The sequence below is a fragment of the Spermophilus citellus genome (genome assembly GCF_964194105.1).
Source record: "Spermophilus citellus genome assembly, chromosome: 11".
Taxonomy (NCBI): Eukaryota; Metazoa; Chordata; class Mammalia; order Rodentia; family Sciuridae; genus Spermophilus; species Spermophilus citellus.
The window spans coordinates 130,276,134-130,347,018 of NC_138192.1; the positions used below are offsets into that span (position 1 = coordinate 130,276,134).

General features: G+C 44.8%; 2 protein-coding genes across 4 annotated transcripts in view; both read left to right on the forward strand.

The window, feature by feature from the left end:
- The first annotated feature begins 2,291 nt into the window (after positions 1-2,291).
- On the forward strand, positions 2,292-39,230 carry ATG16L1 (autophagy related 16 like 1). 3 transcript variants are annotated; one of them, XR_014018095.1, is made up of 20 exons: positions 2,292-2,559; positions 6,424-6,517; positions 11,577-11,682; positions 12,398-12,471; positions 13,151-13,402; positions 17,308-17,373; positions 19,427-19,513; positions 20,112-20,168; positions 20,385-20,435; positions 21,056-21,158; positions 23,826-23,931; positions 26,510-26,580; positions 28,345-28,416; positions 32,457-32,577; positions 32,837-32,942; positions 34,874-35,023; positions 35,120-35,167; positions 35,910-36,011; positions 36,971-37,255; positions 37,760-39,230. XR_014018095.1 is itself a non-coding variant. In XM_081261876.1 (19 exons), the coding sequence occupies exons 1-19, from the start codon at positions 2,445-2,447 to the stop codon at positions 37,062-37,064; spliced, it is 1,875 nt and encodes a 624-aa protein (XP_081118002.1). In that variant the 5' UTR covers positions 2,292-2,444; the 3' UTR covers positions 37,065-39,224. The 3 variants fall into 3 exon arrangements, 2 of the variants coding, with proteins under 2 accessions (XP_081118002.1, XP_081118003.1); XM_081261876.1 differs by having other exon boundaries at positions 36,971-39,224; XM_081261877.1 differs by lacking the exon at positions 20,385-20,435 and having other exon boundaries at positions 36,971-39,225.
- Positions 39,231-47,010: 7,780 nt separating this feature from the next.
- SAG (S-antigen visual arrestin) overlaps positions 47,011-70,885 on the forward strand; it is a 32,274-nt gene continuing 8,399 nt past the window's right edge. Inside the window, exons 1-10 of the mRNA XM_081262353.1 lie at positions 47,011-47,091; positions 51,311-51,371; positions 54,785-54,829; positions 56,461-56,654; positions 58,847-58,906; positions 61,951-62,027; positions 63,632-63,767; positions 64,554-64,638; positions 65,626-65,698; positions 68,379-68,516. Of these exons, the coding sequence (XP_081118479.1) occupies positions 47,026-47,091; positions 51,311-51,371; positions 54,785-54,829; positions 56,461-56,654; positions 58,847-58,906; positions 61,951-62,027; positions 63,632-63,767; positions 64,554-64,638; positions 65,626-65,698; positions 68,379-68,516 (935 nt within the window). The 5' untranslated portion in view covers positions 47,011-47,025. The remainder of the gene's footprint in view (positions 47,092-51,310; positions 51,372-54,784; positions 54,830-56,460; positions 56,655-58,846; positions 58,907-61,950; positions 62,028-63,631; positions 63,768-64,553; positions 64,639-65,625; positions 65,699-68,378; positions 68,517-70,885) is intronic.

Sequence of the window (70,885 nt, forward strand, 5' to 3'; positions counted from 1 at the left end):
GTTAACAAATATTTATTGTTTATGAAGAGCTATGAACATTTTCACAAATTTATATTATATATTGCTGTATATATTGCTTTTACTATGAACAATTTCTGACAACACACAGCAATTTAAACAATCTCTCAATATCCACTATTAATAAGAATGCTGTGATGACCTTTTTTTAAATTTTTTTTTTTGGTGGTGTTGATGGAACTCAGGGCTAAGCAAGTGCTCTACCACTGAGTCCCATCCCCAGCCCCATAATGAACATTTTTGTATATGGACATGTATCCAAATATTTCTTGGCATAACTTCCAAGGGAATTGCTATTTGAGCAAATTTGTTAATTTTTCGTTGTTGTTGTTGTTGTTACTGAGGACTTAAGCTAGAGGCACTTTACCACTAAGCCACATCCTAAACCCTTTTTAAAATTTTGAGACAGGTTCTAAGTTGCCTAGGGCCTCACTAAATGCTGAAGCTAGCCTTGAACTTGAGATCCTTCCAAGCTGCTTGGATTATAGCGCCTGGCAAATTTATAAATATTTTAATCATAATCATGTCAGGAAAAGTGACATGCTTCACTGTCAGTTTTTTTTTTTTTTTTGGTACCAGGGATTGAATCCAGAGGCTCTTAACCACTGATCCACATCCCCAGCCCTTATTTATTTGTTTATTTTTTGAAACAGGGTCTCACTAAGTTGATTAGAACTTCACTAAGTTTCCGAGTCTGGCTTTGAACTTGCAATCCTCCTGCCTCAGCCTCCTGAGCCACTGGGAGTACAGGTGAGTGCCACTGTGCCCGACTTCACTGTTAAAATCTTATGCTATGTGACACTATGCTCTTTTGAGACTGGTGCCACTGTTTCGTTTGGGGGCATTCATAGTGACTTCCAAAACTTGCTTCTTCATTTTCTGCAGGGTAAGAGAAAGTAATTTCTTTTTCTGATTTCCAGGGGTCCTTCCAATGACTTCAGATCATGCCACAGTGAATGCTGATGAAATGTCTTTAATGATATAGCTCAAGACAGTCTTCCTCATCTGCTACATGGGAGAGGGGAGGTTTTCTTATCTGTAAAGGATCTTCCTAAAGATTGGAGCCACACTGGAAGATAGTTTCTGACATTCCTTTTCTCTCCTCTGGCCTCCTACTTTGTCCAATTCCAATTTCATGCACTAAATTTACTAACCTATTGAAAGGCAGATGGAAGTTCAGGCAATCACATCATAGACTCAATTTTCATTTACTGAGTTTGCTGACCAATGTCATCTTCTCAAAAGCCTGTGCATTTTCCATCTCCCTCTTTCAACAAATACATGCATTATTAGATTACCTTCAAAGGACTCATTTACTATGAGGTTCTCATTCTAGGATTTTAATGATTAACACAAACTCTGATACACTGTTCAAACCCTTTTTCGGTTCCTGTTTGCATTCCACTTCTCTACTGCAAAATAAAGCCTGTTTTTAAGATCAGTGGGATGCCCTGTAATGCAGCCAAAGCTTCTAAAGATAGTCCTCAGAATGAACCTGATGTCTAAGCAAAGGTAGGTGCGGTGGGCCCGCCTGTAATCCCAGCGGCATGGGAGGCAGAGGCAGGAGAATCGTGAGTTCAAAGCCAGCCTCAGCAACTGCGAGGCGCTAAGCAACTCAGTGAGACCCTGTCTCTAAATAAAATACAAAATAGGTCTGGGGATGTGGCTCAGTGGTCGAAAGCCCCTGAGTTCAATCCCCAGTACTCCCTCCCCACTCCACTCCCCGCCCCCCCCCCAAAAAAAAAAAGTAAAGGTAGGCTTGCCTTGTACCAGGCACAGCGCTAATTGAATGAGATAGGTTTTCCCTTTTGTTTTTTTAGATTTTCCCTTGTAATGTGCACTAAAACCCTATGAGATCGTATCATTACTGTCTCTGTTCAACAGATGGGAAACCGAGGTTTAGGGAGGTTGTTATTCATGTATAACTACTCAGATCCTTCATGGGCAACGGCCCCTACTTCTGTTTGTAAGCTGAGAAAATAAAGAAAAAGGGGGCAGACCAAGTAGGAATATACTAAACACGTAAAAGTCATAAAGGAAACAACCAGCTGGCAGAAACGACCCCTTCGTCCTCCTTCCCGCCAGAGCTGAGTCTACAGCGTGGCCAGGACGCCTCCCAGCGGCCATCTCTATGCCTCCACGCTTCCGGTTTCGGGCTGGCGTCACTAGCGAGCGCCCAGACGGCCCGGGCCGCGGGCCTGCGTGTGGCGTGTGACGCAGGGGAGGAGGCGGGTCTTCCGGCCCCACTAAACCATTTCCGGCAGAAACCGGAAGACCGTCCCAGATGGCCTCGGGGCGGCCTGTGCGTAGAGCTGATCTCTGGGGCTGCTAGCCTTCCGGCGCTCTTTGGTCGCCTTATGCTGCGGGCTGCGGCCGCCTGCCTCCACTGGGATCGGCGGCGCTGAAGCGCCGGGGCAGCGTGCGACATGTCTTCGGGCCTCCGCGCTGCCGACTTCCCCCGCTGGAAGCGCCACATTGCGGAGGAGCTGAGGCGCCGGGACCGGCTGCAGAGGCAGTCGTTCGAGGAGATCATCCTGCAATGTGAGCAGTGCCGGCGCAGGCCGGGAGAGGGGCGGGCGGGCGAATCCGCCTGGGGCCCGCGAGAACCCAAGGCCGAGCCCCAGGCCGCCCGCGCGCATGGCTGCCACCCCGGGTGCCTCGCGCCTCGGACGCTGCCAGTCTCCCTGAAGCCTTTTTCTTCCTTCGTTTCACCCTTGGGGGTCGTTGTGTAGGGTCCCCTACCGAGTCTTGTGTGCACTGTGGGCAGGTGCCTTGAGTCTGCACGCCGTCCTCGCTGATGAGGCAGGCATTGGTTGACATCAGGCGCCAACGGGAGGGGTCAGCATCGTTGCCTAGTGTCCTAGAGCGTGTGGCCATTGGCTTCTGAGGGTCCTTTGCCCTTATTCCAACTCGGTGTTCTTAGTAGGGAGGAAGGTACCCTCTGCTGTTGATGCAAAACCACCAGCGGGAAAGTGGATTTCTTCACCACCACCTCTTGCCTTTTAAGGGTACAGAAGTGTTTCTCGCTCTCAGATACGTCCTAACGAATAGATCCTTGCCCACCTCCCCAAGTTACAACTTACTTGCACATTTGGGGGAAACAGCCGCCACTCCTCTTGCCTGAGGATTGATGAGAGGATTCAAAGTACAAATAATTGCCTGTTATTGAATTCTGATTGTGTTAAGTCAATGGTGTTCAAATACAGCTGCATTAGAATCACCTGGGGATTTTTAAAAAGCATCCCCACTTAATAGATACAGCAAATTAGAGGGGCTGGGGCTATAGCTCCATGGCAGAGCGAGTCCTGAGGCACTGGGTTCGATCCCTAGCACCTCATAAAAATAAACAAAGGCATGCTGCCCATCTACAACTACAAAAATAAAAAAGTATTGCAGAGCCCAAGCCACACCCCAGATCAACTAAACCAAAGTAAATGGAAGTAGAAAGAACACAGGTGTATCTGGAGGTTTTTTGGTGGTATTGAGGACTGAACTGGGTGCTTCACCTATGCTAGGCAAGTGCCCTATTGCTATGCTAGAATATGTATTTTGAAATTGGGTCTTACTAAGTTGCCCAGGGTGTGTCCTTGAATTTGCAATTCTCCTGCCTTAGCCTCACCAGTCTCTGGGATTACAGGCCGCTACACCCAGCTGGTATTGGCATTTTAGGATGCTTCCCAAATTATTCTGGTATGCAGACAAGTTTGAGTACTGTGGTGAATAATTGGCATCTTTGAAATTTGGTGGAGCAAGTTTTACTGTTGCCATTTTTTTACATCTGAGAAAATTAAGGCCAATAGTAAAACAATTATTTGGGGTTGCATAGCAGATTAATGGTGGGGATGGGTTCACATTTAGGCTCATGATCCTTATCTTTTGCATTTGTTTTTCTTGCTGGAACTCCCAAGAAATGACCCTTTATTGCCTTCGCTGCCTCTGTCCTCTTTAAAAAGGGGAGCCCTTTAGGAAAAGGGAATGCTGTGCAACTGTCATGGTCAATTCTTAGAGAACTTGGGAGACCAGAACTATTTCAGAAGCATAGGAAGAAGCTCCTCTTATTCAGTGTGATTCTCTCATAGGTTATGTAACTTCAGTTCTTAGGTCTTGGCTGAGTGCTCATTGTTTAAAAGGTAATACATTTAGTTGGGTCAGAGTCCCCACTTGTCCCTTTACTTTTTCAGTTAACTTTTCTGAATCTGATTTGCTGTAGCTATAAAGTGGGGATGAAGCTTGCTCTGCTGCTTCATAAAAGCAGTGCTGTGTTTAAGTGCTTTGAAAGCCATCTTTATAATAATTTATAAATGTAAGGTGCTCATAACCCCATAGACATCAATTGAATGTTTTTCTGCACTTCAAAAATGGATATGGTGGGCTGGAGTTTTGGCTCAGTTGTGGAGCGTTCGCCTAGCATGCATGAGGCATCGAGTTCAATTCTTAGCACCTCATATTAAATAAATAAAAGGTCCATCAACAACTTAAAAAAGAAGAATTAAAAAAATTTTTTAAATTCATGACAAGTCGGGGGGATGTAGAGCAGTCAGAACAAGAGATTGGAGATGGAAAGAGTGCTTTTTTTGGGGGGGCACTGGGGATTGAATTCAGAGGCACTCAACCCTGAGCCACATCCCAGCCCTATTTTGTATTTTGTTTTTTTAATATTTAGTTTTTAGTTTTAGGTGGACACGATATCTTTATGTGGTGTTGAGGATCGAACCCAGAGCCCCGCACATGCCAGGCGAGCGCGCTACTTCTTGAGCCACATCCCCAGCCCTATTTTGTATTTTCTTAAGAGACAGGGTCTCACTGAGTTGCTTAGCACCTCACTTGTGCTGAGGCTGGCTTTGAACTCGCTACCCTCCTGAGAGCATCCTGAGCAGCTGGGATTACAGGTGTGCGCCACTAAACTAATGGGTAGTGCCTGCTTGCAGGGCTTAGAGAAGAGATGGGGATGAGAAATTAGGAGGAGGCACAAGAGTGAGACACCTTGACTATTCAGACATTCTGTTTAAGCTGGAGGGTTGACATTTGGGGAGAACAGTTCCAGATGGATTGTACAAAACCAGTATTCCTCAAATCCCAGCCTTCCCAAGCCAGTTAAGTTTTCACGTTCCATCAGCCTGGAGTTCCCTGTTTAATCCTTGCCAGAACTTGAAGAGAAAGATGAAGAAGCTTTGTGGGGAGGCTTCCCTGATTTCTGGCCTTGTTTGTAGTAAAGGGAACCTCTGGAAAGAAGCCCTTTTGAATACCTTGTGTCTTGGTGATCTCCAAGGGTGGAATTGCTTTCCTTCCTGTTCAGCTGCACTGATCTGTTCAACCAGCATAAGGGAAGAAAGTGTCTTGTTTCTGCCCAGGAGTTCTATTTTCAGATATCAAGGAGAAACTAGAGTCAAGATAGAGAAGCTCTTTTAACGGGAAGGGTTGCTAATATAAGTCTTGTCAAAATTTTGTTTTGGAGCAGTTTTTATCTCAAGACTTACAGGGTTTGTAATCACCTCCTTCAAATGTAGCTGTTCTGTAAGGTTTCCATGGTCAGTTTCTTGTTCTGCTTCATGCTCACCAGATGGTACCCCAGAGGGTAGCACTTCGACATGCTGAGCTGAAGAAACAGTTTCAGAATCCAGGTCTCCCTAATCTTCCCTGGTTTCTCCCCCAAGCACAGGGAGGGGCTCTCTTATCAAACTGAGAAAACTTTCCAAAAGAAATTGGATTGTTTTAAACTCCCTCCCTAGCAATTTCATCAATATAACTAGGAAAGATTAACCACACCCAGACAGGCTTTTATCTCGAGATTACCTGGGAGACATCTGTAAAATAAGACACTCTTGCCTTTCTCCATTTCCCTCTCCCCTGTGAAGAAGGGTATTAAGCTTCTACCATATGTTCCTTCTATTATGTGTTTCATATAACCCCATATTAATAAATTTAATGGACTTCTGTTGATCTCATTTTTTATAACAGGGGTTATTTGCCATGACCTTCCAATGAGGATAGTGTCCCCCTCATTCTGTTAGTGTAACAACCTGCTTTTACAAACTCTCATTGTCAGTAAGAAAAATCTATAAATTTCTCGTCTTACTCTTTCATATGTTGGCTCCAACCTTTATTTTCAGCTACTTAACAGAAAATTATGCTGTTCCTTCTTCCTGAACCATCTTCTTCTTTTGAGACCTAACTCATGTCATCACCCGTGAAACCATCCATGAAAACAAGTCATTATTCTCTGGACCTTTTTATAATTTACCACGTTAGATCTGGACTCCTTCCTATTAAGGACTCTCATTTGTGTTTGTATTCATAGTGCACAGTGTCCTGATCTAAACGGTAGTCATATTTGCCAAATTCAAGTGCTTCTGTATTACTTAAAGGTGCATAGCGTTATTTCTGAACTATTTCTTGTGTATATAGATAACAAGTTGCTGGAAAAGTCGGATCTTCATTCAGTGTTGGCCCAGAAACTACAAGCTGAAAAGCATGATATACCAAACAGGCATGAAATAAGGTATTTTGAAACTAATCTTTATTATTTATGTCATTGTCTTTAGCATTTGTCTCAGTTCAGTTGTCACTTTTCTAAAAGCAAACCAAGTACTGTTTTCTTCTATGCTCCATTCCAGTTTTTGTCATCTCCTTTCAAATAAGAACTGCTAAAACCAAATAACTAAAAGCATTGTTTAAAAGATCCGTACATACCTAGAAGACTTACCAGAACAATGCTCTCAGCTTGAGAAATTTCTCAAGCAGTTCACGTGGTAACCCTAGGTCAGGTTATCTCCTAACCCGGGAATACTTAGAGATAAGTAAATATTCCTGAATAGATTTACAGAACTTTTGTTAAAATAGAATTGACTGGCAAATAAGCACAAATTGCCTTTTATACAGTAAGGTCTGTTTGATTCTTATTTAATGTTGATTTCAACCTTAGCTTGTGAAATCAAATTAGCAGGTTGCAACAAGCTTTTGTTTCTTCATTGTATTTTAAGAGAAAGTGTTTGCCCTGCTATGTTACATACACATGTTTATATAGGGTGTTTGAAATATTTACTCATGTATGTATTACTGTGTGTATACATTACTTAGGGTCATGTTCATAAAATCAAAGTCATGCTTCATCAAAGCAGCTTAAATGGGCTTATTCAAGAGTCTTACTGGCCTCTTTCCATGATGTTTGCACATTTGTTGGTCTGGAAACAGTGCCCATTATATTTATCTATTGCTTTATTCTTTTTGCACATCGATTAACACTTGGCAATTGTGAAAACAAAGCTAGAAATTTAAGGGTTTGTTGTTGTTTTAAGTGGTGGGTATGGCCTCATTGGGAATCTTCTGAGTAGTTGCCTGCCATCTGTGTCTCCTAATCTGACAAGATGGTCTCCTGGGAGGCGAGAGTGGGAAAGATCCCAAAGCACAGATAGTTTCCCCCGTCTGGGTTCCGTTTTTTGCTTAACAGTTCAGGAGATCTGTTACTTTCGCTCCTGGTGTTTCTTTCATAGTACTTAAGATATTAGTTACGATGTAAATAAATATCTGACAATTCTTTTGGCTAAATTTCACTGGGATAGTCAATTTATTGAAAGTCTTTTCCCACAAACATTATCTGTAATTTGTTTTATTCTCCTGATTATCTTGTTTCTATTAATGTGTCCTTGTTTTCCATGAGTCATCTATGGTTCCTTTCTCCCTCAATATCTTTCCCCTCCATGTATCCACTTAGTGCCCCAGGTTCTTTGCCCCACAGTCTCTCAATCTGTCCCTTAGTTTACATTTATTTTGCCATTAGCCCCTTTCTCTCATACCTGGACTTTGAAGAGTCTGCTCACTTCAGGCTTTTGTGACTGCAGTATGAACCGGGCACAAAGGGGTGTTTTGCTAGGGGTGTGTTAAAGATGTTCAGAGAAGATAAGTGCCTGGTTGATTTCCTTCCCTATGCCTCCTCTATCTCTCCTTGGGTCCTGCTCATTTCATTGTAATTAACCAGGAATTTCTATACCTGTACATCAGTTATTAGATTTTCCTTGTGTTTTCATCACTTTGCCTAGAGGCAAAATTCTGACTCTTCAGCCTGAGAGTAGTTTTCTAAGTATGGTCCCGAATGAGTATCATCATCTGGGAAGTTGTTAAGAAGTGGGGGGGGGGTCCTTTGTTTTTTTGGGCACTGGGGATTGAACCCAGGGGTGCTTTACCTCTGAGTTACATCCCTAGCCCCTTTTATTTTTTGAGACAGGATCTTGCTAACTTGCTGAGACTGTCCTCAAACTTTCGATCTTCCTCCTGCCTCAGCCTCCAGAGTTGCTGAGATTACAGGCGGATGCTGCAGTGCCTGGCTAGAAATAGATTCTTTGCCCCACCCCCAAGACATACAGAAATTTTAGTGATGGGTCCAGTAATCTCTTTATGTCCCAAGTTTTTAACTCTGAATATTTCAAGAAAACTGACACGGGAGCATTAAAATAGGTTGAAGATCATAATCTAGACTTCACACATAGTATTATATTCATGTCAATGGTGTTATAATTACTTTTGGGGGGCGGTGTGTGCTGAGGATTGAACCCAGGGCCTTGTGCATGTGAGGCAAGCACTCTACCAACTGAGCTATATCCCCAGCCCTTACATTGTTATTTTTAAATTATATGATTACATGTTGCATGTGGTATTTAAGTTTTACAGGTATTCCACATCTGGGATGATGGGACCAAAATTGGTTAAAAAAAAAAAAAACCCTGTAGGTGATTCTGATAACCTCTAAAGTCTGAGTGCCACTGCTTTCCTAGCCACTCTGAGGCCCTGTGAATGAGCAGATTCCCAGCACCTTTGAGCTTTTTTTTTTTTTTTTTTTTTAATGAGTAAAATAGGAAGTCTTTGACCAAAAACTTGTTTTTTTAATTTTTTAGTTTTCATTTTACAAATCTTTTTTTCTAGAATGCCAGTTCCTGGGGAGGAGGGGCCACATGTTTTGCTTCACATAGTCCATATTGCTTTGCATTTAAATGAAAGGATTTAGTACAATACCTTCTAATTGGTCTTCCTAATTTTAGATGGTTTCATGTAAGGCACGTTCCAGTGTCTAATCTCATGGTACTTCATGGGCTAATGTAGTAAAGTGCCAGGTCGCCTCAAAGGTGAGTCGTCTTGCTTAGATATGTAGCAGGTATTCATGTGGAGTTGGAGGGTGAAGTTAGGAGGATTATAATACTGCCTCCATCCCTCTTTTTTTAATTATTTTTACTTTTATTTTTTAGTTGTTGATAGACCTTTATTTTATTTAGTTATATGTGGTGCTGAGAGTTGAACCCACTGCCTCACACGTGCCAGGCAAGTGCACTACCTCTGAGCCCCAACCCCTCCTTCCCTCCTTTTTATTATGTTACAGGTCATATGTAATGGGCTGCTCTCCCCTCTCCCTTCAGAATGGGTATCTTGGCTTGCCTTCTATGAGCTTTCGTTGAGCATTAGATTTACCTGCTTACTCAGTATGGTCTGGTAATGCTCCTCTGTAGTTTCAGCCCAGACCCTCCTCCTGAGCTTAATTTCAAAATTCTAGTGTTTTGTTAAACCAAAACTCTTGAGGCTAGGGAATTCCTGAAATAAAAAGACTTCAGTTTTGAGGAGGGTAAAAGCCCTGCACCCTGCATGTATGCATCCCTTAGAGAGCTTTGGGATAGGAAGGTAGCCCATAAGGAGAACTCGTTGCTTTTGGACAGGTTGGGGTTCACAGTCCAGAAATTGTATTTGTAAACAGGGGATGGTGGCCCTGAGGGTTTGCTGTGATGAGATTTTTTTTTTTTTTTTTTTTTTTTAAAGAGTGAGAGACAGAGAGAGAGAGAATTTTTTAAATATTTATTTTTTAGTTTTCGGCGGGCACAACATCTTTGTTTTTGTATGTGGTGCTGAAGATCGAACCTGGGCCGCACGCATGCCAGGCGAGCGCGCTACCGCTTGAGCCACATCCCCCAGCCCGCTGTGATGGGATTTTAAGTCAGTTTTTCAAGGCCTCTCCCCAGGAGTTGGCATTCTAGAGAAAAGATTTATAAAATGAAAGCTGTTATAAGAAAGCCAAACTCTTGACCAAGGATTTTCTAGTTTACTTAACAATAAAATAAGGCTTCTGGTGTTTTGTTTGCAGCTAACTGTAGTTGACTGATTAGTTCCCTTATCTCTTTACCCTTTGACCTTTGGAAGGTAGGACATCTTAGAATTTTTCTTTGATCAGAGTGTACTGCTATTTTTGATATAATACAAATAATTTGCAATTTGTGTATTGGGGGGTTGCTGGGGATTGAACCCAGGGCCTTGTGCATGCAAGGCAAGCACTCTACCAACTGAGCTATACATCCCCAGCCTGCAAAGTTTTCAAAACTGAATTCACTCTTTTTTCGGGGAGTGATACCAGGGATTGAACTCAGGGGCACTTGACCACTGAGCTACATCCCCACCCATATTTTGTATTTTATTTAGAGACAGGGTCTCACTGAGTTACTTAGTGCCTCACTTTTGCTGAGGCTTGGCTTTGATCCTCCAGCCTCTGCCTCCCGAGCCGTTGGGATTACAGGCGTGTACCATCACACCTGGTGAATTCACTTCTGATCTAAACTCATTTTCTGAGGCTTCAGGAATATGCACGTGTAAGCCTTAACCTCTGGAGAGCTCCAAGCTACAGATTCTGGAACCCTTCCACTTGACATGCACATGGATGTCCACAGTTGATCTTTTTAGGCCTTCCCCAGACCTGCTGCACCCACCGTCTTGCCATTTCAGTAGACAGGCACCTGCCCTTTACCAATTGCTCAGATCAAAGGTCTTGATCATACTTGACCCCTGTCTTTCAGACCCTACCTCCAGTTCCAAGGCAGGTCTCTTCAAAATGAATTTGACACATCTCCCCATCTCCCTGCTGCCACCATAGTGTGAGCCTCAGAGCCTGCTAATGGGTCTCCCTGTTTCTGCCCCTGCCCTTTTGCAATCTGCTCAAATCCATCCAGTGGTCTTTGAACACGACCGTCCTCGGGGGGCTAAGGAGATTTGGCATGATCTCTGCACCTCTCCCTTAGCTCCTCTGTCCCTCCGCATCTGAGCTGTCACCCCACACACACACACCCTGTGCTTCCTCTCAGGCTTGCTCCATCCTCAGAGGGTCCTTCTCTTGAGTCCACCTGGCTTGTTCCTCATGGCTTTACTTTATTGTCCATCTGCTCGATTGGTTGTCAGCTGCATGAGCAGAGCTCCATAGTCCCTGTCTTCCTGGCACCAGCAGTACCTGATACATGATTGCCACTCAGGCACTTGGCAGTGAGTGGGCTGGTTGGCTGCTTTGTTCAGGAACCCAGCCGTTTATTCCTGCCCTGACTGGTTGTGGCATGGGGTGTTTGGTTTGCTATACCATGTGTCTCACAACTTCTACTTTTCCACGTATTACTGGGAACACTAAATGGTTTCTTAGCTAGGCTGATATGTACATGTTTGAAATTCTGGGGTTATTGTTCCATTGTCTAATTGGAGAGGTTTGAAGTTTGATTCCCCCCACCCTTTTTGCATATTTTCTTGATTTGGCTGGTGGTGATTAGTCCTGGACATGATGGCACATGGAATGACAGTCAACTACAAGAAATGGCTCAGCTGAGGATTAAACACCAGGAAGAACTGACTGAATTGCACAAGAAACGTGGGGAGGTAAAGACAACTCCTCTCCCATTCTGTCTTCTCTTTCAAGGGTTCTGTGGGGGAGATGGGAGATCAGCCACTTCCCTGGGAATTAGCAGCAGTCTAACTAAATTAGGCATTAAAAGCTCTCTTTGTGGGATTGAAAGAGTGGGGAAACACGAGGAAATGCACGGTCCTTCGTGGAGAGGTGAGCCATGGTCAAACCACCCAGTTACCATGCTTCAACAATGGTGTGAGAGACACAAGTGAGAAAGCTTTTGAGAACAAAAAGGGGCTTAGAGTTGGATTCACTAAAGATCTTTCTAATACTTATGAAACTTTTTGAGTGTGAACTCCAAAATTTCAGTTATTAGAAGGAGTCCTAGTTGTGTTTACCCTGGATGGTCATCAATGCAAAGCTCCAAATGAGAGAAGACAGTTAACTAGCAGTTCAGCCAAGTTGATGTGAGATCTGGAGGTAGACAGGTATTCTCAGCAAGAACCTGGTAGTCACCTAGAACACTTCCCAGTTCATCCACATCTCCCTCTGCAAGGGAACAGCAGACAGTTCCTAGGCACATTACGCATGCCCCCTCTGCCATTCACTACCTTTCTTGATACCTTTTCCCAATCCCTCAAACATACACCTTTCTTTATTAAAAATTAAGTGGACAGTCACCCACTATTGGTTTTCAAGTGAGGTTCTTTTTTCGAGTGACTTAGGAGAGTGTTCTCTGTCTCCCAGTTAGCTCAGTTGGTGATTGACCTGAACAACCAAATGCAGCAGAAGGACAGGGAGATGCAGATGAATGAAGCAAAGTGAGTAGAAACTTTTCCTCCTTAGGGTTTGGTGATTGGTTCACATGTTGTGTTTTGCTGTACCCTTTGAATGGGCATGTAACCAGTGGTAGCCACGCTGCAGCTAGCAAGTGTCTTATTCCAGTCAATGCAATCTGGGCCCTTTTTCTGTGCCAAGGAAAGGCAAGCTCAATGCCCTTAGGCCCCTAGGGTCCCAACATTCTCTAGGGAAATAACTGGCCCTTGCAAGGGTTCCAGAGCATTTGTAGTCCTCTCATGGTGGCCTTGTGTGGATGTTGGTGTCTTCCTGTGGTGGAGCTGAGGCTATACCGAGAGCTTGGGACTCACGGGTGGTGTGTAAGCAGGATCATTTTTGATCAGGAACAAGAAAACAGGGATTTGGAGTCTTAGCACCATAGAGCTGCAGAGCCTCACAAAAATACCTTGCGAGCACCTAAAGTTTCCCTTCCTTCAAATCCTACTTTTCTCAAAACTCTTGTTACTAGTCATTTGTGGGCAGGAGGAACCTTGCACTGGGTGTTTCGTAATAGGATTGTCCTGCACACCGTTGGTCCAGGTCTGGTGTGTGGCTCATGTTATGCTACTGGGCTAAGTTCACATAGTTGGCTTGCCCCCGTCCTCTGGCTGTAGTGCAGGACTCTGGCCAAGGACACTTCCTCTTCTGATGGCATGCTTTCAGAATTGCAGAATGTTTGCAGACTATCTCTGACTTGGAGACAGAGTGCTTGGACCTACGCAGCAAGCTTCAAGACCTTGAGGTAGCCAACCAGACCCTGAAGGACGAATACGATGCCCTGCAGATCACTTTTACTGCATTGGAGGAGAAACTGAGGAAAACTACTGAAGAAAACCAGGAGCTGGTCACTAGATGGATGGCCGAGAAAGCCCAGGAAGCCAACCGCCTCAATGCAGAGAACGAAAAGGACTCCAGGTGGGCATAGTCAGTGGTCTCCATTTTCAGCAAAGCAGAAGCTAGTTCTTTAAAAAGAAAACAACATACAAGTTGGGGGGTGAGAGTGTACCTGGCCTGTGCAGAACAGAAAACACTAACAGAATCACCAATAGTGATAGTGAGAATAAAAGAAATTTGCGTTTATAAGGATACTTAATATTGAGCCATGGAATACCTCCCAGAAGGGCAGGGCAGAGGCCTTCTGACCAACAGCCAGGAAGCACTCCCATCCTGTACACTAGGAGTTTGCATCTGTGTGGTAGAAATGAAGCTTTTTAGAAACCTGACCCCTATCCCCAATCTATGACATCCATGCTCAATGTCCACTGCCTTACATATGCTCCCATTCAAACGAGCAATACGGCTCTTAGAGCAATTTTATCCAGATGTGTTCTGACCAACCAATTCAAAAGCTTTTGGCACCAAACCCATGATACAACATGGGAAAGCTGGGAGAAGGGTATGATTCACCTAGAAAAGCAAAGAAAACTAGCTGATGCACTATTCACAGAAGCCCAGCAGAATTGAACCCTTTTCTAAAATCCCCATACCAGTAGTTCAGTACTTCATTTAGAAGACAGATTATAGGAAGAATCCTAAGGAGTAACTGAGCTTATGCCCTACCACATAATAAATCCACTTAGATGGGAAAGGCAGTGTAAAATCAAAGCCTTGGTCAAGTTAGAAAATTTGAGGGACTGTCTGTTTATTTTATGAAGAGTTCCTAAAAAGGAGTCTTGGAGGACTTTCCAAACATAAAAGTAATGATATTAAAGGGTGGCAGTTCAAAATTTTTTAGGTTTCTCAACATCACTGACACTAAAACAGTGAACCAGGAAATGCTCTCTTAAATATCCATCCATAATGGAGTCAATAATGAAAGATGAGCACAAAGCATAGGTGGTTCAGTGGTTGTGGTCAGTAAATACCACAGAAAGGGATGCTAGGGGGCAGGAGTACTGATAGTGTGGGGCTGCTGACTGCTTGAGGGCTGTTTGGAATAAGGAGGATCCTACCATTCTGGACTTGAGAGCCCCCTCTTGTTGGACTTTGTCCTAAGGAAGTAAGGGGACTTTTTGACAAACATTCATGATGGCATATTTTTCGTCAGTAGTAAAAAAAAAGATAGTGCATACCTTGGGGAACAATTAAACTGTGATATGTTCATGCAATGGAATTTTATAAAGCCATTTAAGATTATGTATTTTTTTTTAAATATTTTTTAATCGTAGTGGGACACAATACCTTTATTTATTTATTTTTAATATGGTGCTGAGGATCAAACCCAGGGCCTTGCACAAGCTAGGTGGTGCTCTGCCGCTGAGCCACAACCCCAGCACTAAGATGATGTATTTTAAGAATACTTGATACTGGGGCTGGGGATGTGGCTCAAGCGGTGGCGCGGTTGCCTGGCATGCGTGCGGCCCGGGTTCGATCCTCAGCACCACATAAAAATAAAGATGTTGTGTCCACCGAAAACTAAAAAATAAATATTAAAAAATTCTCTCTCTCAAAAAAAAAAAAAAGAATACTTGATACTGAGGCTGGGGTTGTGGCTCAGTGGTAGAGCACTTACCTAGCATGTATGAGGCACTGGGTTCAATTCTCAACACTGCTTATAAATAAATGAATAAAATAAAGGTCCACCAACAAAGAATACTTGATACCTAAAATACAGTGATATAACTGGAAATATGAAATATGTTGAGTGAAACGAACTATATTCATTTCATAACACCCCAGTTTTGTATGAAAGACTGGAGGGAATTATACTATTAATGATGTTTGGTTTTGGGGGTAAGATGTTTTGTTTTCTCATTTTATACTTCTATTTTTTCTAACTTGCTGAAGTTTCTACTGTGAAAAAATGAGTTTCTTCTATCATTTCTACCTCGCATTAACTGTAAGATAGTTGGGCTTATGGCATGGTGTTCTCAGGCGGTGTGAGGGTTGTGAGGGTCACAGGGTTGACAGGATGCTGCCAGGTGCCATGATCATCTCACTGAAGAGCCATTGGAAGGAGAAGCCTCTGAGCATCACAGGGAAAATGATGCTAACCTGACAAGACCGTTGTATATCTGCCCCTGTCCTTTCTTCCTCCCTTTGAAATGACTTCCAAGGATTGTGCCCTTAGACTATTGAAGGTGTGGGGCACCTGCAATAGTCAGAATCCCTGGAAGCCTACCCTCTGTGTTGCCTGCTTTCTGCCAAATCCCTCTGTCCTTGTCCCTACTTCTAGCAGCTTTTGTTGAGCTGGGCTGTGATGGAGCACACCGGAGAGCTTTTCATGTTCTGCCTCCTGCAAAAGACCATGTCCCCACAATTGGGCTCAATAGCTGCTAATGCTTTAAGATGCACCCGAGGGCTATCTGAACTATCAGGGAAATACCTGTCCTATCAGCTCCACTGATGAAGGCCTGGCTCAGGTGCTGTTCTCTTTTTTTCCTTATGAGTTTTTCACCCCTTGCCAGAATGGGGACATGAAGGCAGAGATGGGAGTAGGTTTCAGATGGTCTATCAACAAGTGCCATAACTTGGAGCAGCATAACTCCCTCCACATTCAGGTTCTGGTTTTCTATCAAAGGTAGTTTGTGGCTCTCCCAAATAAGAAAGTTTTTGTAAATTGTATATTTTATAATTTTTCCTTTGAGACTTAATTTTCATCCTAATGGAAGAAGCTTTTTCAAGCTATACCTTCATCTTGTCCCAGGATTTTGGTAGGCCACTTAACAGGACTTTTCCCAGTTGGAGAAATTGGCACTGTGGGAGAGGCCAAATAGAAGTTCTAGCGAGTTATTGATTGGAGCTCAAAAGCAGGGCTGGAGTTCCAGGTTGGGGGCATTCACAGATGAGTAAAATTGCCAAGGAAGGGAGAACAAGGTTGCCAAGGTGAGCTCCTGAAGTTAGGACACTAACTGAAGTTAAGGAGGGGTGGATGAGGCTATTTTACATTCCCAGTTAGCTGTGGATCCCAGTTAGCCATGGTTAGCTTTTGTCAGTTAAAAGTTATGTACACTTTGACAGTTGAATTTCATTAGACCTCACTTGCCTTATCTGTACAGGGGAAGTAACAGTGCAGTTAGCCCTCAGAATCAATAGGCTCAACATCTGTGGACTGCTTAGGGAAAAATTGTGGGTTTGTACTGAGGATGTAAAGACCCTCTGTTCCTGTCTCTATCCTAACCCATAGAGTGTACCAATTATTTTCATTGCATTTATATTGTAGTAGGTATTATAAATCATCTAGAGATGATTTATAGTATATAGGACGATGTGCCTAAGTTCTCTGCACATACTGTACCATTTGGCATAAGAGACTTGAGCATCTCTGGATTGTTTTATCTGTGTGTGTGGGGGGGGGGGTTGTCCTAGAACCAATCCCACACAGATACTAGGGGACAACTCTACTTACCTCAAAGGGTATTAGAAGAATTTAATTAATTGATCCATAAGATGATTAAACCATGCCAAGTACAAGTAAGTCCTAAGTCAATCTTTACTATTCTTGATCATGCTGTGGGTGTCTTAATATAGTACTTTCTAAGACTGCTGCAAAAAGCTGTTGTGGCCCTGATCAGCCTTCAATAAACCTGAAGTGCCTTCTGTCCTAAGAGGCCCTGGCCCCAGCAGGTGACCTCCTTCCTTGCTAGTTCACCTACTTCCTCTTATAACATGATCTCTCCTCTAGGCATTCCTTTGAAACCCTTTATAATGGGGAGTATGTTGAGTTTGAGACTTTGGGTGTCTTGGCCAGGGTAGCTGCTGTTTTGTATGCACTGAATGTTCAAATGTGCTATCAAAACTAGCAGTTTATTGCAAGTGAAGCCTCCATGTTTTCCTTACACAAACATAAATGATGAGCTTTTTTTTATTTTTATAAATAGGAGACGGCAAGCCCGGCTGCAGAAAGAGCTTGCTGAAGCAGCAAAGGAACCACTGCCAGTTGAACAGTAAGTAAAGACCAATCTAAACTGTGTTCTTAAATGATTTTAAGAGACAAATGGTTTATTCCTATATAGTCACTTTAAAGATATTAGAAAAGAAAACTGAAGCCTGGCATGGTGGCACACACCTGTAATCCCAGCAGCTAGAGAGGCTGAGGGAGAAGGATCACAAATCCTTTTTTGAGGCTGGCTTTGAATTCATGATCCCCCTGCCTCAGCCTCCCAAGCCATTGGTATTACAGGCGTGTGCTACCACCCCTTGCAAGGATTGTAATTCAAAGTCAGCCTCAGCAATTTAGCAAGACCCTGCCTCAAAATAAAATATAAAAAGGCCCGGGGATGTGGCTCAATGGTTTAGCACTGCTGGGTTCAATCCCCAGTTGGGGGGTGGCGGGGGACAAAAGGCAAAAAGTCAAAACATAATTCTGCCACCCAGAAAGTAACACCCACTCGACCATTTTAATTTTATTTTGGTGGTTTCTGATTCCTCAATTAAAAATGAGGTAGAGTCAAAACTGTTTTAGAAAATATGACTTTCCAAAAAGTTGTTTCTGTTTACACTCCTCAGCTGAGTGTGGATCCAGCTTTCTATGCCTGGGAGGCCTCATCATGTATCTGTCTGCTGTTTTCAAGTGTAGCCTAGTGACTAGGTGAGGCATGATTTAGAGGGCTACAGTATCCTACCCCAGGTCACCCAGGAAGGGCCTGCACAGGGTGCATACCTGAGAACTTTGGCTAGAGGTTCTTTTCATCTTTGCTTCCTTAAGAGTCAAACCCTCTTTTTAAAGGCTAGTTGGCGAGTCCTAGTATTTTCTCATGGTCCTGGGCCTGTGCAAAGATCCAGGAAATTTAGGAACCCAAGATTCTCTTTGAAACTGCATCATTGTAGGCTCAGTTCATGTTTGGGCCTCTTGCCCTCTGTATAATTCTGTTGTCCTCTTAGCCTAGGTGACTCTCACAAATCTACATCTGTGAAAACCAGCCAAGAAGGAAATCAGGCACAGCCTTGTTCTCATTATTCTTCTCTATATCCTGGCCAAGAATGTGGAGCAATTATACATAATGCTAGAATAAATAAAAGAAGACAAATTTACTTTGACATGGTTTAACTTGCTTGGTAACAAGTTCTTAAGTATATATTCATATAATCCAGATAATTAATCAAAGAAAAGGAAAAATCTTGCTTTCAAGTTCTTGAGTCCCAATAGTAAGTGATGAAATCTTGGCCTGTTACACTTTATTATTTTACTTCTCCATGAAGATTGTGGCTCAGTAGGAGGTCATTAAAACCAAAATAATTATTGCCTTCCCCCAGTCAGGAAAGACATAGCCTGTAAAAATATGGAAGAAGGGGAATTCCAGAGGTGCTTTGCATCCAGTGGAATAAACAGCAAAAACAGCGTGTTCCTTTAACAGGTGCTCTCCCTTGGAATGTGATGGATTCCCCAAATGTCAGAAACACTGAGAACTTAAACAAAGCCTGTGTTATCCAGAGTCAAATATGAATGGTGATTAGTGTTTGCTCTTTTTTTTTTTTTTTAAAGAGAGAGAGGAGAGAGAGAGAGAGAGGGGAGAGAGAATTTTTTAATATTTATTATTTTTTAGTTCTCGGCGGACACAACATCTTTGTTGGTATGTGGTGCTGAGGATCGAACCCGGGCCGCACGCATGCCAGGCGAACGCGCTACCGCTTGAGTCACATCCCCGGCCCCTAGTGTTTGCTCTTGAAAACTATTCTCAGTTGGCATTTTGGATCTGTTTTAATGGGTTTTTGTTTGTTTTGGTGCTGGGGATTGAACCCAGGGCCTCACATGGGCTAGGCAGGCACTCTACCAGTAAGCTACATCTCCAGCCCCAGTGTTCTGGATCTGAACAGGTTAAATGTTTCTTTTCACATTTATCTGTAGTGGGAGAGCTTCCCTTTTCTCTAGAGACCCTTTTACCATATCTCTTATAGCCAAGTGTCATAGGTTGTGATTAGAAATGTAATGGCCTTTGCAGAACTGATTCTCTACAAAGCCCCTGATTATCAGAATAAACCTCTTGCTCTTCGTTCCAGGGATGATGACATTGAAGTCATTGTGGATGAGACCTCAGAGCACACAGAGGAGACCTCGCCTGTGCGAGCTATCAGCAGAGCAGCCACGTGAGTAGATGGGTGAACAGGGGACAAGTGGAAGTTTGATAGCATATTTATGGGCATAGCGAGAACATAAATATGCCCACACCTCCAACCCTCTTGGTGGAATAGCTAGCATCTTATATACCACCATGGAGAACACCCAGTTTGTCTGGTTCACCTCCACCTAATGGGAATGGGAGGGAAGCAGAACATAGGTGGGTGTCTTCCTAAAAGATTTCCAGTTAAACCTTATTAAACAGAATGACCAGATCTCGGGGCTCAAGGATTTTTTTTTTTTTTTTTTTTTCTGTTTGCTAAAGCAAGACTAAAAGAGTGGGGATTGGTTATTAACACTCTGAAATTGTTAGGTCAGTTAGATTAAATTCCTTGTCTAAGGTTTTGTTTCCAGGCAAATTAGTTCAATATTAGGGAACCTTGTTTCTTTTCAAACTTCTACCTTCCCATTATTTCCTGGTGGTTCAAATACTGTGAGTTTTTCTTGGCTGAATTTTGGGTACTAAGTGGGAAAAATACTCCTAGGTACTTGTTTTATGGGCTGTTTTAATTGATAATTTGGGCGAAATGTTTCTAAGGTTTAAACCTATCCTCCCCTCCTCTTTAGTAAGCGACTCTCGCAGCCTGCTGGAGGCCTTCTGGATTCTATCACTAATATCTTTGGGTAGGTTAGAAGACCTTCACCTTTCCTTTTTTAAATGTGTGTAAATATACCTAAGCATATGTATATGATTTATTATTTTTTAATTGTACACCAGAATTTCAGTGGTGCAGCAAATACAGATACCTTAATTTTGGCCATTCATGTAGCTTCTTTCTTTTTTCCCCAACTTCTTTCTCTTAATCTCGCTTTGTGCTGATCTCTGGCCTTTCCCTTTAGTCTGTCCGAGTCTCCCCTTTTGGGGCACCATTCTTCTTCTGATGCTGCCAGGTGAAAGTATTACCCTCTTAGCCAAGCATGTGAGTGTGGGTCATTGAAAGTCACGCTGATCACGCTGCACTGCCCGCAGTCATCAGATGTCCACGTGCTAACCAGAGCGCTTTGCATGCTCCCAGGAATGAATGCTGGAAGCCCCCCAATCTGGGCAGTAAAGTGGAGCTCCTTGTATAGTCATCATGCTCTTGGCCTCTTTCTTTGGCATGCATTCGACTCCACCTTGACCACAGTGTATGCTGGGGGTGATTGTAACTAGGCATAGAAATCATCTTAAAATAGTGTTATGAAACACCAAAGAGATACTTCTGAGCTAGCTGTTAATTTAGTTGGAAAAAGTTCCTAGCAGTTAGCAAGGTAAGTGATCTTACAGGGCAGCTTTTTAGTGCTGTTTGGGAGCCCATGAGTTAGAATGCAGTAGAGTGAGGAATGCGTTGACACACTCCTGTTGCCCTCTGCATGAGGGTGCTTCTTATGGTTTGAAGGGTCTGGAAGGAAAAAGCTATTGACAAAGATAGCCTGCTTAAGCAAGATCATCTTTAAGGCCTTTCTGACGGCTTGAAGAGTAGTGATCCTGTGCAGTCTTGTCTAATATTTACCTTTGTGTTATTCTTTAGGAGACGCTCTGTCTCTTCCTTTCCAGTCCCCCAGGATAATGTGGATACTCATCCTGCTTCTGGTAAAGATGTGAGGGTACCAACTACTGCCTTATGTGTCTTTGTAAGTATGCGCCCCACCGAGCTTGGTATGGTAACAGGGCCTGATCACTAAAGGGTTATTTTCATAGTTCAACTGAGCTTTCTGTCGTTCACTTTTATCAAGCTCTTATACCTGCTTGCTTTGTCCTCTGTGAGGGATTAGTATATTTTGCTTAGCTTTAGAGCACAGAATTTACTACAGCCCTTCTGGGTAATGTTATACTAGCTGTAAGAGAGGATTTGGTAGCAGGAGGGATGGGGTAAGGGAAAACTAATTAGGGATGGTGAGAAATCAAAGTAATTCATGTAATTGTAGTCACCAGATAGCTGCAATTTAGGGTGAGATTCTAGCTAGTGGTCTGTTTTGGAAGTCTAATAGGGAAGCTCTTGGTTTCATAAATTAAACCCTTGTTTGTATGACTTCCTACCACTAAGAGCTTATGATTGGAAGCAGGATACAGCCCTGGGCAGAAGCCACTGTGACACCAGGACTGTCATCTGGAGTTCAGAGCTGGGTCCTGGTACTAATAGATAATCCTTATCCCAGCCAATGTAAATGAACCAACCTGGCAAATGTCAGGTATCTGCTAGGCCCGTGAGAGCACTGGAGAGGGAAAGAAGGGGCAGCATGAAAGCAGAGCCAGAGTTGGGTTGACACTGGTGTGGGCCAGGTATGGCCAAAAGAGGTTGCTTTCAGAAGAGGGAAGGCTTTGCTAGAAATATAGAATGGCATTTAGGTTGTGGGAGCTTTTAGTTCAGGCACCCAGAGGAACTTCCTTAGGTAATTCCTCACAGTGGGCTGCCTAGTGACTTCATTGTCAACTAGCCTGTATTGGAGGAGGAGTTAGATTGGGGAAGGGCTTCTTCCCATTCCAATCTCGCTCCTATGATTCCCCAACAGGCCTGAGCACTTCACAGTGGTCAATGATGATTGGTAAAAGGTCTGATTGCACTGAATGTCACAGTCCCTTCCTTGCCCTCAACTCCCAGCAGCCCATTTTTCCCCCCAGCACATTAAGTCATGTGTATGGGATGGTGGAGCAGCTGACAATCAGGGATTTTGTCAGTGTGTGTTTTGGATAGTGAAATATTCACAGCTGACTAGTATCCAACAAAACACATTTCTCAGGAGCTTGATGAGTGGCAGGCAGGGTGTGACAGTGCATGATCTCAAGTTTTCAATCTGAGACCTCAGGAAAAGAAAATTTATTTTGAAAAAGGAAATATCAAGTTCCCTGTCATGAAGATTTTCAGCAGTGGGATATGAGGGAAAGTGGGAAACCAAATCATCAAAGTGCTGCTCAATTCCAAGTCAATTAATGGAGATGCCAGTAGCAGTAGCTCTCTGCCCACACTTTGCTGGGCTTGAAGCAAATCACAAATGACATACTTCAACCAGAAAAATTTCTGTATTCACTGTCGTATTAAGAGAGTGAATTATAGTGATGCCTATTATTCCCTCTGCCCCTTTTGGGGTGGGATGCTTTGTTGCCTGGATTGCGTTCTTATCCTGAACCATGTGTGCCATCTTTTGAGCTTATATTTCTCTGTTTATGCCAGTCTCACATTTCCCAAAGGAACTTTTTTGCAGATGAACAAAAGTAGGTTTCAAAAAAGTTAAGAAAGCTTGGCAGAGATCATACTGGTGATAAGGCTAGATTTGTTTTGTTTCAGAAGAAATTACATAGAAATCTGCCAGGCTTGGTAGTGCATGCCTATAATCCTAGCAGCTCAGGAGAATGAGGCAGGAGGATCGCGAGTTCAAGACCAACCTCAGCAACCTAGGGAGGCCCTAAGCAACTTAGTGAGACCCTGTCTCTAAATAAAATACCAAAAAGGACTGGGGATATGGCTCAGTGATTGAGTGCCTCAAAGTTCAATCCTTAGTGTCTTGTGCCCACTCAAAAAAAAATAATAATAATAACTACTAAATAGAATCCCCATTGTAACATTAATGCACATCTAGGAATAGGACCAGTGTCTGCTTAGAGTAGGACTTATCAGGAAAGCTTTCTTAGCCAAGTGCAGTAATGCAGACCTATAATCCAAGCTGCTGAGGAGGCTGAGGCAGAATGATCACAAGTTCAAGGCCAGCCTTGGTGACATAGTGAGACCCTGTCTCAAAATAAAATTTGGCTGAGGGTTTGGTGGTAGAGTCATAGCCCAGTTGTAGAACACTTGGCTAGCATGCATGGGGTCCTGGATTCAAGCCTTACTACCAAAAAATAATAATAAAAAGAAAGCTTTATTTATTATGAGAGGCAGTATACTACACATTATTCAGATACATAGTGTTTAGCATTAGTAAATTAGTAATAGGAGTAGATGTGATATCTGGCCCAAAAGAACCATTTGGTTCTAGGCTTGCTTTTAAGCTAGTAGGGTTTATACAATTCAAAGTGCCATTATTCTTAGAAGAAATAAGATTAATGCAAAGACCAACTTAAGGCAAATTATCTACTAATTTTGCTTTTTAAGGTTGTAGTGCAACTAAATAAATGAAGCTGTAACTCTTAAGAATAAAATGCTACTAGAACCTTAGAAGACCTTGGGCCAACAGTCCACTTTAGATTATAGTTGGCTCCCCGTCTGTTTAAGGATGTGTTTTGCCTCGAGTTAGGTGTTGAGTGTGTATGTGTGTTTTGGATTCGGGAATAATACTGATGGAACTTGAAATATGGTGTTGTAGGATGCACATGATGGAGAAGTTAATGCTGTACAATTCAGTCCAGGTTCCCGGTTACTGGCCACAGGAGGCATGGACCGCAGGGTTAAGTTATGGGAAGCATTTGGAGGTAAGAGCTATTGGTGGAATGTGGTTGCCCTTGCTCTCAGGCACTCTGAGTTGTTTATTATCTTAAACCATACAACTTTTTTTAATGTAAGAATCATCTGACCAAAGCATTTTTACCATTTCAATTTCTCTTTATATCTGAATGCATGTTTGTTCTTATTTCTCAAGCAATGACTAGAAAATACTGTTATTATGAATGTTTATCTCATACAGTAATCAGAACATCAGAACAAAATAGTACCAGTTTTAGAAGGAAAATAAATCTTTATAATTAAACTGTACATCAAGCTGTGGTTTATACATTTGTTTTCTCCTCCTCCTCCTCCTCTTCCTCTTTCTCCTTCTCTTTTCTCCCCGCCCCCAATCATAATGCCAATGACCATGACCTAGATAAAAAGAAGCCATATCTAAGCTTGAGTAAAGGAAAAAGAGGATTATTACCTGGAAAAGACGTGTTGAGCCAAGTGGTATTCATGAAAACATCTTTTAGAATTCTGAAGGTGGATGTAGTCCAGTTTTGACATTTTTGAGATTCAGTTTCATGTACATATATTGTCACTGAACTAAATGTAAGTAATAAGATTTTTATTGGAACTGGAACCACTTTGTCAGGTTTCTATAGTTGTAGCACATACATTTTCACTGTCCCCAATAAATAGCTCCGAAGTGCCTTTGTCTGTATTAATTCCTGTGATCTTTAACAATAGCCTCATGTGGTTAGAAAGGTAGTTCTTACCCTTTTTTGACAGATGAAGACAGTAAAACTCAAGAGATGCAACATAATTTGTGTATTTGATATACACAGTTAGCAAATTACATGGCAAGTGAGTAGTGGAGCCAGAACTAATCAGAATCATATAACTTGAAATCACTTCTCCCCAGCCTCCCCACCCACTCCCCAACTGGAGATCGAAGCCAGGGGTGTTTTACTGCTGGCTTACATACCCAACACTTTTTGAAGCAGGGTCTCACCAAGTTGCTAAAGCTGGCCTCAAACTTAACACTAGTCTTTTCTGTGCTCTAGAGGATTACCACTTTTGATGTTTGTTTAAATAGATTTTAGTTTAAATAGATTTATTTAAATAGTTTAGTTAAAATAGATTTATTGGTGAGCACTGTACCTGTCTCGCCTTTGATTTGCCAGAAAGTGACTCAGTTTAAAAAACAAAAACAAAACAAAAAACCTTGGCTGTGACAGCCTGTTGAAGCCCATGGAAATTTTTGTTTTGCCCAGAATCACCCTGGTAGAGTGGATGCTAATGGCCAAAATTGTTATAAATAATAATGAAGCCCTATTAAGAAAATAAATATTAGGGGATTTGATTTATAAAATTTTAAGCAGAGCTGGGGGTGTGGCTCAGTGGTAGAGTCTCGCCCATGGCCCGCACAGGTGGTGGAAATGGGGTTCCCCTCCATGAAATGAGCTGGATGAGAAATAAAGCTAGAACAACAAAGAAACCCATCTTCGGAGCTACTATGAGGGATCTTCTTGGCAGAGCAGAGATAAAGGTCATATGCATTGGGCGGGCGATGTGTTGTCCTGGGAGAGCCACAGATAGTTTGCAGTGCTAAACCTAAATTTCCTGGCTTCCATACTGAGAGAAGATCCTCATGTAATTCATGGAGGGCTTCCTGCAGTAGAGCATTTGCCTAGTGTGCATCAAGTCCAGGTTTGATCCCCAGCACCACAAAAATAAAGTTGAACAACTAGTCTATTTTGATTATGCTTTTGCAGTTAATTAAGAGTAGTACGAGACATTTTGTTTCACTGCCCAGTCAGTAAAAAACACCTCTGAGAAGTTTAGAGGGGTGCGGGCAGGGCTGCAGGAAAAGTGCCATCAGCCCTGTTGGGTAAGGCAGGAATCATTGGCTCTTGGTTGGCTTGCCAGTATCCCAGTATATGCAAAGCAACTTTAAGGACAAATCCCTAAAGCTCCAAACTGAGCCTTTTTGGCTTTCTACCAAAATTTGAAAAATTTCTTTTCAGACCTTAATGAAAATTATCACACCATAGATTCAGAATTTTGGTGATCAGAATTTCTACAAAATTAGTTGGCATGAGTACTGATCAAACCCAAAGATTAATGTATGTGAATTATAAAATTTTACTGAGAAGTAATGGACCTAGGGGCTGGGGATGTGGCTCAAGCGGTAGCGCGCTCCCCTGGCATGGGTGCGGCCCGGGTTCGATCCTCAGCACCACATACAGACAAAGATGTTGTGTCTGCCGAAAACTAAAATGTAAATAAAATATTTTTAAAAAAGAAGTAATGGACCTATATAAATTCTGTCTTTAATTTAATTTGACATTTTATAAAATACAGTTCTTTGTAAAGGGGATTAATAATTCAAAATGTCTTAGAATATTTAATAATATGCTAGAATCTGCACCCATTTAAATGTTCATTGTTGTTGGGGACTAACGATATATTTTGTCTCTTACATTCTATTTGTCCTGTTGTTTTATTCTGTAAGGGTGCAGGAAAGTTTCTATTTGACAATGTAAATTGACTATCATTGTGCCCCATCAAACTCATTATCAACTTCCTGTCTTTTCTAAATCTTATCTTTTTATACAGACAAATGTGAGTTCAAGGGCTCCCTGTCTGGTAGTAATGCTGGAATTACAAGCATTGAATTTGATAGTGCTGTAAGTATCTAGTTTCTGTGATTTTGGAGATTTCTGAAAAGTTAGACATCTAATTATTAAGAAGTAACTTGTTTCTATCAACTCTGATATTATAATTCTGTTACTTAGTACCTCCTGCCTTTGGTACTGGGGATTGAGTCTGGAGTGCTGCTCCACCAAGTTACATATCCCCAGCCACTTTTTCATTTTTTGTTTTGAGACAGCGTCTTACTAAGATGCCCAAGCTGGTCTTGAACTTAGGGATACAGGCGTGTGCCATTGTACTTAGCCTACTCAGTATTTTTAATTCTATTTTATTGTTATATTTTGTGTGTTTAGATCCTGTGCTATAGGGGCACCATATGGTCCTACCCTTCAGTAAATTGCCATTTAAATGAGAGTGGTTTAAAAGCATTAAACTGCAAGTCATTGTACTAAAGTAATGTGTAAAATAGGAATGAACTGCTCACTCATCAGCATTTCAGAGTGGGGATTAGGAAACAAAATAAGCCAACTGGGCACAACTCCAGGTAATCAAAGGTTAGATGCAAAAAGCCCAGTGCTGAAATTGCAGGGAGAGGAAGCAAAGAGAAGATTAGAGGTAGGACTAGTGTGCAGTAGCCAGGTGAGGTGACAGTGTCTGCTCAAGAGTCCTTCTATCTCTGTCATCTCGGGTGTCCTTTTCATATCTCTTCTTGGGTAAGGGTCCTCTGGGACCTGGAATGTCTTGTGCAAAAACTCATTCTGGAGAGAGAGAGAGAGAGAAAGATGTCTACATCTGCTGCTTTTATCAAGCTAAGAACTCACTCCCAGGGGATGAGCACTGGTGGTTAGTTGTCTTTGTGCCCCTAACACAAACTGTTAGCTTCTTAACCCAGTAAGTCCCTAGTTATTATGAATATGTCAAGAGAATTGACATGGATGCATTTTTAGGTGAGCTCATATATATTATTATACTAATGTATATTAGTGGACATTGTCATTATACTATTATTCCTCTTATGTAATTGTATTATCCCATTATGTAAGTTTTTATAGGTGCTTCACATCTTGGACAGTGGGACAAAAATGGGTTAATAACCACTCCTTGAGTTAATTGGGTAATGATAAGGAAGTTTGACTGGAAAGTTAGATGTAGGTCAGAGTATATCTTGACTTAGTGAAACCATGTGGAGGGTTTTGCACATGTTTGGCAAATGCTCTACCACTGAGATCTATCCCCAGCCTTGAGAGGTTTTCAGAAACAGATATAGCATTAAATTCTTCAATAATTGACATTGAAGACTGAATTGGGAGGGGCAGATCTGCAGTGGCCAGCATCCAGTGCTTCTGCAGACTTGATTCAGGTTGGGGCTGAGGTGCAGGCAAGAGAGGAAAGGGTCTAGCTGGATGCATGGAAAGTAGGTGGTCTTGGAGGATGGGTAGTTGGGAGTTGAGCCCAGGGAAGAGTAGGTGCTTCTGGGCTTTCTGCTTGGATTGTATGTAGAGAATTTGTATTTGCTGCGTAGGGTAGGTGATGAGGGGAAAGGTGAGCGGGGGAGACTGAGTTCCATTGAGCTTTAGAAATCTCAACATTCCAGTGAAATTGAGTGATTTCAGGAGGAAAGCTTAACTTGAAGGGGATCTGTAGGTTGATAACACACTGGTGGTGATGGTGTTCAGATCTGGTGTGTAGTTTTAGGCATCTAACCCTTCTTGGACTTGATTATTAGGAAACTTGTTTCTTGTGAACTGAATTCCTCTACTTTAGCTAAAAGTTGTTTTTTCTTTCATTTATTCCTCTAGGGGGCTTACCTCTTAGCAGCTTCAAATGATTTTGCAAGCCGAATCTGGACTGTGGATGATTATCGATTACGGGTAAGGCTGGGTTAAGACAAGTATAATGTACAAGCCATGTGGTTGTCAAGGCACACAGTACAGGAAAATGGCAAATGAATAACTAGGGGACTTATGTGTGCTTCCCTGAAAATCATACTTGATTGACACTTTTCTCCTTGGGAAAATTTGTTTCTACTTACTCCCATATTTTTTCTAAGATTCAATTTCAGCATGTTTGCAATAGACCCTCCCATGTCCATGGAAGACTTGGGGATACTCCTCCTGTCCATAAGGACTAGGTACTTTTTATATAGATATCAATTTTAGCTTAGCTTTACAGATTTTAGCATCAGCATGTGAATTGTGATTCACCTCATAGAGTAAGCTGGAAAGTAGAAAAAGTACAAATGGGTATACTTATGATAGGTGTGAATGACTCCTGATGCTGGAAAATAGGAAACAGGTGTAGAAGTAGGCTCAGATGTTGAGGCAGTTTGCATTTGAGCCTAACTTTGCATCCAAGGCAAAGATCTGAACTTGATGGTTATAAGTTTGACACAGCTATTTTTGTGTCAACTACATAAAAAATGGCACAGTGTTAAAAGGGAACTTCTTGAATCCACTGGGAGGTGGGGAGCTCTATTAGAATGGTCTATTAGGTAGATTCCTGGTGTTCTGATTGGAGGGTGCCTGGATGAAGCTAGGTGAATCTTTAGAAACAGAGTTAACACTTTAGGCTTTCTGTCTTCCTTAGAGCTGTGTGGAAGGTGAGCAGTATTAGGTGTAGCTAGTATCTGAAAAGTTGAAATTCTTGATTGTCACTTGACAAAAGATTCTCAGAAATGCAGAGCAGAGCAGGCTGGGGTTGTGGCTCAGTGGTAGAGCACTTGCCTAGCACGTGTGAGGCACTGGGTTCAATTCTCAGCACTGCATATAAATATAAATAAAAGTCCATTGACAACTAAGAAAATATTTTTTAAGAAAAGAAATGCAGAGCAGAGCCCTAAAGGTGATAAAAGATGAATACGTTGTGTTCTTGTTCTGGATGGAGGTAGAGGAGGAATTTTAGTCTTAAATAACCTACAAAGGGGAAGGGGTCTAAAGTCATGCAGTTAGTAAATAATAAGGTTAGCATTTTAATTGAGGTCTGTGCTCTTTCCTACATTCAGCTGGTCTATATTATTCAACACTGAGAATAGAGCAAGGCCGACTAATCATTGAAGAGGTACCAATAACCTTCCTTGATCTTAGGCCCTGGAAGAGGAGGGAACCTTTTGAGAGTAAACCATTTGTGCAGGATGGTATTTTTCATTCCTAAGAGAAGTTGCATACAGATGGCCTTCAAGCTTTGGCCCTGAAATATCAATTGAGGCCTAGGAAGGTAGACCTAAAAGACAAAGGCCAGAGTATTGGGCGACTTTGTCCAAGTGAGCAAGGTGGAAAGATGGACCCACTTCTCCTTGGAGAGAGTGCCCACAGGATGCTGGTGGGCAACCCCTACCTTCACAGGCTGCTGTTGATGGTGCCGTGTCAGAACTGTTCCCTCCTTTCAAGACCAGTTGATGCTGAGGGCCTTGACCTGTTTTCAATGGAGTCCCATCCCTAAGTAAGCATTTGAAGATCTGGAGGCCTTTTACAGTGGATTCTCTACCCAGAGAATACTCATGAAACTCTCAATGGGTTCAGGAAACAAAATAGGGTCCCTGTTTTCTAAAGTTACATGGGACTTGGTGGTGTAGGACTTCAATCCATCAACTTAGTGAGACCCTGTCTCAAAATTCAAAGTGCTTGGGCTGTGGCTTAGTGGAAAAGCACCCCTGTGTTCAATCCCTAGTACCAAAAAAATTTAAAAGTTACTGCACAACTACCTGGATGTTTATTTGTCTTGAGGAACTAACTGAATTGAATACCCAGCTGCTCACTTCTGTAACCAATGTGGAAAAGTGCCCGTTGTAAGGATCGGCTCCTAGGTAAGATGTAGTTTTTACTTCAGAAACCTCAGCCAGTTTGTGCTGAGCAGAGTCCTTTTTGTGCTGGAGTTTTTTTTATCTTACCAGAAGTTTACAGATATTATCAACTAGTTTGAAGAAAAATACAGTAGAATATAGAGAATAGAAGGTGCTGACAAGAGGTAGTGCATACTCATAGGTATTTTTCAATATTTATTCTTCCCATCCCCATTTTAAAAGTTGAAACCCTTAGCTTGGTGTGGCTGTGTCACTGAGACCTGGCAGTAGGAATTGTCAGTGCATTGATGAGCTGGATGGGTGGGGTGGACTGCTCCTTCCTTTGTCCTTTCATTTCTGCTTGCGGGATGTGGGTGTAATGGCTTGAGTTCCTGGACTTTTTTTTACTTTGAAAGAAAGCATCAGTGATCAGTGAATACCTTTTGAGTTTTTGTTACTTGCTGCCATTTTGGGGTTTGTTTTCCCCTTGGCAGTTCTGGGGATCAAACCCAGGGCCTTACACATGCCAGGCAAACCCTTTACCACTGAGGCATGTCCCTGGCTGGTTGAATACTTTTTGAACCTTTGGAAATTTTTATGTATAAAAATGCCAGTCCCATTGTGAAAAGAGGTCGATGATGAGTAGTAAAAGGTCTGACTGCCCAGGTCCCCTCCCAGCATCCTGAATGTCCCCAGCCGCCTCAATCCCATCAGGCTCCAGTGGTGCCACGATGGGCCAGAGAGCAGCTGACAGGCAGGGATGGCTTGAGTCTGTGTTCCCTGGTGAGCCAAGGGAAGACACGGTGGTTGCATCCAACAGCTTAGCCACGAAGGGCAAGGGACTTTTGGTTGGGAGAGCTGGTATCTGTGGCTGTGATCTGACGTTTTCAAGCTGAGACCTCTGACGGAAAACGCCCCAGAGCTTTTATGTATGTAAAGTTCTGATGCTTCCTTTAATAAATAATGTCTGCAGATAACCTGTCTAACCTCACTGCAGTGGTACTGGACAAAATCCAGGCTTTAAAATCTTTTATTTTGATATAATGGAGATTGATTTTTTAAAAAAAAATCAAGAACAGAATAAGCAGGTGTCTGTAGTAGAGCTGGGGGTGTGGCTCAGTGGGAGAGCACTTACCTAGCAAGGGCAGGCCCCAGATATGGTCCCCCATGCCCACTCACCTGCCCCTTTCTTTTCTCACCACCCCCACCCCTTCCAAGGACAGGGAAGGACAGGGAAGTTTGGTGCTGGTGATGCTAGGGTTTTATTTAATGCTATTAGGAGATTTATCCTCTTGGTCTTGAAACCTACGTTAGCTTTCTATTGCTGCAGGAAAATACCTTGAAGTAAGCAGCTTAAAAGGAGGAAAGATTTACTTTGGCTTGTGGTTTCAGAGGTTTCAATCTCTGGTTGCTTGGCCCTGTCACCTTTGGCCTGTGGTGGCACAGCACATAATGACAAGAGTGCATGGTAGAGGGCCCCACCCATTCACCTTTTGGCCAAGAAGCAAAAAGTGAGATGGGAAAAGACCAGGACCCCAGTATCCCCTTCAGGGGAATGACCTCGACTTTCCCCCTCTATGACCACCTCCTGAAGCATCTGCACTTGCAGTGGTGCCATAGGCTGCAGACCAAGCCTTTTAAACATGAGCTTTTGAGAGGCATTCAAGATCCAAGCTGGGGCTGGGGCTCAGTGGTAGAGTTCTTGCCTAGCATGGGCAGGGCCCTGGGTTCCATCCTCAGCACCACATAAAAATAAATTAATTAATTAAAGATATTGTGACCAACTACAACTAAAAAAAAAAAAAAGATTCAAGCCATAGAAAGATCTCGCCTCTTGACAACACCCAAAGACAGAGACTTCCTGGAATTTTCTGTAAGCTACTCAGACCAGAAATGTTGCTGCCTCGCTGAAATTGCTTCATAGGAAATATGTAGCCTCCTTTGTTGAGACTAAGTGAATGAACATGCCTCCTGTCCTATGTTTCTTGCTCTTTACCTTCCCATTGTCTTGGAGTTCCTGGTCGGATCTCAGGGTGTTTTGAGATTGGCTCTGGAGGATTGAGTGCCTCCTGCTCCTCCAGCATGGCCAGCTGGTTGCACCCCAAGGCTCACTGTGGCTATTTTCTTTCCTAGCACACACTCACAGGACATAGTGGGAAAGTGCTCTCTGCTAAGTTCCTGCTGGACAATGCACGGATCGTCTCAGGAAGTCATGACCGGACGCTCAAACTCTGGGACCTTCGCAGCAAAGTCTGTGAGGAAATTCAGTCTCTTTGTGTATTCATGTAGACAGTAGTCTTGGAGGTGGTGTTTCTGAGCTTGCATTTCATGTGGTACACTGTGAACTTCGGGTTTGGTTTCATATTAAGAGGGGCACTGAGATAGTGGCAGTTGCTATTTGAGGTTTCATTTAAATTGGTAATTGTGATAGTTGAGTGGGTAGAGTGTAGCAGTGTTGTATACATAACCTTTTGGTGGCTGTGCTTGATGAATGGTGTTTGATTTTCTTTCAGGCATAAAGACAGTGTTTGCAGGATCCAGTTGCAATGATATTGTTTGCACAGAACAGTGCGTAATGAGTGGACATTTTGACAAGAAAATTCGTTTCTGGGATATCCGGTATGTCACCCAAAAACTTGGTAGGGGAGCAGACAAAAGTCTGTATGCGGTAGAGTTGTGGGAATGTGTCGTAGGTGGGTTATATTTTTTAAATCTCAGGAAATGGCAGAAATGAGCTCTAGGACACCAATATCTTAACAGTATGCTCTCTCTCCCTCACCGCAGTGTCAGCTGCTGGGGTTAGCCTTCAGTCGTTGCACATACACCATGGGCAGGCCCCTTGTTGCAGAGATGACAAGATACCAGCCTGTCTTGGGCCAATTGAAATAAAATCCAAGGGACAGGTACACAAGTCAGTGAGCAGTGTACCAAAGTAGACATGGCTGCCTCTGTCCAAGGATTATCATTATGATTAGTCTGGAGAATTGAGAGAATAGCTGAGGCAGGAGGATCACGAGTTCAAAGCCGGCCTCAACAACTTAGTGAGACCCTGTCTCTAAATAAAATGTAAAAAGTGGGTGGGGTAGGGATGTGGCTCAGTGGTAGAGTGCCCTGGTTTCAATCCCCTATACCAAAAAAAAAAAGTAGGCAGGAAGTAGAGGGCGTGGGCCACTGGGATTGATAGGGTAATACAAGTTGGGATAAATTTCATAGGCTGTATGAGTTGTTTCCAGACCTCTCAATCCTTTTTTTCTCCCCCTATCCTTTTTCATTTTATTTTGAGACAGGGTCTCTCTTTGTTGCCCAGGCTGGCATCTAACTTGCAATCCTCCTGCTTCAGCCTCCCCAGTAGTTAGGATTGTGGGTATGAGACACCACACATGGCTGTGTCTTTGTCCTGGAACCATTAAGTGTTAAGAAAGGACATGATTACTTCACAAGACTTTAGTAGATTACTTTGGTGTCATTTGTAGAGGTCATGTTGGAATGCAGGGATATCAGAGTTTGAGGACCTGAATCCAAGGCAGTAGAGGGCAAGATATAAAAGGGCATCTGAAGAGAAATTTGACATTGAAACATGGAATTTTTAGAGTTAAATTGGATAGATGTTGCAAGTCTCCTAGTTCACTCCCTAATTCAACTGTTAAAGATTCCAAAGCAGTAGTGCGGTATGCCTCAAGTTACAGATTTAGCAACAATAAGAAAAACTTCCTAGTTACAGTAGAAAATAATTCATTAGAAGCTTACAAAAATATCACTGTGGAGCTGGGCTTTGTGTGGCACTTGCCTGTAATCCCAGTGACTTGGGAGGCTAAGGTAGAATTGCAAGTTCAAGGCCAGCCTCTTAGACCCTGTCTCAAAAAGTACTGGGATGTGGCTCAGTGGTAAAGCACCCCTGGGTTCAGTCCCCACTACAAACAAATCAATCACTATGGAGGGGTCAGGACTTCCCTTGGCTGTGGCCCTGTCTACCCAGGGGGCTGTTCACTGACCTGTGTAGACTAGGGCACAAAGGACAGGGGAAACAGCAACAGAGTGCCTAGGGCAGCTGCCCTGGAGTTGAAGGCCAAGCCAAACTGAATATGGTAAGATGCCAGTAGGAGACTTCCCAGCCCACTAAAGCAAGGTCTGTTCCACACTTATCTAAAAGCAGAAGTTGTCATTAAAATGGTACTGATTGGAGCCTGAGGTGCGCTTACTGGTAGAGCATGGATTCAGCATGCACGTGAGGCCTTAGGTTTGATCCCAAACACCAAAAAGAAAAGAAAAAGTAATACAAATTGGATACTGGCTGATCAGAAATTCTGATTGCCATGAAAATTCTTCCCAGATTCAGAGTTTTAATACTCAAAACTACTAGATAAAATCAACAGAGGAGGCCCAATTGATGGGAAAATAACAAAGTCGTCACTCTGAGCCTGAGAACATGTTGATTGCTGTTGGAGACTGTTGACTTGCAGCACCTCTTCTGTGTGACACAGCATCCTAGTTAAAGTGGAGACATTCTGACCTTTCTATGTTAGGTTTCTCAGATTTTTCATCTCCCTTAGGTCAGAGAGTGTGGTTCGAGAAATGGAGCTGTTGGGGAAGATCACTGCCTTGGATCTAAACCCAGAAAGGACTGAACTTCTGAGCTGTTCCCGTGATGACCTGCTGAAAGTCATTGATCTGCGGACAAATGCCATCAAGCAGACGTTCAGGTAACAGAGTTGAGGGGTGTCTCAGGACCCTGGCCCTGTCTGCTTCTGTCCCACTAGCTGAGCTTTTGGGGTGACAGTGCCTATTGTTTGTTTCAGTGCACCTGGATTCAAGTGCGGCTCTGACTGGACTAGAGTTGTCTTCAGGTTAGTAGCACTGTCCCAACCCAGCTTGGTTAATCTCAGGTTAGCACATGGGGTTTTCCTGCTGGGGAAGTAAATAGAGCTGGATTTGTCTAGTGTGTGAACTAGAGCATGCAGGAGTGAGCCTGAAGATCATTATGGGGTCACCATCAGTGTTTCTTCCCTTCCTAATGTTCCTTTTGCAGTTGCGCAAACTTAAGTGGATTGTGCCCAAAAATAATTGTTGCTTGGTTCTGGGTGGGCCATCAGATTCCCCTTCCATTACCCACCCATTTATTCCAGCCTGTTGGAGAGCTTTGGGGGAATGGCAGGAAAGCCCTGGAAACTTGGTGGAACTGAGCTGGCACTTGAGAGATGGCAACTCAAGGTGGTCTCTAGTTGCCCTTTCCTCCTATCTTCTCCCATATACCATGCTACTCCCAATTGTGTGTCCAGGATCATCACCTGTACTCTGGAGAAGCATCTCTACATTTGATGCTTCCTGTTCCTTTTCTACTCTCAACTGAACCATTCAGCAAGCAAATTGGGAACTGTCAGCTGTTTGGAGGTTGGCTTTTGGCCTCCCTATATGTTTCCTGCGTCTGATAGATGGCTAGGGACTTGAACCCCCAAGAAGTGATGAGGGTGTCCAGAGAAGTAGTTGCATGCTTGCCTCCTGTGAGGAAGCATTACCTCTTGGGAAGAGGGTCATGGGGATGCTGAGTTGGGATGGGGAGCTAATAACTTTTGTTCTCTGTCTCCTCAGCCCTGATGGCAGTTATGTGGCAGCAGGCTCAGCTGAGGGCTCTCTCTATGTCTGGAGTGTGCTTACAGGGAAAGTGGAGAAGGTTCTTTCAAAACAGCACAGGTATGGCAAACCTGGTCAGCACATACACGCACTTTCCCAAGGTTTGAAAGCAGGGTCTGTGACTTCGTTCTAGGGTTCATGTCCTCTTTGAGCTTCAAACTCAGTGGGCCCTCAAAGGCTGTGGTTGTTGGCCATAGCCGTCAGTACAGCAGACAGAGGAAGTTACTCAAGATGCTCCAAGTAGAGCCATTAAATGGTGGCCATTAGGAAAAGTCGGGGAAACACACCTTCCCTGTCCCCTTTCCACTTCTCTCTTCTCCTTACTCTGTTCCTCTCTCTCCCTTTCTTCCTTGAATCGCCCTGTTCCTAAACACTGATTCCCTTCTACCTTATAGGCAGTGCCCAGCTCCCTTTTTTCTTAGCTTTGTCCCATCCACCCAAGCCCACTTGCTAGTTATAACAGAGACCCCCTGCCAGGTATGATGGCCCCTCTTCCTCTTGCTTCTCCTCATTTTTCTATTAAACTTTCACAAACAGGCCTATAATCCCAGCAATTCCAGAGGCTGAGGCAAGAGGTCACAAATTTGAAGCCAGTCAGCTGGCTTAGCTAGACAATGTCTCAAAAAATAAAAAGGCCTGGGGATGTAGCTCAGCAGTGAGGTGTCTGAGTTCATGAGTTCAGTCCCTGATATCAAAAACAAAACAAAACAAAACAAAAAAAACAGCTTTCTCCAGAAAGCCTGTCCTCTGGCTGTCCAGGTCTGCTTGCCCCTCAGAGTCTTACTTTGTCTTCCTGGTTCACTCACAGCTGCTCCCTTAAGCTGAGGCCCAACTGCTAAGGGAGCCAGACTCCGTTTATTCCAGTGCTGCTGTGTACAGTGCAGGGAGACTGTCTCCAGCATTCTTTTGCTGTTAATGAGTCACTGCTTGGGTGGGCACACCTAGACTCTGAATGCACGGGGTCTGGTTTGTGGCTGACCGTGGCCCTAATCCCAGTGCTCTCTGGTCTCTCCATGAAGCTCCTCCATCAACGCGGTGGCATGGTCTCCCTCCGGTGTTCATGTTGTCAGTGTGGACAAAAGCAGTAAAGCTGTGCTGTGGGCACAACCTTGATGGCCTTTAGGAGAGGCGCAGAGACTCGCACAGCCCTGTCCTGTGGGCACAAGTCCTTCCCGAGAAGAGCTCAAGCCATGTGGCACGGTGGCCTTCCTTAGATGGGAATACTGAAAATATTGACTCGGCTCTCTAATGGCCTGGAAGAACCAACACTGAAACAGCCTGACCCTGCAAGTCACCTGGCCGAGGTTTGGGCTCTTGTCCTGTTGGGGTGGGAAACACTACTAGCTCTGATCTTCCATACCTCATTGGGGAGCACAGGGTCCCCACTGGGTCTCCTCACTGGATGACAGTGCCAATGACACCCCACATGTCTGGGTTGGTTCCCAGCTGTGCTTCTCCCATCCTTCCACATCGGTTCTACCTGATGCATACCCCTCGCCTGGAGGTCCTTTGCCCAGTGGACTTGCTCTAAGCATTGGCTTAGAGGAAACCCCAAACACGGGGTCTGGGGTTGTCACGGGGCTCTCGTGATCTCGTCTTATTACTGCTGAAACTTGAGGTCTCTTGACTGGTCTTCAGAACCTTGACTCCCTTCCCCTCAGTTCTTCTACGTATCTACTTTTTGGTCAAGGAATGAATATAAATTTGGTTAAAAATCTTTTTGAGATAGGCAAGGACATGTGCCAACCTTTTCCGGTGAGGCGGGTTTGTGGCAGAGTTGAAGAATGTGCTCCTGTATCACTCTGCAGATGCCCAGAAGGTGGGTGCTTGCCACGTTCACACTGATGACAAAGAATTTAAGACCTCTGATGTATTTGCTCCGAAGCTGGTGGTGGTGACTCCAGCCACTGCCCTCTGCCAGTCCTGCCTGCGCTGACTTCAGAGTTCAGTGCACGAAGCCCAGTCTGGGGAGCATGGCAGTGTCGTGTTCCCTGTTGGGCCATGATGAAGGCTGGGACATTCATCCTTACCATTTTACCTGTGTAAGATTTTAGTTCTGGTCTGGGTGTCCAGAACACCATGTTTTTATCACATTTTAATTTGCACTTTATTTTATTATTATTATTATTATTTCCTTCTACACTTGTTCTCTGTACAGTTAGGGACACGAGCACCAGAGCAGGAGAAAGGAGTGAGGCATCTTTGCTCTGACAGGGACATCGTCTCCATTCTTCGTCCTTTCCCTGCTTGTGTCTTCCTTTTCGGTTTGCCATTCAGAGAACTTGCCTTGAGGGGAGTGGAAATTCACAGCCGGGCACATCCTTTATTTATTTATGTATGTTGCCCAACAGAACTTGATTGTAAATTAAAAAAAAAAACTGTTATCTTTTCAAATTGACTGGTTTTTCTGGTATTTATTCTTTGTAAATAATGGATAGTACTTTGCTGCTGTGTTTTCTTGTTCATCACATCACCTCATCCCACAGATCATCACTCCATATAAAGCATCAATATTCCCGTTTCACATCCTGTGCAAATCTTAACTGACCTGGGTGAGTTTCTTCAGAACTTCATCATTTCTGGTATAGGAGCCGAACACCTGATCCTCCTGCAGGACACCTTTGTCCACAGGATGTGTGACCTGATGCGTCTCCTTTGGGCCTTGAGCTGAAGAGGCATGAATTGGGGCTCTAGAGTGACTTATCTGTGGCACCTCGGATACCTAACATGCAGGAAGAGCCAACATGTGATGTCACCACTCTGGAGGGACACTCAGACAACGTGCATAGGCTTAGCCCCAAAACCTAATCTGGTTCCCACAATCGGGGCTGAATCAGCCAGCCTTGCAAAGTTGAATGAGCCCTTGCATTTATTTTCAGAGAGGAAAATGATTCTGAAAATAGGCCTCTAATAAGCATCGCAGTTTCCTCAGATGACCTTGTTTTTGAGAACTTTGAGGAAAACAGGCAGGGCTGCATTCTGTTTTTCTGTTTGAGCTCCATCCCACTCTGAAAGTTCTTCAGTCCTTTAACTGCCACAGCTGACATAAAAGTGTGGGGTCACACAGCACTGGGGAAAGCAGCTTCTGTTCACCTCGCAGCCTCTGCCTCAGTGCCTGAGGTCTCCTGGTGCCCTCCCACTGCTGCTGCTTCCTCTAGTCCAGGGACCATGCAGAGACATTCCCAGATAATTCCCACGTGCCACCAGCATTCACAGCTGGTTGACTGCTTCCTGGATGTTTGAGCCAGAGTGCCCCTTGTTTGTAAGTGGCTCCTGCTACAAGACTTGTTTTGGTCCAGACATTAACATGTTTTAAAAGCTGAGGATTAAAGTTTTCTATGGCTTTATGTTCCCAGATTTCTCATATATGTTTGTGTGATGCTGGTGATTGAACTTATGGCCTTGCACATACAAGGCTCTGCCACTGAGCTGCATCCCCATTCCCTGACAATCTTAAACACATACTTTGTATGTGATGCTCCTTGTCATGTATGCTGCAAAGCCCCTTTTGCATCTCCCCCATCGGGGCACATGGAATTTTGTATGGACACTGGAATAAATAAATGGTTGGAGACCCATCAGCTGGGAGAGGCAAGGGCAGGTCACCTGGAAACCTCAGATTGCAGTGCACCAGGACATGCAGAACTACTCTCCTGTCTTGTCATATGTCCTCTGTCACAAAATGTAAAGTTGCATGGCCAAGCAAGAGATCCTCATCCTAGAGGTGTGTGTGTGTGTATATGTTGTGTTGTTTGGGGTGGGAGGAGTGCTGGGTTTTTGTTTTGTTTTGGTACCAGGAATTTAACCCAGAGGTAGTTAGTCACTGAGCCACATCCCCAGTCCCCCCTCCCCGCCCTTTTTTTTTTTCTGTGACAGGACCTCGCTATTTTTCTGAGGCTGGCTTTGGATTTAGCAATCCTGCCTCAGCCTCCCACTGAGATTGCTGGGATTACAGGTGTGTACCACCATGCCCAGCATACTCTGACCAGACTTCTGACTCTCAGGTGGGCATGCTGGTGCTGGTCTGCCACCAAGGCCCCAGGGGATGCAGAAGTGAGTCTTTTGGAGGGATAGACTGAGCTGGCTGTGCCCCTCTACATTGACTTCAGTGTGCCCCATGTATACTAAGAAGCATTTTCATCTAATAAACCTCAGAAATCCCGGGTAAAGTGAAGCATACCTGTATTTACATTGTTACCTGGGGCTGGTGCTACGTGCCCGTAAGGTGGGCAGCTGCCTCACTCCAGCGAAGTGTGATTCTCTGGCCTCGGGGAGCCATGACTTGTTACCCTTCTCTGCTGATTTCTGTTTGTGTCTCTGAATCCTCCGTGGCCTGTTCATTGTAGATACAGTCCTCTACTTGGCTGTAACTGTACCTGTGTCCCTCAAGCCCTCCCCCACTTCAGTGACTCTTCCCCTGGGCCATACTGCTCTCATTCTAATAACCCTAGATTGGCAAGTGTGTTCAGTGAGAATCAGGACAGATCCAGAACCTCGGGAGGCATGTGGTTTTGTGAGGAACTGAGCCTCCTGTACCCATCAGTCTTATTTTATTGGGTTGGTGGTACTGGGGATTGAACTCAAGGGCATTCAACCACCAAGCTATATCCCCACCATGGCATTTTACCCCCAAGTCTGCCCACATCCCACACTTAAGAACATGAGCTGACCTTGAACTTCTGATCCTTCTTAGTCTCCCCAGGTGTATGCCACCACACCTAGCTAAAACAACCATTGTTCTGGGAGTCAGCTGGCCTGTTGGGGATAAATGGTTTGGAAGGCATCCACACTCACCAGGCTGTCGATGTGAAGGGTAGCTGTGGGACCTATATGACACAGCAAGAAAGCATCAGTGTGTCCGCATTTGTTTTGGGTGTCACTGGCACCAAACCCAGTGTGGGGTACCAAGAGGAATCATGGCACCATCTCAGCAGTCAGCCACAGTGATCTACATTCTGCTTTCCAATCACTTGTCTTTTTGTTGTTAATGTCCCACCCCAGGTTTGGTTGACTTTCCTCCGTAAGCATAATTTTCTATCTTGAGTGGGAAACATTAGCCCTACACATTCCTATATGTTGAACTTTGGGCAGATTTGCTCTGACCCTGGGACACAAGGAGAGCTGTGCATTTGTCCTTAAGCTTCCTTTTATCACAAAACTAGATGAGGAGAGGACAGAGGGTATGCTGTGGAGTTTTAAACAACAGTGGGTCAGAAGTCCTGTGGCCCCCAGGGCTACACACTCCTAGGAGACAGGGACCACCATATTCTTAACACTTGAGAGAGTATGTGGCACATAGCTTCTTCAAAGTTTTTATTTAGTAATAGAATTGAATCAGTGAATAACAACAGACCCACCATAGCTGAAAGGAAAATAGGAGGTTAACCCCAAGAGTAGCGGCGGGCTGTATCTCAGTGGTAGAGCATTCCCCTAGTGTGTGCAAGCCCTGGGTTGGATTCCCAGCACCACAAAATCTAAGCAAGAAAAGGAAGAATGGTAAGTATGGTTTTGTAGAAATTTTGCTCTGTTCATACATGTGTATGTACTGGGTCATAATGTGGAAAGTGTAATTTTTATTGTTTTTATGTATATATTGAGTTGAGAGTCACATACCAAACCATTTTAAAGTGAACAATGTATTCGTGATGTTCTGTGACCACCATCTCTAATTCCAACCAATAATGGGTATCTGTATTTTTCAATCTTTGTTTTCATTTATAAGCAGTGAAAAGTGGGGATCTGCATCCAGAAAAGGCCTATCTGCCTAATTTGGGGCACCTTCTCAGGGAGTGTATAATCCTGAAGCCTGTCCGCAGATTCTGTTGAGATGGCCTTGTCATCTCAGAACCCATTCATGTTGGGGCCCCTTGGACAACACTGCAGCACCTGGCAGAGGTCAGCCTCCCGCTGGGGGGACAGGGGAAGTCCTGGTCAGGATCTCTGCTCCACACCACAGAGGGCTTCTCTGCCTTAAGGGACTCACCTATACCTTCCATGAATCTTCCCAAGACAGAGCAGGCCATGGGGTACTGGGTTACAGATGAAGGAAAGGAAGTAGCAGTGGGACCCAGCTGCCCTGCAGGTCACAGGGGCTCATCGGTGGCCATGCAGCCCAGGACTCCAGGCTAAGGCTACCTATACAACCTGCCATTATTACATGGAAAGTGGAGAGTTAAATACCATTCCCAGCATGACGCCTAGAGAGTAATGGTCGTGATTTCCCAATACTGAGGAGCATTCACCTTGCTGGGGGGTTACAGAGGAGATCCAGGTAAGGGCTGGAAAACAAAGTGAAGGTCCCACTACCTTGACGGCCCCTGGGATTGCATTTATGATTTTAGATATTATTAGCCCAGCCCCAAACAGCCCCCCTGTTCTTTAGATGGATGGACCAAAAGATACGTGTTGGAATCAACATGGTGGCCTTTACAAGCTCCAATTCCCTGGCACGCTTCACCAATACCAGGTGTTCTCTGCTCAGAAAAACTAAGGCAATGAGGACATGATTTTCATTTGGGGGTTGATGTTTAGCAGAGTGTGCCCATTTTCCTTGAGCATGTATCCTAATAAGCCCTTAAGATGACAAGCTAACCCCAAAGCCCATAAGCTGCTTAGCTGAGTGTCCCCACTACCCGCCGCCCCTGCCCTGTGAGCTGCAGCTGTGGGAGATGAAGCCCAAGCTTGAAGATTCATGTCACCATAGAACACTCCATAGAAATGAGTATTGCTGCGGGCAGTGCTTCTCCAGCTTTGGGAATTCATAGCCCAGTGAACTTCAAAAAGAAATCTAGGGGAAGGTTGCCAGCTTTGTATTTTTGCGAAGCAAGGACTTTTTTCTAAATGACTGTGTTCTCCTGCTATTTTCTAAAAAGAAAGGACTTTTTGTCCTTCCACTTAGGACCTGCATTTTGAAATATTATGGGTAAAGTATCATGATGTTGCATTTACTTTCAAGTGGTTAAAAAGGAAGAAGAGTAGAGCTGGACATAGACACATAGAAAGTTGTTAGTTGTCAAGTCTCAGTGTTGACGGTGCAAGTGTTTATTGTATCTTTTTCTTTGAGTTCTAAAATTTCATAATAAAATACTAGAATGCAGAATCAATAACAGAAGGCAGATCTGTTTGCCAGGGGCTGCAAGGTCAGTGGAAGGGTTGACGGAAGTGAGTATCAGGTCCCTTTGGGAGTGATGGGCTAATGACCTCATGATCTTAAGTTAAGGGGCAGTCTTTTATATTGAATATGTTGGCTCTTAAAAAAAAAAAAAAAAACTCACAAGAGCCAGAACAGTGGCTCATACCTGTAATCTCAGTCACTAGGGAGGCTGAGGCAGGAGGGTGGCAAATTCAAGACTAACCTCAGCAAACTAGCAAAGCCCTATCTCAAAAAATAAAAAAAAAAAAAAAAGGGCTGGGGATGTGGCTCAGTAGTAAAGTGCCCCTGAGTTCAATCTTCAGTACCAAAAACAGAAACAAAACAAAAAATTCCATGAGTGCCCTCATTTTTCTCATTTCTCCCCCAAGAAAATAAAAATTCATCACAGATCAGGGGTTGGGAATAACATTTCCAAAAAAGAGTAAGAGTAGAGTGCTTACCAAGCCTGTGTGAGGCTTGGGGGTTCCTTCCCCAGTAGCACACACACAAGATTTCTTCACAATGAACCCAACTACTATGTATAACTATGTAATAAAAGATTATTTATTTTTGTGTGTTCCTGGGGATTGAACTCAGGGCTTCATGCATGTTAGGCAGATACTCTACCACTGAGCCACATCCCCAACCCTTAATTAATTAATTAAAAAGGCAGGACTAGTTGGATTAGGTGGCACATGCCTGAAATCCTAGTGGCTCAGGAGGCTGAGGCAGGAGGATCACGAGTTGAAAGCCAGCCTCAGCAAAAGCGAAGACTAAGACTCTGTCTGTAAATAAAATACAAAGTAGGGCTGGGGATGTGGGTCAGTGGTTGAGTTCAATCCCCGGCACTCCCCTACAATATGCAGGACTAATACAATCAGAGTTTCTCAGATGGCATTTTTCTTGTATTATTCCTTTTTATGTGTGTGCTTTTTTGTTTGTTTGTTTTGCTTAAATTTTTTTACTTGTTCTTTTTAGTTATATATAACAGTAGAATGTATTTTGACATATTATACTACATGGAATATAAATTTCCATTCTTGTGGTTATACATGATGTGGAGTTTCACTGGTTGTGTATTCATATTCATTTATGAATATAGGAAAGTTATGTCTGATTCATTCCACTGTCTTTCCTATTTTTAATATGTATTTATATGTGTATATATATACATATACATACACACATATATAAATATATATAAATAAATATACATATATAAATATATATTTAAAAAAAATTTTTTTTTTACTGGGGATTGAACTCAGGGGTACTTGACCATTGAACCACATACCCAGCCCTGTTTATTATATTTTATTTAGAGACAATGTCTCACTGAGTTGCTTAGCACCTCACTTTTGCTGAAGCTGGCTTTGAACTCACAATCCTCCTGCCTCAGCCTCCTTGAGCTTCTGGGATTACAACTGTGCACCACTGCGCCCAGCTGTTCAAAGTATAATGAAGTCCCTATTCTACATGCAGGAGACAGAAAGGGTACAAAATAGTCAGAAATCTTTCTGCATTCCTGGAACTTACATTCCAGTAAGGAGGAGCAATAAACAATAATCCAGGTAAACCAGAAAACCACCTTGTATGTTGGATGACAATAAATGCTATCCAGTAGCATAATAAAGTGTAGTAAAAGAGAAATTTGGGGTGAATTGAGTTGGTTTGCAATGGGATATATAATAAACAGGGCAAAGTGCAAGTAAAGACAAAGGAATGAAGGGAGTAAGTCATTTGCCTGTCTGTGGAAAGAGGAAACTGCAAGTGCAAAGGCCCTGCAGGTTTAAACTTCAGGTTTAAAGAAAAGCAGAGAGGCCAGTGTACTAGAACAAGGGGAATGGGGAGAGTGGTGAGGAATGAGATCAGAGGTACTGGAGTGGGGTGGGGGATTCATGTAGGATTTAGATGGCATTTAGATTTAAATGGGAAGCCACCAGAGTGTTTGGGTGGATGCTAATACTCCAAAGTCACAATAGGCCTCTGCTTATACTTGCTTCATTCCTGGACACCAGGTCAAGTCTAATACGTAAGTATGTGTTTTGGTTTGGATGTGAGGTGTCCCCCAAACCTTCTGTATTAATTCAGGAATGTTTAGAGGTGAATGATTGGACTTTGAGAACTGGAACCTAATCACTCCATCCTAGTTTGGATGATCTGGGCAGTAACTATGGGGGGGGGGGGGTGTCATGCCCTGGAAGAGGACATCTTCCCTGTGGCCTCTAGCCAAATCCTGGAGGTCGGGAGGGCTTCCCTGAGTAAGTGATTCCTGGTCAAAATCTGAAGGGTAAGAAAAGAATAAAGTGCAGAGAAGAGAGAATTGTCTTGGGAAAAAAGGACAGTTGCCTGGAGCAGTGGGGGACAACTCTGTTGGACCAGGCGGAGGCTGGAGCTGCTCTAAGAACTTTGCCTGAGAGCAGTGGGACATCCTCAGTGGCAGGTGACAGGTCAGGGCTGGGAAGGCCCCTTGCTCAGTGTGGAGAAGGCCTGAATGGTAGGAATGGATGTCATCAGATGGCACAGTTATTAAGGTCCCTGGAAACCAAAGCGGCAGTGTGGACCCCCTGCAGGTGCTGGGCTGGGAAGATGTGGGCAGAGATGCAGGGGAAGACAAACAGGACCCCTGGTGTAATTAGCAGGACCCCCGCTGGAGGAGAGGGCCCTAGTCAGTGTGGCCAGCACAACACCAGGTTCACCTTGACCTTTCCCCTTGACCTTTCCGTTTACATAATGCCTGCTGAGTTAATCATATTTGTCATTGCGCTTGAAAATCTTGTCTTGATGATGCTGAGGAGCAAAGGGATAAGCAGTCTATTTTCAGAACCCAAAGAGGTTTAGGATAAAAAGTAGCTTTCAGTTTGCTGCTGTTCTTCCCCCTGTGAGCTGGACAGCGATGCAGCCGCAGGACCCCTGTGAGGAGATGGGGCCTCAGCTAATGCTTAGAATTGCTGATGCTGCGGTTTGCCATCTCAACCTAATCCAATTTCCACTCTGCTCCTTAAATGGGATTTGGCTTTTAGACACTGAGACCTGGGTGCTGGGCATCCTCACCAGATCCCCTACAAATTCCCCACTCACATCAGCCAGGGGCTGGCCTATGACTTGCAGGGTCATCTGGTAGGACAGCACCAGCTGGCTCAAGCAGGGGCTGGCTGCCCATCGTGCCAGGACATAGGGACCCTCTCCTGACTCCTTCAGGCATCCCATCTTGTTGGTGATAAATCGCAAGGTATGTGACCACCACAACCCAAGCCTTCTCAGAACCCCTGGGCAGGCACAGGGAGAAGCAAGGAAGGGCATTTTTACCTAGATTGTTCCAGTGTGGTTTCCATAGGCTTTTGCTTGTGAAGGAGACTTGGAGAGCATTGAACTCCAGACTACTATGATGGCCTCTGGAACAGGTGGCAGACTGTGGGACAAGGCAACCACTGGGTGGGACTTTGGGGATTTTTTCATATGTCCTTGAAAACTGCTTTTACGAAGTGGTTCTGTGGTGGATTTCAAGAACCTTTTCTATTTATTTGCTATAAGACACAGTCATGATAGAATTTTAGATTCAACCTGGCTAAGTGTAACGACACCAAAGATCAATCGGAAAAGCAAAACTTTCTCACTGGAATCTAGCTGCACTTCCTAGTGAGCTACCAAGAAATGTTTAAGGCTTACCAAGAAAAGTAAAACCCACTTAAAACTCACACACACACACACACACACACACACACACACACGCATGCACCCTACAATGAAATATAAACTAAGCAAAGACCTTATTTTGCCAGGCCTACGTGTGGGAGCAGGTAGAGGAAATGTCCAGTGGATATGAGCATCTCATGAGTAGGTTGTCCAATCAGGATGTTCCTGAGTGTCTGGTCAGGAGTGTTTTACCTTTTCCCAGCCCTCCAGCACCTGACGTGGAAGGAGTTGCCAACAATACACAACATGGCAGCCAGTGCTAAGACCAGTAAGTCCCATGTCATCTTCAAGAAGGTCTCCCGGGACAAATCGGTAAGTGGCTCAGAAGTGAGTGACTTCATGGAAATTACTATAAAGTAATAATAAATGGAGATTTTCTGAGTGTAGATACGATCAACAGCAAAACTCTGTGCGGTGCAGGAAAGCTCCATGGCTATTTTCCATCTCTGTCCAGGATGGTCAGTCGAGGGGACTCACAGGAAGGAGTGAAGTGCAGAAACACAGCTTCTCTCCAGCCTCACTGGGACTTCAGGCCTGCCACCTCCATGTTCTAATCTCACTCTCCACAGCATCACCCCAACTTCACTGCTTTTCCTGGCCATCCTTGAACCCATGACTTACCATCTCAAACACTGTTTAGTTGATACCTGTGACTCCCATGGCCCTTGATCAGTCATGTCACCTGCCTGGGAGAGTCCAGACTGTGGATGAATGTGAAGTGTTCCTTATTTGCATCTGTTCCACAACCACGAATCACATCCCAGCTGGATCTTAAGAGCCACTGGATGTGAAAAAGGCCCCTTTTGCTCCCATTCCACCATTCTCCACTGTGGCTGACAGCCACCAATAACCTGGCCTACTTAGCAGAGATGATGCCCTTCAGGGGCCCATTGGATGGTCTAAGTGATCCCATGAACTTCCTGTCATGGGGACCTGATAGAGGGCCCCGACCCAGCCTCTGAATGGGCTCCTTCTGGGTCAGCAACCTAACTCAGCAATGTTCAATGCAAGTAATATATGTAATTATAATACTCTAGTAGCCACATTAAAAAATTAAGAGGAACTGGGTGTGGTGGTGCATGCCTGTAATCCCAGCAGCTTGGGAGGCTGAGGCAGGAGGATTGTGACCCTGTGTCAAAATAAAAAATAAAATAAAAAGGACTGGGGATGTGGCTCAGTGGTTAAGCACCCATGGGTTCAATCTGTGGTACCAAAAAAAAAAAAAAAAAGGAAGGAAAAGAAAAAAGAAAAAACTAAGAGAAATTGAAAATTTATTACTTTTTTTGCAGGAGCAGGGGTGGTACCAGGGATTGAGCTCAGGAACATTCAATCACTGAACCACATCCGCAGCCCTATTTTGTATTTTATTTAGAAACAGGATCTCACTGAGTTGCTTAGTGCCTCATTTTGCTCAGGCTAGCTTTGAACTCGTGATTCTCCTGCCTCAGCCTCCTGGGCTGCTGGGATTACAGGTTTGTACCGCTACGCCCGGCTGAATTTTAAATACTTTTAATACTCTTCATTTCACCCAATATATCCAAAGAACTATCATTTCAACACATAAACAATATAAAATTACCAACAATGTATTTTATATTCTTTGCTAAGATGTTGAAATGTGTCACGTGTCTTACATTTGCAGCAAAGGTCAATTGCAATGGCTGTATCACAGATGACCAGAAGCCACCTGGATCTGCTGGCTGCTGAACTGGACACTGTGAATCTAGCTCCTTCTATCTGATTTCTGCCACCCACACTGGGCTTGACAGAAACTCTTCAGTGCTTATTGTGCCCATAGCCTTGTCCTGCCTTCTCCTCTCCCAGTTCATTGCCTTCATTAAGTACTCCAATTCTTAGGGGTGATCACTTGGGCGCCCTTCAAATTTTTTTTTAAATTTATTTTTCAGTTTTCGGCGGACACAACATCTTTGTTGGTATGTGGTGCTGAGGATCGAACCCGGGCCGCACGCATGCCAGGCAAGCGTGCTACCGCTTGAGCCACATCCCCAGCCCCGCCCTTCAAATTTTAATCCACCAAACTCTTTCCCTATTTGTGTCCGTCTCTGATCTCAGCTTCTGGCAGGACAGGAAAGAAACCACGTCTCTAGTTTTCCTTGTCATTTTCCCACTTTCCCCTCCTCATACTTACGTAAAATCCTTTGGATCAAGAAATTTAGTTTTCTATATTGGTAGCCACAGGGGGAAAAAAGAGAATTGTTAAATTAATATTGCACGTGTTAGGATCATTTCATTGAGACCCAGGGGGCAAGTAGCAGTGACCTCAAAAGGAAGCACTGAAGGGAAGGGTCGGGAAGAGAGCAGGTAGAGGAGTGGGGTGACATGATGTGAGACTGTAGCAATCTGCTGGGTGCCCACACCATGGCCATGCGCCCTTCTTCCTGGGTAAAAATTGCCAATGGTCTTCAGGGCTAGAGGCAGTCCCAGGGGATGAATCTTGATTGTTCTGATCTAATTCTAACCATCTCATTCCATTGGCTCCTTGTTGGTTTAGAGTAGCCAGGTGACTGAGTTTCAACCAATGAAGACGAGAGGGGACTGCTGAAGAGACCCTGGGAAAGATTTCCTGGCTCTTTTTAAGAGACTCCAAGAAGGGCTGGGGACCCAGCTCGCTCCCCTGTGCTCTCCAATCCTCCCTCCTCCCAGCCACGAACAGGCTTCCTCCCCGGCTGCCCTTGATCACTCACTCACTGTCCTGCCAATATGATCTCCGTCTAGGACGCCCCCTGTAAGACAGGCTCATTCTCACAGAGTTGCGAGAATGAAACCAAAGAGCACCTTCAGGGTGGACACCTGATTTTTTGGGGGGGTGGGTACTGGGAATTGAACCCATAGGGCTTCACCACCGAGTCACATCCCCAGTCCTTTTTATTTATTTGTTTGTTTATTTTGAGAAAGGGTCTCACTAGGTTGTTTAGGGTGTGGCTGAGTTGCTGAGGCTGGCTTTGAACTTGTCCTCTTGCCTCAGCCTTCCCTGTTGTTGGGGTTACAGGCATGCACTACTGGGCTAGACTCTTTATAGAATCTTTAGGCTCAGATCTTTTTTTTTAGTTGTAGTTGGACACAATACCTTTATTCAGCTTATTTATTTATTTTTTTTAATGTGGTGCAGAGGATCAAACCCAGGGCCTTGCAGGTGCTAGGTGAGCTCTCTACCGCTGAGCCTCAGCCCCAGCCCAAGGCTCAGATCTCAAGAGCCTTTTCTGGCATTACCCCCATTTGGTGGCCATTTACCACAGAGGAAGGCCTGGCAGTTCCAGAAGCAACCTCTCCTCTGGGCCTTGCAATGTTGGTCTATTTTGCCTAGATAGCCCCACTCACCATCACTGTCAGCGTCCCAGCAGGTAGAGCCTCCTCTGAAAGGAAGAGCTTCACTCTCTTCCTCCCTCCTCTCCCCTCCCCCTACCTCTGCACTGGCACTTGGCCCAAACAGAAGGACAGGGACCTGGAGGGTCTTTATTCCCAGTGCCAGCAGCGGAGGTAGGGCTTCCATAACCAAGCATGTGGGAAGAGTGAAAGAAGAGCTCACCTCATTCGTGGAGCTTAAAGTGCTTCACACTGAAGCTGGGGGTTCCTACTGAATCTTCTCTGCAAACAACAGTGCTTTCAACCTCAGTCATGCTAGTAACCTCAAAGGCATAGGGACCCACTTCTGATACACTGCAGAGGAAAAGTACAGCACAAGACTTAATGCCAAGGAAAATGATCTAGATGTTCTTGGAAGTGAAAATTTGCATTGGAGAGGCTCAGGGAGGGGGACGCGCGCTCACTCCCTGATGCGCTGGCATCGCTCCCCAGCCCTCTGTGCAGCAGAGGCTGAAGTAGGTCCTGAAGGCTGAAGATACACACAAGAGTCTGGATTCTTACTGCCAAGGCCCTTGCAGCCTTGAGGTTGAGGGGACACAGCCCCTGCTCTCACACAGATCTGTCAAAAAGCCCTTGGCTGTCAGGGGCATGCGATGGGCAGGACCAGGGAAGATACATGGCTGTCCTCTCCCACCCAGCTCCACCCTCTCCTTCCTCAGAGTGTGGGTTTAGGTTTCCCTGTCCAGAAGTTTTCCTAGTAGGATTTCAGGGACTCCTCTGGAGCTCCTACCTCTCTGCACAGTCCATAAATTCTTTGAACATGGAAGTGAGATGTTTCAGTCCACGGCTAGAAATAGAAGCCTTCCCATGCAAACAGGTGGCAGGAGACCCATTGACATAGGTATAACTTTCTACTAAAGTGTGAATTGACAAGTTACCTGGTTGATATCAGACCTGGTTTTGATGGGGAAAAGGAGGTGAGGAAAGGAGTGGGAAGAATTCCCACCATCCAAAAGGGCAAGAAAAATGCTTGGAGCTGGTGCAGGAGACTGGATGGAGCACACCCTGTTTTTGCCCACAGCCCAGCCAGTGGTGAAGAAGGCCATTGAGGAGCTGCAGAGCCAAGTGGCTCATCTTTTCAAAACTAATGAAAAGATTTGATGGTTGTCAATTTGCCATTTAGAATGTACACTTGTTCTTCTTGCAGGTGACCATCTACCTGGGAAAGAGAGACTATATAGACCATGTCAGTCAAGTAGAGCCCGTAGGTAAGTGGAAATATATTCTTGTGTGTGTGTGTGTGTGTGTGTGTGTGTGTGTGTGTGTTGCTGGGGATTGGAACCCAGGGCCTTGTGCATGCAAGATAAGCACTCTACCAACTGAGCTATAACCCCAGCAAGTTGGAATAAAATTTAATGTTTGTTTTCCTTTATGTCATCAGATAACTTCCTGTTTTGTATTTTTAATAATCTAAGTAAAGAGTTGCTAATTAAAATATTGGGGAAGTGCCACTGGCTGACTGGAAACAATGTTTCCAGTGTGCAAGGAGATGAGGGGACTCATTTCTACAATATACAAGGAATGCTCAGAACTCAACAGTAAACAAAAAGCATCCAATTAAAAAATGAGCAGGAGGGGCTGGGGATGTGGCTCAAGCGGTAGCGCGCTTGCCTGGCATGCGTGCGGCCCGGGTTCGATCCTCAGCACCACATACCAACAAAGATGTTGTGTCCGCCGAGAACTATTATAAATATTAAAAAATTCTCACCTGAAATACCAGCAACTCAGGAGACTGAGGCAGAAAGATCCAAGTTTGAGGCCAGCCTGGACAACTTAGTGAGATCCTGTCTCAAAAATAAAATAAAAAGGGCTGAGGATGTAGCTCAGAGGTAGAATGCAGAATGCTCTTCGGTTTTATCCCCAGTACCATAAACGGGGGGGGGGGGATACAAATGCTAATGAGGGCACAGAGAAACCTGATCACTTCTAGAGGTTGGTGGTGGGAATGTAAAGTAGTCCAGCCTCGGGAACAAATTTTTACTCCTCACACTTCAGATAGAGCCCTAATATCCAGAGTATACAAAGAACTCAAAAAATTAGACAATAAGATAACAAATAACCCCATCAACAAATGGGCCAAGGACCTGAACAGACACTTCTCAGAGGAGGACATACAATCAATCAACAAGTACATGAAAAAATGCTCACCATCTCTAGCAGTCAGAGAAATGCAAATCAAAACCACCCTAAGATACCATCTCACTCCAGTAAGATTGGCAGCCATTACGAAGTCAAACAACAACAAGTGCTGGCAAGGATGTGGGGAAAAGGGTACACTTGTTCATTGTTGGTGGGACTGCAAATTGGTGCAGCCAATTTGGAAAGCAGTATGGAGATTTCTTGGAAAGCTGGGAATGGAACCACCATTTGACCCAGCTATTCCCCTTCTCGGTCTATTCCCTGAAGACCTTAAAAGAGTGTACTACAGGGATACTGCCACATCGATGTTCATAGCAGCACAATTCACAATAGCTAGACTGTGGAACCAACCCAGATGCCCTTCAATAGATGAATGGATAAAAAAAATGTGGCATTTATACACCATGGAGTATTACACAGCACTAAAAAATGACAAATTCATGGAATTTGCAGGGAAATGGATGGCACTAGAGCAGATTATGCTAAGTGAAGCTAGCCAATCCCTAAAAAACAAATGCCAAATGTCTTCTTTGATATAATGAGAGCAACTAAGAACAGAGCAGGGAGGAAGAGCAGGAGGAAATGATTAACATTAAACAGAGACATGAGGTGGGAGGGAAAGGGAGAGAAAAGGGAAATTGCACGGAAATGGAAGGAGACCCTCATTGTTATACAAAATTACATATAAGAGGTTGTGAGGGGAATGGGAAAATAAACAAGGAGAGAAATGAATTACAGTAGATGGGGTAGAGAGAGAAGATGGGAGGGGAGGGGAGGAGGGATAGTAGAGGATAGGAAAGGTAGCAGAATACAACAGTTACTAATATGGCATTATGTAAAAATGTGGATGTGTAACCGATGTGATCTGCAATCTGTATTTGGGGTAAAAATGGGAGTTCATAACCCACTTGAATCTAATGTATGAAATATGATATGTCAAGAGCTTTGTAATGTTTTGAACAACCAATAAAAAAAAAAGTAGTCCAGCCTCTCTGGCAGCAGTTGGATAGTTTCTTTAAAAAACAAACATAAAGCTGAGCACGGTGGTACATACCTATAATCCCAGTAGCTCAGGAGGCTGAGGCAAGAGGGTCTTGAGTTCAAAAGCTGGCCTCAGCAACTTAGTAAGGCCCTAAGCAACTTAGTGGGAACCTCTCTCTAAATGAAAAAAAATTAAAAGGGCTGGTGATGTGGCTCAGTGGTTAAGCACGTCTGGGTTCCGTCTCCAGTACTAAAAGAAAACAAAATATAAAAAACTAAACATATACTTCCCATCTGACCCAACGGTTGCATTCCTAGGCATTTATCCCACAGAAATGAAAACTTAGGGTGCTGGGGTTGTGGCTCAGTGGTAGAGCACTCACCTAGCACGTGCGAGGCTCTGGGTTCGATCCTTAGCACCACATAACAATAAATAAAATAAAGACATTGTGTCCAACTATAACTAAAAAAATATTTTAAAAAAAAGAAATGAAAACTTTAGTTCACATAAAAATTTTTAGGGCATGATTGTTCCTAGCAGATTTTAAATCTCCAAACTGAAAGAACCAAAATCTCTCAGTAAATGAGGTTCAGTAAAGTGAGATCGATTTGTGCCACGGAGTACTCCACAGTAAAAAGAATGAGCTATTGAATAATGGTGGAATGAATTAGATATCATTACCCCAAGTACATGTATAAGGCACAAATGGTGTGAAAATACTTTGTGTACAGTGTTTTGAAAAATTGTGCTCTATATGTGTAATATGAAATGAATTGCATTCTGCCATCATGTATAACAAATCAGAATTTTTTAAAAAATGAGCTATTGATACCCTTGAAACTCAGAAGCCTGAGGATGATTCGGTGAGTGGAAGAGGCCAGTCCCAAAGGACCACATGCTGTAGATTCCATTTTTACAATGTTCTCAAGATGATAAAATTACAGTGAAGGTAGCTGCCAGGGGCTGAGGATGGTGGGGGTAGGGGATGGTGGGACCACAAGGGTAGCCAAGGGGGTCTTTACGGTGATGGGACAGTTCTCCATTTGGACTCTGTGGTGGTTAGACAAAGCTCCGCAAGTGTTAACATAACATAGATCTATGTACACACCTGGTATCCTGGTGGGCTTCCAGCTTTTGCTACTGTGCTGTAATCATGTAAGGTTTAACACCATTGGGGGATGTAGGATAAAGGATACTGGGCATCTCTCTGTGAATCTGTAATTATTTCAACATAAAAAGTTGGAAGAGAATCCAGGCACAGTAGTCATGCCTGTAATCCAGCAACTCGCAAGGCTGAGACAGGAGGATTATAAGTCCAGGCCAGCCTGGGCAATTTAATGAGACCCTACCTCAAAAAATAAAAAGGACTTGGGATGCAGCTCAGTGGTAGAGAACCCTGGGTTCAATCCCCAGTACCAAAAAAAAAAAAAGAAAGAAAGAAAAAAGAAAGTATCTTCTGCTCTCTTGATCTAACCCTTGCTGTTCTCTCTCTTGGTCTAGATGGTGTGATATTGGTAGATCCGGAGCTTGTGAAGGGAAAGAAAGGTGAGCAGAGACCTTGTCCTCTGGGCTGTAAAGGTCAAGGCTCCCAGCTGGCTCTGGGAAAGAGGCATTTGTGTGGGGAAACACGCCTGCTAGAGACAGGAATAAAACCCAAAATTTATTTTTATGCATTCTTGCAATGATTCTGAACCACAGTGTCACGGTGCCCTTGAGATTTCTGTAGTTGAGATGTGTGTGGCAAGCCATTTATTACTAATGACTGTTGCATAAACTGAATCAGAACAGATTCAGCTTATGCTGTGAGAAAGTCGCTGACTCAGTTCCATTCTAAATATGTGGTTGCTACTGGCAAACACAAGGCCTTATTGTGAACCCGGGATGTGCCCACAAGCATGACAGGTATGGGCCATTAGCAGCGATGGGGATATGGCAAGAATGGAGCAGAAAACTGTCCTGCTCTGCCATCTCTACCTTCCTGCCGGGTGGAGCCTTGCCAGCCCATGCCCTTGGCCACAGAAGGTTGCCTTATGTCAAGGAAAGCCACTGCCTGGCGACAGCAGGCATAAAACCAGGTCCTCTGGGCATTTTGCTTGATTACTAACTTTGAAGGTGGAGTGGGGAGGTGGTCAGTAGATTCTCTGAGCCAGCAACTAGGGCAGTTGCCCTTATTGCTGACACAGACGAATCCTTAAGCAACAGCTTCTGAGGGCCTGGAGGGGCCACTTCTGTTATGCCTTACGCTCAACAACTGTGGGCTTTGTGTCTTTTTCAAAAAATGCCTCCTGAGGGCTGGGGATGTGGCTCAAGCGATAGCGCGCTCGCCTAGTGTGCGTGCGGCCCGGGTTCGATCTTCAGCACCACATACAAAAACGAAGATGTTGTGTCCGCCGAGAACTAAGAAAAAAATAAATAAATATTAAAATTCTCTCTCTCTCTGTCCCCCTCTCTCTCTTTAAAAAAAAAAAAATGCCTCCTGAACTTCCACATGATTCTTTTGGTCCACTGGGATCACAACTTAAGTCTTTAATCAAATGGAATTTTCTAAAGGGGTGATTTAGAGAATGCTTTATAAGTTTCAGAGCGATGTGCAAAGAAGGCTCTAACTGGAGACTTTTGAGGTTGGTTTCATCTTCCTGCTTGGCCAAAGGCCCCTCCGGCCCCTCCTTCAGCCCTGTCTGGTGGCAGCTCACATCCTTTCACTTTCCCTCTGCCTTTTACCTTCACCCTTAACTCTGCCCAGCATCCTGAACCTCCAGGCCCAAGCAAGTAGCACTGTCTTAAAGCTCCCCAAGTAGCCTGAGCTGGCGGGTACAGTGGCAAGGGGTAGGATGGAGAGACAGTGGGCTCAGGTGGACAGCGCCAGGTCCTTGGTCCACAGATATCTATCATCCTGGCAAAATAATGGGGTTGCCAGAGAGATGTTTCCCAATCCTCTGACATTCCCCTTAGGGTCATGAAATCTAACCCCCAGGAAGGTACTGATTCTCTCCAAATATGTGCACCAGCTGGGAAGTACATTTTTCTCAGATCCTTTCCTTTCCAGACATGAAAGTCTGGGGCCAATGGTGTGGTGTGGTCACCCTGCTGCCCACTTATCCCAGTGAGGGTGGCATCAAGCTGTTGGGGGCATGTCCAATGAATCAAGCTCATCCCTATCTGTCTCTTCTTCCCAGTGTTTGTCTCTCTGACCTGCGCCTTCCGCTATGGCCAGGATGACATCGATGTGATAGGCCTGACCTTCCGCAGGGACCTGTACTTCTCTCGGGTCCAGGTGTACCCTCCAGTGGGGGCTGCAAGTGCCCCTACGCAGCTGCAGGAGAGCCTGCTCAAGAAGCTGGGGGGCAACACTTACCCCTTCCTGCTCATGGTGAGTGCTCCTGACCCCTGGCTGGCCGCCTTTACCTACGGCTCCTCATAATGGGAATGGGCAACAGGAAGGGAACAAAAGAAGAGCTTTGTGTCTTCAGGCCTATAAATTGCACCCTTGAAAGAAATTCTAGATTGCATGGTCTGTGATAGTCTTTTTTTTTTTTTTTTTTCCAAATCCTTGAAAATAGCCTCCTGCCTTTGAAGGCACCATTTCAACCTGCCCTTTAGATATTTCCTTTGTCTGACTACCCAATTAGATGAGTTCATGCTCTTGCTCTGCTTATTCGGCTATAACAACAAATCTGCAGAAGTTTCCCTTGGCTGGCCTGGGGTGTTCTTTGCAGGAAAGTTTACCAAAGGACAGGTGAGCTTAGTGGAATAAGAAACCATCTTTAGCCTTGCCCATAGCTTGGTGGCTTATGTAACTTTAACCTGTCACCTCTCTTGAGGCCCATATCTCACCAGTGACCCTGCCTCTCAGGGTGCCAGTGCCCAGCAATGCAGGCAGTGTGGATGGGAGCTCTGTGAGGGAAAGCTTCTGCCAACCTTCTTCCTTGATGCTTGTCTGTTGTGATCATAATCTCCTCCATAGTGATATGGCTCAGCCTGATATGGCCCTGCCTCAAGCTCCAGTGTGGACAGCCTCGAGCCACTCTCAGAAAGAAGCCAGACACGGAAGCTTCTTTCATGTTATCATGTGGTTCCATTTACGTGAGGCAACAGGAATAGTCATTTAGACAGAAAATAGGAGAATGGCTCTGGAGGTGGAGGGGGGGAGCAGGGGAGGGGAGAAATGGGCAATTATTGTCCAGTGAGTAAGGAGCTTCTGGTTGAGATGATGAGAAAGTTCTAGAGAAGGATGGTGGTTGTTATGTGAATGTGTTTAATGCCAGTGAACTGTTATTTTTTTTTTTTTAATATTTATTTTTTAGTTATCCGCGGACACAACATCTTTGTTGGTATGTGGTGCTGAGGATCGAACCCGGGCCACACGCATGCCAGACGAGCGTGCTACCGCTTGAGCCACATCCCCAGCCCAATATTTTTTTTTTATTTATTTTTAGTTGTAGTTGGAAACAATACCTTTATTTATTTATCATATGGTGCTGAGGATCGAACCCAGGGCATTGCACATGCTAGGCGAGTGCTCTACTGCTGAGCCACAACCCCAGCCCAAACTGTTCATTTAAAATCGTTAAAATGGTAACTTTTATATTCTTCTATTTAACCACAATTGTTTTACAAAATCTCTATTAAGCCAGGCATAATGGCACACACCTGTAATCCCAGTGGCTTCAGAGGCTGAAACAGGAGGATCCTGAGTTCAAAGCCAGCCTTAGCAAAGGCGAGGTGCTAAGCAACTTGGAGAGACCCTGTCTCTAAATAAAATACAAAATAGGGCTGAGGATGTGGCTCAGTGGTCAAGTGCCTCTGAGTTCAATCCTTAGTACAAAAAAAAAAAGTGATTTCAGATTGATACTTCCCTTTCTTACAATGCAACATATGGAATTGATTGGCTCAAATGGTGTTGAAATGTACAAAGAAGAATATTTATTGCAGCATTGTTTATAATGGCAAAAAAGTAAACACCATTTTCCAGGCGCAGTGGTGCATGCCTATAACCCCAGCAGCTCGGGAGGCTGAGGCAGAAGGATCTGGAGTTCAAAGCCAGCCTCAGCAACAGGGAGGCACTAAGCAACTCAATGAGACCTAGTCTCTAAATAAAATACAAAATAGTGATCAGGATGTGGCTCAGTGGTCAGTGTCCCTGAGTTCAATCCCTGGTACCCCCAAACAAAACAGTAGAGACCATTTAGGTATCCAGCGAAGTGGGTTGGCTGCATTAAGTGCACATTATAGAAACTCTAAAATGGTGGTGCCAGGCAGGGTTTCACTACACGGGAATGGTCTGAAAGCTTTCTGATTCTGGGGGTGGTAACGAAGCGAGGGAGCAGAAGCGTGTTCAACATTGTGCCATTTCCACGAACACTTACACCTGAGCACATGCTCGAGCGTGTGTCTGCCCCAGAGCTTCTGGATCGACACTAACCTGGATGCCAGGTGTGTGGTGGAACAGGCTCTCTTATTTCTTGCTCATCTTCTTCCTTTTCCCACTTCATGTGATGATTCTGTATCACACCTTAAATACCCCCTCGGAAAGAAGTGATTTTTTTGTTTGTTTCTTTCCAGTTTCCTGACTCCTTGCCCTGCTCAGTGATGTTGCAGCCAGCTCCACAAGATGCAGGGAAGGTGAGTTAACCAAAACATGCCGTGGGTCCTTCCTTCCCTCAATGCACTCTGTGTGTGTGTGTGTGTGTGCACGCGTGCATGCCCACCTACGCTTGGATATTTAAACAGTGGAAGTTTGTGTGCTGGACACCCAGAATCAAGGGGTCCCCAGGGCCATGCTCCCTCTGAAGCCTGTTGAGGAACCCTTCCCTGTCTCCTCCCGGCTCTGTGGCTAGCTGCCCTTCCCTGGCTGCTGATCATCACTACAGTCCTTGCCTCCATGTGACATTCTCTCTTTGCGTCCTTTTCTCTCTGAGTCCCTTCAATAGGCTTTTAAATGTAGCTTTTTATCATGGAAAATTTCAAACATACTCGAAAGAATAGAGGCCAGGATAAGACCCCTGTGAACCTGTCACTCTCCTCAGCAACTGTTAGCCAGGGACATCCTGGTGAACAGGAGACCTGGCCCTCTTGGGCTCACTTGTTAATGCAGAGTAACAGACAACAGGACCCACAGGGCACATCAAGGCCACAGGCACTGTGGGAGCCCCATGCTGGTGAGAGGCGAGGGAGGATGCCATGGGAGGTTTGTTCAGCAGGCTTAGGGAGATCCTCTGGTAAGTCCAGTCTAGTCAGATCTTACGGTGCTCTTTTGGGAGACCTAAAATTCAGATTCTTAGGCAACCTTTCTGGATCTCTGTACAGGCTACATCAGGCCCTGCCTATTTTCTCTGTTCTATGAGATGAAAGAGTGTCAGTGGGTGGGGAGAGCTACAGGCAAGATGCTGCATTGTACAGAGCCTGGAGATCTGCCTGCAGGCTCCAGGGAGGTCTGGGACACGTAGGAGATTGTCAAATGAAGAAATAAATAGATGTAATATATATATATATATATATATATATATATATATATATATATGCATTGCATGAATGATAAATTACATGTTATGACCTTAAAATATTATGCAATATAGGGCTGGGGATATCAGTTGGTAGAGTGCTTGCCTAGCATGCACAAGGCCCTGGGTTCAATCCCCAACACCACCCACACACACAAAAAAATTATGCAATATATTATATAATATTCTATTATGCTATATAATATTAACATATAACATGTAACATTAATTATATTGATAATATAATAATATAATATTAATATATGATACATTATTATATTAAATGATATATTAATAATCATTAATATAAAGACATGTAATATATAAATTATATAATTATTATGTTATTATTCAAATATATATATATATATATATATATAGAGAGAGAGAGAGAGAGAGAGAAAGAGAGAGAGTGAGTTTTTGCTGGAAGAAGCATGCAGATGGGAGAGGCTGTAGAGGTGCATGGTCTGTTTGTGCAGTAGCACAGAGTGGGGCTGTGGGGCAGGGACAGGGTGGCTTCACGATGCCTGGTGTGGCTTGCAGTGATATGTATGTATTTTCAACCTGGAGTTTACAGTGGCCCTGAATGCACCCTGACAGGACCTGTAAGTCTGAGGCTTGACACAGCAGGTGTCAAGTGCCTTTGCTGACACCCACCCCCTCCCCTGGCAGCTGGGGAAGCCTACAGAGCCAGCTGTGGGTGGGAGCCCAGTGCAGAGGGAGGGTTGGAGCAGGGGCTGAAGGAATTACACCTGGGGCTGAGCACTGAAGGTCACTGGCAGATGCATTTGTCTGACCCACAAATTCTTAAAAGTTTTTTGTATTTAAAAATGAGGTTTTACACCAAATTCCATTTCTAGTTTCTGTTTAAAATTTTGAGGTATAGGAAAAGGGACCTGGGCACAGTGGCATACACCTGTAATCCCAGCGACTGGGAGGGCTGAGGCAGGAGGAATGCAAGTTCAAAGCCAGCCTCAGCAATTTCATGAGAACCTTTCTTAAAAAGGGGGGGGGGCAGGGCTGGGAATGTGGCTCAGTGGTTAAGAGCCCCGGGTTCAATCCCTGGTGCCAAAGGAAAAAAAACATTTTAGTTGTATATGGATGCAAAATGTTTATTCTATTTATTTATTTTCATGTGGTGCTGAGGATCAAACCCAGTACCTCACATATGCTAGGCAAGTGCTCCACCACTGAGCCACAACCCAGCCCCAAGAAGAAAATTTTGATGAGCTGTTGACATCATGGGCCATTGCTGGCTGGCCAACTGGGGTCAGGGTGTTCTCACCTCAGCAGGGCATTCACAGACCCCACCCCCAGCCCCTGTGATCACCTACATCTGTCCCCTGCTATAAGCATCAGGAAGTCATAACACAACACAGGGTCACATGGAAAAGGACAGCTATGAGTGCAGGGACCTGCCAGGCCTTGTGCGATAGTCTCCACACCACCAGAGGGCCTCATCGGGCGGCCCACTTCCCATCCACTGGGGGCTCATTCCTCATGCTAATGTCAGGGTTTTATTATAAGTACACCTCTAAATTGAATCTTCATAGGGCAACGCTAAAAGGGATGTGGCTAAGACAAACAGTTATGGCCACAACCTGTACCTGGGGGAGGTGGGACCTGCATCCCAGTGCTGAGGGCCATTACCAAGTAGGAAATTTCCTTGCCAGCGTACCCCATGTTAATTTCGCTGTTGACATTGCATGTTAGGTGACCCTGCCCAAGGACGAGGGTGGATCCAGGATTAGGGTGTATCCTGCAGTTTGAGGAAGTATCCCAATCCTTGGGTTTAGGGCGTTCCCGGTTTAAGACAAGGCGTTCCCAGTTTAAGACCTTGGATTTTAGGGAAATTCGATGTTGAGGATTATTGCTGCTGGAATTAGGGCGTTCCTGCTGCCTAAGCTCCTGTTGAACTCTCGTGAGATTCAGAGGGCATTTTGGGAAATAAGCCTCGTGGAGTAGGTGAATTGGGTGGCAGCAGAACTGGGATTGCCCCAGAACGTGTGTGGAGGCCGGTGTGAGTTCAGGAATAAAGAATTGCTGTTTGAATCTACAAAGCTGTGTGGTGGCTCGTGATTCTGTGCCCAGCCAAGACTGCGGCATCCCAGCTCTTAGGAGGGAGGGTGCTGGCAGCTGCCCTGTCTGTCCTCTTGTTTCCAACAGAGCTGTGGGGTTGACTTTGAGGTCAAAGCATTTGCCACAGAGAGCCCAGATGGTGAAGAGGACAAAGTCTCAAAGAAGTAAGAGCCTATTTGGAATAGGTGAGGAGTGGGGGGGGGGTGGCCACAGTACAGCACCCATTTTATCTCTGTGTGACAGAACTGTTCCCCTGGGGCTGTGTGGCAGGGGTGATGGCACCTCCCCAGCTCTGGGCAGCTGAGGATAGAACTATCTACCATCTACCTGTGGGCATTGGTGGGTGGTCATCTCAGGGACAAAGGGAAGAAAGTGACAGTAGTGCACAACATCAAGTGCCACAGAAGCACCTATGAGCTCTCAGATCCTTCTTTTGTTTTCTTCTCCCCCAGAGTCCCCCACCTGGATATTGAACCTGGGTCCCTGACCTATATCCCTAGCCCTTTCCATTTTTTTTTACTTTGAGACATATCTCCTTAAGTTGCCCAAGATGGCCTCAAATTTGAGATCCTCCTGCCTTAGCCTCTCAAGTCTCTGGGATTACAGGCATGCACCACTGTACTCAGCTCTCCTTCTTTTAAATTTCTATTTATTTATTTATTTACTTATTTTGGTACTGGGGAATGAATCCAGGGGCACATTACCACTATGCTAGATCTCCATCCCTTTTTATTTTTGAGACAGGGTTTTGTTAAGTTGCTTAGGGCCTCACTAAGTTGCCTTAAACTTGTAATCCTCCTCAGCCTCCCAGTTGCTGGGAATGCCCAACATTCTTCCTCCTTAAACAAATTTTTATGGTGTTAAAATACACATAATATGACATTTGTCATTTAACTACTTCTCAGTATACAATTCAGTAGCATTAACTCCATTCCCAATGTTGTGTAATCATCACCAACATCTATACCCAGAAGTAAAAATTTCATCCCATCACCCCAAACAGAGCTCTATAACCAATAAGCAGTAACCTCTATTCCTCCCACCCTCCAAAACTCAAGATCATTTTTCTTTTTTTTTTTTTTTGAAAGAATTTCTTTTTTAGTTGTAGATGGACTAATACCTTTATTTTATTTGTTTATTTTTTTATGTGATGCTAAGGATCAAACCCAGCACCTGACACACACTAGGCGAGCATTGAGCTACAACCCCAGCACCCTCATGCTCAGTTTTCTAAGGAGTTGAACCCAAGGATGCTTAACCACTGAGCTATATCCCTATCCCTTTTTAGTTTTTGAGACAGGATTTCACTAAGTTGCTGGAGCTAGCCTCGAACTTGTGGTCCTCTTGCCTCAGCCTCCTGGGCTATTGGGATTATAAGCATGCACCATTTCACCCAGCTGGCTCATTTTTCTTGTTATACCCAGCCAGACTTCTCACTGAGCCCTTCCCATTTCCCCATGTACTCATGGTACACATCTCTTGGTGCTTACAACAGTTACTAGCTGTAATTCGTTACTGCTCTGGGGCCTGGCCACACGAGGCACCTGACACCATCACACAGCCTCGCCTAACCAGAGCCTGACAGGATGAAAGAGACCTACAGAGACATTTCTGGCCCTGACACCCAGCCTGTGGAGTGGGAAAGTCCCCAGGGCTGTCCCAGGCACAGGCCTGTCCCATCCCACCTCTGTCAGGATTCTGGGGAGAGGAGAGGCCGAGCTGAAGTGGCTGATCTAATCCCAGGGATCCTCCGGCCTTTTCTCCACAGGAGCTCTGTGCGATTGCTCATCCGCAAAGTCCAGCACGCGCCATCTGAGATGGGGCCACAGCCCCAGGCCGAGGCCTCCTGGCAGTTCTTCATGTCTGACAAGCCATTGCACCTTGCGGTCTCCCTCAGCAAAGAGGTAACCCGCGTCCCTCTCGGGTAGTGTCCTGGGGCCCCAGCTGTGTGGGTGCCTTGCAAGCCGTTCTGCCTCGGGAGTTGTGGAAGGCCAGGGACTGTAAATGGCTCTTTCCATAACTGAGCCTCAGAACAGGGCTAACCAGGGGCACTGCCCTCGCTGGGCCCCACAGACTGGGGAGCCCTTTTTCTCACTGGCCTTTCTCTGCTCAACTCTCTAATGTCATGTCAGAGGTGTGCCACCCTAAATTATTTACTCCCAGGAAAGTTAGCCACACAGGGCGGCTGTGTGCGATACCATCCATCAGGTGTGTCATGGTGGAAAAGGTGAAGCCCTGCTGGCTAAGGCTCTCTCTGATCCTTCTGGGAGACGAAGCAGTTTCACTCATGTGTTGGCAAGAGTCCATGCAGAGTGTGCACATGCGTGAGTGTACGTGTGCACACATGCCCACTGGGGCTGGGTTCCACGTGATTGCTGGGGGAAGAGCTTCATCACCCAGTGTCCCCGTGGCTTCCTTTCACCTCACTCTTCCTGCTCCCAGAACCTCACAGTCCTACTCAGGACCTCCAGCTTCCTCTTATGTGACTCTCAGGGCCCCATTACCCTCCTCAGCCTCCTGTAGACAGGGCAGAACATGTTCCAGACCCTTCTCTGGAGGAAAGCATCATCTTCCTTAAAAGTAGGGAGTTCACCAAGCTTGTTCTAGTTAAAGGAATTGAACCTAGAAAGACCTAATAAGGATGTCCCCACACTCAGTTCTCCTTTCTGACTTATCTCTAACTTTTTCAGATATATTTCCATGGGGAACCCATCCCTGTGACTGTGACAGTGACCAATAACACGGAGAAGACAGTGAAGAAGATTAAAGTCTTAGGTAGGACCTTCTTAAAATTAGAAGGCAAAACCTTTGAGAATTTCTTAGCCTTATCCTGTTTCACCAGGATCAGTCTCTGGTCCAAGTAAAACCCTCTGGGTCTTGGGAACTACCTGCTTATCTTTGTTGGGCCATAGGCAGTGGGTCTTTAGAGGGACAGCAACCTTACAGGTCATCTCATTAGCCCGTATGCCCACTAGGGCTGTCCTTTGTCTTGGTGACATCCCTGACAGATGCTGTTTCCAACCTCCCATGCTGTCCCTTCCCACAGGGCCTCACTGTGCCTGAGCTCAGGGAAGCCAAGGGAGGAGTGTTCCTTTTTGGTCAGTGACAATTTTTTTGTTGATCAGTGCAGCAAGTATAGTGGGAAGGGCTCTGGATAGAAGACATAGGGTTAAATTGTGGGTTCATGCTAAGTCTCCTGAAGCCCGACCGGCATCCACAGCAGCAGCTCTTTGTTCAACTTCCCAGGCTGGGTTAGGCTGTCAGGAGAGGTCCCCTTGAGAGTGTTCTGTAAAGTGTGATGTGTGGCTATCTCAGCTTGAGTGGCCACCTTGTGATGGCCAAATCTGGATGCGTACTGCAGGGAGGTGAGACCTTTGGGAGATGATCAGGGCTAGAGGAGGTCATGGGGGCAGGACCCCATGATGACATCAGTGGCTTTATAAGAGGAAGAGGAACTTGAACCAGCAATTCATGCTCAGCCTCAGTGTGCAACACCCTCCACCATGTTGTGATGCAGAAGAAAGCCCTCACCAGATGCTAGTGTCATCTTAATGGGCGGGAGTTGACATAAAACAGGTTATCGGTGAAGAGAAATGACTCAAAGACAGAATTGGGAATCACAAGAGTTTTCTGAGAAAGCCAGAAATGGACTAACATGACCCTCAGAGAGAAAAGCCCTGCTGTGTCTCCAGGAAGGCCAGGAGTCATGCACATACATGAGGGGCCCAGCGTTGATCACTGCCTCTTATCCTCCCTCTGCAGTGGAGCAAGTGGCCAATGTGGTTCTCTACTCGAGTGATTATTACGTCAAGCCTGTGGCCATGGAGGAAACACAGTAAGTAACAGTTGCATTTCCACTTCCGGGGTGGCCAACCTTCTCTGTCAAGTTCCTTTTTCTTTCATGCTGAGAACTAGAATGCCCAGCCAGCCCCCCAGCTTTTTGCTTCCTTCCCCTTTTCTCACTTCAGGGGATGCCAAGAAAGTTAGCATCTTAGTTCTGTTTACCTCGCCCCATGTGCCGTCCATGTCACAGGAGGTTGGAGAGAACAATGCAATGACTTCAAACAAACAAGGGGAGAAATCAAGGTGGATGTGTCACCCACCAGGGAACAGCTGGGCCTGCCTATTTATCCTTGACATGAGTCCTTGGTAATGTGGACTCTTTCTGCTAACCCCACCCTGCCCCAGCAGATGGCCAAATGAGCAGTCAGACCAGGCTAGGACTTTCTTTTGCTCCTTTATTCAGTTTGAAAATTCCACACCAATGGTAACTTGATTAGGAAGATGCATTCATTTTTAGCCTGTCATTGTAAATGACTTTTCTCCCTTTGATAGAATCAAAAACAAATGAGAATCCTGCAGTGGCTCCTTCATTCATGAGAGACAAAGCAGGCTGTACTTTGTGCTAGGAAGTCAGATACATTTTTTTAATGTGTGTGTGTGTGTGTGTGTGTGTGTGTGTGTGTGTGGTGGGGGGGATTATACTCAAGAGCTCACATGTGCTAGGCAAGGGCTCTACCACTGAGTTACATCTCTAGACCTTTTTATTTTTCATTTTGAGACAGGGTCTCACTAAGTTACCCATGCTGACCTCAAATTTGCAATCCTCCTATTTCAGCCTCCCTAGTGGCTAGGATTATAGGTATGCACCATTGAGCCCAGAAACATTTAATACACCCCAGAAGGCCTTTTCCACTTTATCTAGTTGGCATGTTCTAAACATCACTGAATGTAGAAAACATTACCAGGGTCAAAGAAAGGTTGGGGTGGAGAGGAGGGGTTGTTGGTGAGGAAAGATAAACTGATTCACTAAGATAATATTGCACAATATTTAAAAGGCAACTTTAGGATAAACTATTACTCAAAACAAATTCATCCTTAAGTTTAAATATAGGCCTTCAGTGGAGGGAAGCAGGAAAGAACCACAACTCCTTAGCTGACTTCTTAATGCCAGGCCTAGGGTCTGTCCCACATTTGGGCACATCCTTGCCATCCTTAGGGTCTGGGGAGTCTTAGCCCCAGCTGGCCTTTTGGCAGATGCTCAGAAACAACCAGGCAAATAGTCCTGACTGAGTTTTTAATTATATACCCTGTTATCTAGCCTAATTTTAAGTCTTTGGGTCAAATGAGTCTCAGGAGACTGAAAACCATTCTAAGATCCTCCCAAGGGTGGGGGAGGGAGATTGGAAGCTGGGTCAGATGGTGTTAGTGGGTCTTAGGCTAGAGGCCACTCAGAAGGCTGTAGAGCATGAGCCACTGTGCCAGACCCTGGGACTCCAGTGGGAAGGCTTCCTCAATTCAGGTCATACCTGATTTTCAACCTGTTGCCTGCCATTGAGTACCAGGTCCTGAAGGCCCTGGAAGTTGCCTTAAGGCCTTGCCACAGTCCTTTGGCAAGCTCTGATTCAGGAAAGGCCATCATGCAGCCCAGTCCCAGGGCCCCCTATTTCTGTCACTTTCACAATAATGCAAAGTCCATTTTTGTCAATGCCACTGCCCAAATCTAATTCATTTGATAGATTGCCCCAAGACCTAGGTGGGAGGATGTGGGCCATCCTGGGCTCATACAAAATTCTATGAAGAGCTTCCTATATCCACCAGAGGCAGGATCCACCATAGTTGCTTTAAACTCCCCAGTGAGCTCAAATAGGGGAACCCTTCTGCGGGAGGCATTTCGGGCTCCAGCTGTCTTGGAACACTCTCGGGAAGTATTCCTGATGCCAGCTCCCGGGCAGTGTTTTCAGGCCACACCCTGCCTTCCTCTGGCTGGTTCAAGGATGCAGGGCGTGTTGCTGGCACGCAGGGCTCTGCAGCCTAAGGCTGCGACTGTGTGGCTATTGAGTACAGGGTTGGCAGAGCACAAGATGAGAGGTGTACAGACAGCCCTCACCAAGGCCTGGTGCCTGGCACGTGAACAGCAGAGTTGGTTCTGCAGCCTCAGATGCTGCTTTGTGATCTTGGTGATGCTGTGTCCCAAGCACAACCCCAGATCGGCCTCTTGGCACAGGGTTCCTGCCATCTGTCAGATGCTGGGGGACTCAGAGCTCAGTTGATGACCCAGAAGACCAAGTAGAGGAAAAAGTGTGCGCGGCTTTGGACCCGAATCAGCCTGGTCTGTGTGGCCACAGATGGAGGCCCCTTCCTAACCCTGCTCACCAGCCCACCATCAGTCTCCTGGTGACAGATTTTGGCAATAAGGACCTTTCCCACCTGGACTTATTGACAGTGCCCTGATGGCTCTGCTGCATACTGTGGGGTTCATAGAGCCTTAGGAGACTGGCTGGGGTCTCTGACCTGGGACCCGTTTGTCTTATTTAGAAATTCAGCAATTCAGAGCAGGTTGGGAGGTCTGAGGCAATGTCCTGATATTGCTGCCAATCCACTCTGCAATTTCACTAACAATATGCTCCTCTTCCCAGTAAGTGGATAGGGAATTTGGATCCTGGAAATGCTGGATGACAAATAGGGTCTGGTCGGGTTGATGGTGACTCTCCTCTCTGTTGTTCTTCTTCCAGAGAAAAAGTGTTACCTAATAATACTTTTACCAAGACCCTGACACTGGTGCCCTTGTTGGCTAACAATCGAGAAAGAAGAGGCATTGCTCTGGATGGGAAGATCAAGCATGAGGACACAAACCTCGCCTCCAGCACCATGTGAGTCCTTGCTACTGCATGAAAGTCCTGTTGGTGCCAGCTGGTGCAGGTCTGTCCCCTGAGCTCAAGGTGTGCATGACAGGCCAGCTGGCATTAATGGTAGAGAGTTCAGGTCCCATAGGCCCAAATGAGGGCTCCTTCTTCTATCTGGAACAAGGTGGTGATCACACTGGTGGACCCTGGACACAGCCTTGGGTACCCCCAGCTCCACTGCATACTCTGGGTGGCTCTGGGCAAATGACTTGAGCTCTCTGAGAACCTGTTTTCTTGTCTCTCAGTGGAGGGGTGAGGGTGATAAGAGTCCCAATCTCACAGAGTGGTGATAAGGACTGACACAAGCTGCATGCAGCATGGAGCCCAGCACTCGGAAGGCTCCTGAGCAATGTCAGCTGCTAGTTTCCTAAAGCGTCATTAGCTGGTGCACTGTCCTAAGCATACAACTGAGCCATGCAGCTGGCTGTGCTCATCCACCTATTTCCTCCGGGAAAGGTGAAAAGTGGGATCCCGAGGGCTGCTGAAGTCAATGAGCTTTATAGGAAAATAAGCACTGTTTACAGGCATGGTGGCGCCTGCCCGTAATCCCAGCTGCTCTGAGCCTGAGGCAGGAAGGTCTAAATTTGGGCCAGCCTGGGCAACTTAGCAAGACCTTGTCTCAAAATAAAAAATAAAAAAAAGGACTGGGATGTAACTCAATGGTAGAGTGCCCCTGAGTTCATTTCCAGCACTGAAAGAAAGGGGGGAGGGAAGGGAGGAAGGAAGATCCACTCGCTGGATTTAGGCAACAGATCTAGAAAAAACTGTACAGTGAAGGCTCAGAAATCAACACTGCTGCTCTCCTAGCCACCCTTTTGGGCTTCTGTTTCTGGGAGTCTCTCTGTTGGAGGGCTCCGAGGGCTTGTGGTCAGAGCCATGTGCCAGCTCAAGACCCACTTGCTGCCCTCTCCCTGGGTGATGTGCTGGAGGGTCCCTCCATGGCCCCAGTAGGCCACTGACTGGAGAGTTGGTAAGGAGTGGACTTTGCTCTCCAGTTAACTGAGCTGCTGACCCTGGACAGGTCTCTCATTCTGGCTCATCTTATGGATAATTTCCTTATCCATAAAATGAGAATAAATACACCTTGCTCACAAGGCGTGGAGAAATGTACATGTTTTAAATGACTCCGCAAACTATAAAACATGTTTATGATATGGCGTGCCATTGTCCATAACATGACTGTCGTGCCCTTGAGGAAGCAGATCTGTGGTGTCAGTTTCTCTGTTATTCTTGCCTTGTGAACATGCTCCAGAATCTAATTCAGTAACTTGGCAACCCACTCACAGAAAATCCTTTGACAGTGAAAATACTCACTGACCCCACTGTTAGCCTTACAGAATGTGAGTCTACCAAGCCGTGGGCTCATGCGAGTCAGATAGTCAACTTCTGGTCTGTTGGCATCACCTTGAAGGCGGCAGGGCGAGAGCTTGCAGGGTATTCTCTGGCCTGTGATAAAGTACTTTCTCTTCCTTGGGTGTTTGGCCTTATTTAACATGAGGTCAAGAGCCAATCCCAGCAGAAGTGTGGAGTTTCAAGCTTACACCCTCTTTTATTCCCTTTGGTGGCAACCCCTCTCTGTTGAGTAGGTGACCCTCTCCACAATTCCAGGTAAAAAGGCTTCTCTGGGGATCAGTGTGGTCCTGGGTGCACATGTTCCTGGGCCAGGTTTTGGTTTCTGGGCTAGAACTTTCAGGGCCATATCCCAGATCCCAGAGCTGTCAACGCAATCTCCCCTGCCCTCAATCCCCTGCCTTCAGGGTCCTCCATCATGATCTCTATCATTATTCACATTATTTTAGTTAGTATTTCATGATAAATTTTTTTATACTGGAAATTTAACCCAAGGGCACATAACCTCTTAGCCACATCCTCTCTCCTTTTTAAATATTTTATTTTGAGACAGGTTCTCACTAAATTGCTTAGGGACTTGCTAAATTGCTGAGGCTGGCTTTGAACTCGAGACTTCTGCTTCAGCCTCCTGAGCTGCTGGGATCACAGGTCTGCACCACTGCGTCCAGCTCATGATAATTTGCATGCCTTAATTCCTGTTATTGGACATCCTGAAATACTTAAGTCTTCTTCATTGGGTCGTGTGAGATAAAAACCTGTGATAAAATGTCCACTGTGGTGTGTATCAGATAACAGGAATTCCACGCATGTTAGGATATTTGGAGTGAAGTTTCTGTCAAGGAAAGTCACACCTCACCCTCTTTGGGGCACATCTCATTCACCTCATTCACTCACTTAAACATTCACTGCCAGGCACATACTGGGTGCCTGTGGGGCAGGGTCCAGAGCAGTCACAATTCCTGTGATCGGGGCTACAATAGAGTATC

Coding starts and splice junctions, on each gene's coding strand:
- ATG16L1 (XM_081261876.1), top strand. CDS start 2,445: ATGTCTTCGGGCCTCCGCGCTGCCGACTTCCCCCGCTGGAAGCGCCAC. Junction 6,518..11,576: donor CCAAACAGGCATGAAATAAG/GTATTTTGAAAC, acceptor GGTGGTGATTAG/TCCTGGACATGATGGCACAT. Junction 35,024..35,119: donor GCCATCAAGCAGACGTTCAG/GTAACAGAGTTG, acceptor TGTTTGTTTCAG/TGCACCTGGATTCAAGTGCG.